The 72,089-nt window shown below is 39.9% G+C and overlaps 1 protein-coding gene and 1 long non-coding RNA gene across 2 annotated transcripts; one reads left to right on the top strand and one right to left on the bottom strand.

Annotated features, from left to right (window-relative positions):
* Window positions 1-29,097: 29,097 nt before the first annotated feature.
* Window positions 29,098-46,851, bottom strand: LOC120865750. Its single transcript, XR_005721494.1, has 3 exons — window positions 46,623-46,851; window positions 29,500-29,508; window positions 29,098-29,118 (listed from the first exon to the last, which is right to left on the bottom strand). It is a non-coding gene; the product is annotated as an uncharacterized LOC120865750 (long non-coding RNA).
* Window positions 46,852-64,346: 17,495 nt separating this feature from the next.
* LOC120865748 (40S ribosomal protein S28-like) lies at window positions 64,347-64,799 on the top strand. The gene has a single exon (XM_040243109.1). The coding sequence runs from the start codon at window positions 64,486-64,488 to the stop codon at window positions 64,693-64,695; it is 210 nt and encodes a 69-aa protein (XP_040099043.1). The 5' UTR covers window positions 64,347-64,485; the 3' UTR covers window positions 64,696-64,799.
* The last annotated feature ends 7,290 nt before the right edge of the window (window positions 64,800-72,089 follow it).

Raw genomic sequence — 72,089 nt, 5'->3', positions numbered from 1 at the left:
TTCTTTCTCATCCAATTCTATGGTTACAACCTCTGTCCAAACCCAGCAGTATTTTACTTACATTATCAAAACCTGCTGGAAAACAAGATCTCTGGCTGCTTTAGATAGAGATGCAAACCCTAGAAAAGGATGTCTTACCGACTCACAGATTAAATCAAAGGTGCCTGATAGAATCCTCAATCTCTTTCACTTTTAGTTTATTCCAAAACTCGTTTAATCCTGAACAGCTTTACTTACTCCTGGCAATTGGCCTATTATTATAGCCTCGGTGATACCTAAAATACTGCATTGCCCCTGATAAACACTGGATTCATTTATATTAGATAAATATATAACAACACAAATAAGTTTATATGTTTTGTGACACACACAAACAGAGATAAATACAGAGCCAGAACAGAATATAGTTCTGGAAGTGGAGATGAGATTAGGCATAGACATGAATAGAGCTACTGCTACAGATGCTAAATTTACAGATGCTACAGACACAGACTGCAATTTATATATTTTTTCTAAATTGGAAGGGAATTTAGAGATCTCAAATTTCCATAGAATGTAGAAATTCCTTCTTCCATATCTCTCATTTTGCCTGGAGCACGTCCAATGACAGAGAGTGCATCATTTAAAACCACTGTTCCTTTATGGGACAACTGAAATTTATAGAAAGTTAATCATTATAGTTAGACTGAAAGCTGCTTCATATTTTCTATCCATTAGCCTTAGATCAATCATCTGAAGCTAGAATGTCTGTTCTTTTATGGATGGAGGAAGGAAAAGGCAGTCTAGTAGAAAGAAAAGTGTAAAAAAAAAAAGAAGAACATGTTGTGCAGTGAAATAACCACTGGATAAACTAATGATTAATAGGTTATGAACTAATTTGAGAAGGCGCTTTCTGAGAATAATGACAAGAAGGATATGTTTCATTAAGCTGGATGTACCACTTTCTGGGCTCAGAATCTCATTTATAAAAATTATTTAACTCATCGAGGGTTTTGAGCTCAAACACTATCAAGAGGCAGAGAGGAAACATCAATGAACAAAAGATCATAGGAATATTTGGGGACTGTGTTGAACTGAAAAACACTGCCCCTCTAATGACATTCATATTCAATTTAAAAACCACCCTACTGAGAACCCGAATAGACACATCGACACCATCTGGCTCTCAGGCTGCTCATTCTCTCCCTTGAACTAGATGGCTTTTCAACCCACTTACCTGGTTCCTTCCACCTGTAGTGTCCACAGCGTTACCGTTAACTGGCCCCACACCACACTGGTCTTCTCTAAGCATCCTGCTGTGTGCAGCCTCCCTGCACTTGTGCCTCTGTTCAGAGACATGGGGAAATTTGTATGTTGTCTGTTCTTTCTGCTTTTGTGCATTTCACCACTCTGACTCACTTCTTCCAGCCTGTTATTCCCATCCTCTGAAAATTCATTCCCACTATCATTTTAAAAACATTCCTGCTTTTCCAAGAATATCTGTGTTTTGACATGGAGTCTCAGGAAGACTCCATTTAACCCAAAGGTACAGAGGTAGAATGATGACAATCCAGGCATGAGTCAGGACAACAAGGCTGGATGAATATTTGGGGGAGCGGGGGGAACAGGGTTGTAGTTTTCAGTGTCCTGTAAACCCCACTGTGTATGTGGCTTTCCAGGTTTTTAAAACTGATATCAAATTTTAAAACAAGACATAAAAGTTTCCTGCTGGTGTTAAGCCTATGATTAAATTGGAAGTATCTGCCAAAATGTTTGTGACTATTTTTGAACTTTTTAGTTAAAACTAGCTGTGGTGAGCAGAAAATAACACTGAGTATAGGAAATTAAAAAGACACAAGGTCCTTCTCTGACCCTTGGCATATTGGTCTTTTTGCAAGAGACTTAATTTATCAGACACTAGTTTCCTAATCCACAAAATAGAAATATTGTTGCACGCGTTGCTTAATTCATAGAATTGCTGTGAGACTACAAATGGAGATATCATATTCAATTTGTAAACTATGGAGAATTATTTAATGCAACATATAATTAAGATGAATTTACTTGACCTCTGCTTCTGTGATGTAGAAGCTAATGCTCCTACTACAAAAGTAGAAAAAGAGGGAGAGATGTTTTTAATGTTCATGACAACATCAGAGAGCTGTGAAAACAACAAGAGTAAACCAACTACAATCCAGGGAAGGTGGAAATATTATAAGTGTACCTTGTGAAAAGTCAGGCCTTCACTGTTCTAGGTTTGGGCTAAGTGTAGGATAGGATAGGTCCCAACCAGAGATCATTATCATGGAAAATAGAAACCAGAAAATCATTCAGCAGTTGGGCAATGCTAGATGACAAATTAGAAACTTGAGGAGACCCAGAAATGCTGTTATTTTACCTCGGGGGACATTTGTTGAGCTCTGAGCCTACACAGATGGTTGTGGAGGTAGGCCTGGGTTCCTAAGAGGCAGATGAGATTTCCTGCTGTTTCTTAGAGCCTAGGAAGCACACGTGCCAGGGGAGAGAACTTCCTAAAGCACGTGATCAGTCTTTCCCTTAAGACTTTCGCCGTTTCTTGAAGTTGCCTGGGAGAGGTGGCTTGGGAGCTGCACTGGGAACTTTCAAAGCAGAGAGCTGAGTCTCATGCAGGCTTTTAGGTCTGACTGAAGAGAGAAATCGTTGATAGGCTTTCAATCAAAATACCATACAGCCATATTCAAAGAACGGGAGCAAGCAAGACACTGCATTTTACAAACACAGAACTCACCCAGCCACCACACAATCCAATCTCTGATTGATTTTTAGAGATGTTCCCCTTACTATAGTCCACGGAATCGCAAAGAGTCAGACACAACTGAGTGATTCTCACTTTCACTTTCCCCTTGCTCTACATCTATTTGCCTACACTTTGGTGGAAGACAAAGTTAGCTAGAGCCTCTCTGGTTCTTTTAAATATAATGTACAGCATAAAATAAAAAAAAAATTACTAGATATATAAGAGCCAAGGAAATATGACCAGTCATCAACAGGAGAAAATAAAACAATGGATGCAGACTATTACAGATTATTGCAATATAAGAATTGCCAAATACTTTTAAACAACTGTGATAAACTTGGTTTTCAGGGCAACGATGTACACAACAGAAATGCCTAGATATATTGACCAAAAAAGCATGTACATTGATGTTTATAGCAGTGCTGTTCACAATCATTAAAACTGGGACCCACCCAAGAAACAGTGGAAAGGATAAATAAATCATGACATAGTCACACAAGAAAACACACAAAGCAATGAAAATGAACAATCTGAAACTACTCATGAGAGTTTGAATGTCAGGCAAAATAAGTCCAACCCCAAAGAATACATTCTCTATGACTCAAGTTATACAAAGTTTAAACATCAAAAATTATCTATAATTGAGAAGTAAAGAGATAGTGGTTACCTCGGGAGTGGGAAAAGTGTTTGGAAAGAAACACAAGCAAAGATCTTCTGATCCTGGTAATGTTACACTTCTTGATGTGAAGGCTGGATGCCTGCACGCATGCTCAGTCACTTCAGTCGTGTCCGACTCTTTGTGACCATCTGGACTATAGCCCACCAGGCTTCTCTGTCCATGGGATTCAACAGGCAATAATATTAGAGTGGGTAGCCGTTTCCTCCTCCAGGGTATCTTCCTGACTCAGGGACTGAACCCGTGTCTCTTAAGTGTTCTGCATTGGCAGGCAGATTCTTTACCATGACACTTACCTGAGAAGCCCCGGAGGGCTGGATACTACAGTGAAAATGCTGAAAACTCATCAAGCTGTGTGTACTCAGAATATGTGCACTATTCTGTATGCACTACTGGAATGAATATTTTAAGACTGAAAAAATATATAAATGAATGTACCTACTAACTTCAATAAAAGTTCCCAAACTGAATATGTAGACACAGCCTAAGTACTCAGAGAATTTACTTACAACCTATTTTCTGTAAAACAAATTCACCAGAGACAACAGTCCAAAGGCAATATTAAATGTCTTACCTGCCAAAGCCAATCATTTCTACAAATCACATTGTCATAATTTCCCCTTACTTCTTTATTATTTGATTAAAAAGAAAAAAAACTCTCAGTACATTCTTTCATAGAAATGTTTTCTCATACCAGGGCATTTGTGTGTACAGTAAAACATTCCTCTAAATCTCTTACAATTTTTTTGACTGCATAAAAAAGTGGTATATTTAATTTTTTTTAATTAAATGTTTTATTTTATATTGGAGTATAGCTGATTAATAATGTTGTGTTAGTTTTGGGTGCACAGCAAAGGGCCTCAGCCATACATATAAATGTATCCATTCTCCCCCAAACTCTGCTCCCATTCAGGCAGCCACATAAACTTAAGCAGAGTTCCCTGTGCTTTACAGTAGGTCCTTGTTGATTATACATTTTAAATATTGCAGTGTGTACCTGTCCATCCCAAACTCTTTGACTATCCCTTCCCCTCACCTTTACCCCTCTCTGTAACCATAGGTTGTTCTCTGTGAGGATGTTTCTATAAAACTCATTTTGCCTGGCAGTGTAATCCTTGACTAAAAGCCTCCAACTGAACATCATCTATTCATAACATCATGAAAGGCCTCTGTTATCCCACTTGTAGTTGGCTTGATCTGGATCTGCCAGAACTAGTTGTCACTATGTCAAAAATTCCTTGTATCAGGAATATAGAATCCTTTACAGGTTCAAAACTTACTCATTCATTTGTATATAACAATATAGTTAAATCTGAAATACTGCAAACTGCAGCAATTTAAATAAATTTTATTATATATATGATCTGCTAAAAAGATAATAAGCAAAAAATTGTATTAGCGTAACAGCTGTCCTATATATATTACCATGTACTTTTTTTTTCAGGGGAAAAAAAAAACATTTTATACATTTCAGAAAGCTGTACTGTATCTTTCAATTGAAAACATGTCTGTGCTTCCACAAAAACAGATACCCCAAGAATCTTTTCAGACTTAATGAGTATATGAGCCATTTTTAATTACTCTGCTCTAAAAGCCATATTTTTTAAGTTGGCAACATCCTCAGTTCAGTTCAGTCGCTCAGTTGTGTCCAACTCTTTGCAACCCCATGAACCGCAGCACGCCAGGCCTCTCTGTCCATCACCAGTTCCTGGAGTTCACCCAAACCCATGTCCATCGAGTCGGTGATGCCATCCAACCATCTCATCCTCTGTCATCCCTTCTCCTTCTGCCCTCAATCTTTCCCAGCATCAGGGTCTTTTCAAATGAGTCAGCTCTCCGCATCAGGTGGCCAAAGTATTGGAGTTTCAGCTTCAACATCAGTCCCTCCAATGAACACCCAGGACTGGTAAAGTTCTAGAGTAGAACAAAATGTAAATAAACAGAGAGCTGACCAGAATGCATCGTGTATTGTGGAATCTGTATTCTATTAGCAGGGTCACTGCCAGGATTTTTGTAATTAAAACTCTATTGACCCATCTCCTTTTCTTCCAAAGCTGAGAAAGATTATTTACTAGGTCATAAATTTAAAGGTCATCAGATCTAAGACTGTACAAATGAGCAGAGAGCAGCCAGAAATTCTCTCAAAACAAGCATTTCTCTGATGAGATCAGAAGCACACAAGCAAGAACAAGTACTGAGGACATGTTCCATATTTAGAGTTTCATCATTAAATAAAAATACTTTTATATCTAAATTCAAGTCTGTGTTGAAAACCATCTCTGAAAGCATATAAATATATTTAGCAAACACACCATAGAGCATCACTGTGTAACCTGTGGTCCTTTTTTCTTTTCACCCTGTCATTTAGGAGTTGAATGCCAAAATCATAGTGCTTCACTGTAGCTACTACAGGGACAAATTTGTGGGAAATGCATTCCTTAATCTGTCTCTTATTAGCAAGATCATTAGTAGATTTTATAAACAGCAATCGTAGGCTTGTTTACCAATTCTTCTTTTTCCTCTGTACATAATAAGATTACTTATCTGTGTCCTCAGTATTAAAAGTTTTCAAATGTCAAGCCTCATTTGAAAGGCACCTATTATAAAATTTTTCCTCATGTTTCAAAAGTTTAATTTTCCCTTGAGCCAGAAAAAAAAAAAAAAAAAGGCTATGAACTCCAGCAATCTTGAGTCCACGTGACACTTCATAAAACTGGGAGAAATGCAAATAGTAAGGGTTAGATCATTTGTTGACTGTTACAAATTAAATCTTTTCAACATTTGAAAAACAACTTGGACCACCTTCCAGGAAATGTCCTTTGAAAACAAATCTAAGCTTAAAGATGTATTTTTTGCTACCAGCAAAGAAAACTTACTTCACCCTAAAAGGGAAAGAAAGTTACATATAGATCTCCAGGTTTCAGTTCATCCCAACTGATCACAACTTAAAATGTTCTTTCCTTGTACGTCCACAATTGAGTTTGTGTTAGGCTCTTAAATTTTAAAATATAATAAAAAGTCATTTTGATTTAGGTTCTTCCTGATTCACCCAGGGACAAAAATTAATCAGAAAATGTATGACAAATTTCTATCAGACTGAAATAAATTGTCTTTGCTGTTTGGAACACATTCATTTGGGTTTATAAATCATATTTTAAATGCAATATTATAAAATCCTTTAGACCAAAGGACTATCTTTACAAGGAATAATTATACAATTTAATAATCTAACAGAAGCTAATAGTAAGCAAATGTGAGATATATAGAACATATTTATTTTTAATTGCAAACAATGAAACACTTTATAACAACTTCTTTGAAGTAAGTTACCAACTTTAAATGAATTGTGAGGTTTTAAGTTGTTATTGTTGTTGTTTGAATTAACAGAAATACAAAGTTCATGTTTAATGTTACAGTTAATGATTGATTTCTTACCCTGACATAAAATCTTTTTTTCCTCTCACTTTCTTTTCTCTATTCTTCAACTTTTCTTTGGTTTTCAACTTTGAAGTGTTTGCTTTATGAAACCAAATAAAAATGCACAAGGACTCCTTTAAGTATTGACCCTACTTCTGGCAGATTTCTTTTGTTCCACATAGGACAATCCATTCTTATCCTTCATTAATTCTAATAAATTCAGACAGGTGGCTGGCCTTCTCAAAGGACTTGCTTTAAAACTGTAACAAAACTTGTGTCGACACGTATCAAATGAAGTGAAGAATGAAGCTACATTTTACTGAACTCAATTAGCGTGGGCAGCCAACCTTGATTATGTAAAGAAAGAAGAAAAAAAAAAAAACGTTTTCTTCAATAGGCAGTAAGATCTGACTGGAATTATCCAGATTAGGGGGTCAACAAACTGTGATTCACAGGCAAAATAAGGCCCACCTCTTGTTCTTATAAATAAAGTTTTATTGAAACATGGGTGTTTTCATTCATTCATGTAATATCCAGGTATGCTTTCCTGGCAGAGTAGCATAATTGAGTAGTTGTGATAGAAACCAAATGACTCACAAAACCTAAAATATTTACTGTCTAGACTTCTACAGAGAAAAATGTGCCAACTCCTGCTCCAGACAAATCTCTCAACTTTTACTTCGTTTTTATCTCCATTGTTACTGTTGTTTAATCACTAAGTCCTGTCCAATTCTTTTTGATCCTATGGACCATAGCCCACCAGGCTCCTCTGTCTGTGGGATTCTCTGCGCAATGGAGTACATTGCTATTCCCTTCTCCAGAAGATCTTCCCAACCCAGGGACTGAGCGTGCAAGGCCTGCTGCCTCTTCTGCATTGCTGGCAGATTTTTTTTTTACCACCGAGCCACCAGGGCAGCCCATTTTACTTCCACAGGAGTAGCCAAAAATGTGAGAAAACAGGCCTTTGGGCAGCGCAAACTAACACAGTTTCTGTTGAATTTCTGTGACTCTTTATTTTAAGAGGATGCAAATGCGAAGCATTTCAATCAGGACTTATTTTCATATGCAGATGTATCTGTTGGACTCCAGTTTTGCTAAAGCCTCAAAGAGCAGATGATAGCACCCTCCCTGTAAATTGCATCTTCCTCCGTTAAAGGCACTTACTGGTTTGATATGTGTGGGTTTTCTCTTTAATTGCTGCAGGGATTTGAATTTCAGGTGAATTAAAATTTAAAATTCTGATCATTTTGCAAACTTGTCATTATGCATGCTATAGGCAAGTTAGTAGATTTAGTTATGCCAATGATTGAGAAAAGATACATTATTGCTGCATTATAATGCATAAACAGGTTTTATGTTCCTCTGCATAATATTAGAAACTCAAATTTATGGAGTCACCGAGCTGTGATCATCATCCAGTTTTTAAATAAGGAAGCAATTGGTGATTTATATCACACATAAAGAAGTTTCCTTGTCAAGGCACTTGCTGATCCATGGCATATAATTTGGATAAATGACACAAACCTTTGATAGGGTCATTAGGAATTATTTGCATTCAGGGATTTTTCTTAAGTGTTTTTTGTTGTGGTTAATCTCAGGTGGCACTTACCTACTCTCTCTCAACCAATTTTGGTTCCTCAGAAAATCCATTTCAATAGGTTTTACACCAGAACTTTTGAAATTAAAATATGTGTATGAAAATTTAGGTATGGTGCAGCAACAGCTGTTACATCATAATAAGAGGACACACCAGAAGTTATCAGTCTCCTACTGAAAAAACACTTCATCTATGAAGAAGTCTTGTCAAAAAAAGAGAATTAACTTCATCTGTGAAGTTAATAAATGCAGCTAACTGATCTACACTCTAGATCCAGTTACCAATTGATAGGAAATGCACAGAGTAAAGGAGCGAAGATATTGAATCACATTCTGGGGCTTTAACTCCCAAAATCTAGACTGAGAGAACTCGATCAGATAATGATCCAGTGTTCTAACCAAATAAATTGCAAGGAAAAAGAGTGAGGTCAAGTGAAAACTACAGACTAATAAAGACTTAAACATATCAGGCAACTGCAATGTATTTACCTTATTTGGGTCCAGACTCAAATAAACAATTAAAAATCTATTTTTGACATTCAGGAGATAATTACAAAATTGAGCCTTGGCTAGACATGTATTGAAAGAATTACTGTCAATCTGTAACCATTATAACAATATTGGGGTTATGTTTTTCCCCAAAGAATCCTCATTTTTAGAGACATATGCTGAAATTTGGATGATGAAATAACAATGTTTGGGATTTGCTTCAAAATAATAATAAATAATAACAAGGGGAGAAAAATTAAACTTTTAAATTTAGAAAATAATAAGGAAAAGGGTAAGATGAAACAAGATTGTGATGAGATAATAAATGTTGGCACTGGATGATGGGTACATTGGGGTTTATTATGCTGAGTCTACTTTTGTATATATTTAAAATTCCCACACAAGTTAAAAATATATGTAGGATACAATATAAAATAAGATGCCTCTTTATGACTAATTTTACTAATTCTTGGTGATAAGTAAAAGACACAAGTAATTTATTTAGGTATAGAATTACTTCTGGTACCAGCTTACACCTTGGAAGAAAAGCTATGACCAACCGAGAACCCATATTAAAAAGCAGAGACATTACTTTGCTGACAAAGGTCCATCTAGACAAAGCTATGGTTTTTCCAGTAGTCTTGTATGGATGTGAGAGTTGGACTATAAAAAAAGCTGAGCACTAAAGAATTGATGCTTTTGAACTGTGGAGTTAGAGAAGACTCTTGAGAGTCCCTTGCACTGAAAGGAGATCAAACAAGTCCATCCTAAAGGAAATCAGTCCTGAATATTCGTTGGAAGGACTGATGCTGAAGGTGAAGCTCCAATCCTTTGGCCACCTGATGTGAAGAACTGACTCATTGGAAAAGACCCTGATGCTGGGAAAGATTGAGGAGGAAGTGATAACGAATCTGCCTGCCAGTGCAGGAGACATGGATTCGATCCCTGGATCAGGAAGATCTCCTGGAAGAGGGCATGGCAAGCCACTCTAGTATTCTCACCTGGAGAATCCCAGCGGGTTACAGTCCATGCGGTTGCAGAGTCAGACACGATTGAGTGAGTGAATGCAGAGGCACACACACATAAGAAACATGTTGGCATTGGTAATTCACAGATCTAATACAAGTCAACTAGACGGAAGAGGTAGATTTTTTAATCCTTTCAGAACATTTGTATTATGATGGTTTTGACCCCCTTAAGAGTGAACAGAAGCCTTTTCCCCATGTTCTAAAATCTAGTTAGTAAGGTTCTTGTGCCTTTTTAATTCCAATTTTTTTTTCCTCCTATGAGCATAACTTTTGGACTTTTCTACTAATCTTCTTGGCCATAACTTTTATTGTTTAAGTTTTAAATGCCTTTCTAGAAAATAAAACCATGTGAGTTAATAGAAGCGAAAATCTAAATTTCTGTATGAGAGCAGGAAGCAGCTGGGTAGCCATCTGCTGCCCTCCATCACCCCTGACACCAGCAGTCTCAGCCCTTATTAATTCCTGCCTAGACACTCATAGCAGCTTCCGAAGTAGGTCTTCCTGTGCTGTGTGTGCTTACTCATTCAGTCACTTCTGACTCTTTGTGAGCCTATGGACTGTAGCCCACCAGGCTCCTCTGATCATGGGATTTTCCAGGCAAGAATACTGTTGTGGGTTGCCATGCTTTCTCCAGGGGATCTTCCCCACCCAGGGATCAAACCTGTGTCTCCTGTATTGCAGGTGGATTTTTTACCCACTGAGCCATCCTATCTGTGGTAATTCTCGACCGTAAAGGGTCCTCCCCAGTGCTACTGGAATGACTGGTACTTTCCCGGTTTAGAATCTGCTATTGTCCCTCCATCACTTACAGTGGTATCAATAACAAACAGTAAAAGTTTCTTTAAAAAAACATAAACATTATTCAAGTACTGTTGAACAATTAATTTGATTAAATCCTTGCCGTCTCGCTAAAGAGTGTACCTCTTGGCCACTCCTCCACTAATTTACACAAAAATGTGCTTACATTTTTCAATGGGACCTGTGGGGTTTTGTGCTTTCTGTTTCAAATTCAGTGACATGCATGCATCTTCTGTCTCAAAGCACAAGGGCTTGACTCTACCTGGTTCAGCTTTGTAATCTGCAAAGTGCAGGGCACAGTTATCTTACACCAATGCCAAACATTTATCAAACAACTGCCTGAATTATTACAGAAGATATTAGTCAGGGATTTACTAGATAGATCAAGCATTCAGGGGCTTCCCAGGTGGCACTAATGGTAAAAAACCTGCTTGCCAATGCAGGAGACATAAGAGACGGGGGTTCGATCCCTGAGTCAGGATCTCCTGGAGGAAGCCATGGCAACCCACTCCAGTATTCTTGCCTGGAGAATCCCATGGACAGAGAAGCCTGGAGGGCTACAGTTCACAGGTCACAAAGAACTGGACACGACTGAAGCTACTTAGCACGCCCGCATGCCACATCATTCAAATGATTCGTTTATTCATTCAACAAACACTTGATGAAGGTTTACTGTGTACCACACGGTGGCTGAGAGCCTGAGATATAAAAGGAAATTCAGTTGCTAGAATTAAAGGGGCTTATAAAACAGCAGACTGACATTTAGCAAATAAATTACCATGTAGTGTGATATATCAACAAGGTAGGAAGTGATGGCGTGTGGCCGATGGTAAAGATTTCCTAGACTAGAGGATGTTATTTCTGAGCTAGGAATTAAAGGATTACTATGTGTTTATGAAGCTGACCCTGTGTGCTTGCAGTGTGTGTGTGTGTTGTATTCCAGGCAGAGAGAGTGAGTTGGGCCCTCAGGGAGGAGAAACAGCAAACAGCAAACAGCAAACAGCTTCCTTGAGGCAGGCTTAGTGGGAGAGAGGATACTAGCAAGGAGAGCCCTCTAGGAGGCATGATGAGAGATGAGGCTGAGAAGCTGTGGGCAGAGGTATCAATACTACCCTTTTAGTTAATGTTCAAAAACAAGTTCTTATAGCTTAGAAATAAAAAGCTGAAAAAATGATAAAGATGTTCTAGCCTTACTGCCTATTTTATAAAGAAAAAAAAAAAAGCAAAGCTAGATCTCGGGGCCTCTTTCTTTCATTCTGCAACTCTTTCCACAATGATAAACTGTCTTGAATTTTAAAAGTTAGCTCTATATATTTTGCTATTTGTACAGACTCTAAAATATGGATAGAAAAAAAAAACTGAAAGACTGTTTTCCTGATGAGTAGGAGTATAGAGAATTTTAAACTCGTTTCAAAATTTGCTTCTCTGTATTGCTATCTTTTAAGTATTATATACTTACTATATTAAGTATTACACACAGATAAAAATTAAGATGAATACCAGATTATATATGACTTACTTCTATAATAAAACTACTTTAAAGTTATTTGAAGTATGGATAATGCGTAAAGTTTTGTTTCTTTATGAACTTTTAAGCATTTGGCAAATTACAGACTCATACTGACAGAAGATAATGTATGATTTTATACAATACATACTTGTATAGTTTGTTTTGGTAAATAAAACTGATACAGATAAAACCGATGACATCTTTGAGTTCAGAGACTCAAAGATATTATTTAGTGTCTTTCATGTTTAAGGCATAATAGTATATAAACAAAATAATCTTTTTTACCTTTTAATACCTATGCAAAAATTGAAATTAGATAGCCTCCTTCTGCCTGTCCTCTTTAGGAGTTACATTTTATATCTGAAAACAACATTCTGTACCCAGACTTTATAAATTCATTCTATTTTGTTCATATCAGAGTCTTCTTCCATAACTAGCATTTGGCAAAACTCTGCATTGTATCTGTTTTATTGTGCATTACACTAAATAGCTAGGTGGAGAAAAGATATAACAACACCCTAATGGAACATCTGGGACTAAAAATCACCATTTATATTTCTGCAGATGAGTAGATTTACCAAGGGATCGTCTTCTGATGAAAACAGTAGAGAAATATATAGCCTCAATTCATCATAAACCACAACTCAAAACTAAACCTTGTGATGTAATCCTTCAACTCCCAATTCAGATAATTATTTTAAAATTGGAAGAAGGTGTTAAAAACATCTCTTAAATTGTGGCCTGAGTCACATTCAGGAGCAAGCAATAGCATTTGTAAATCACACCTTGAGATGAGATGAGATGAGAACCACAAGACAGACCAATCTGATGAGCATCATCCCTTGGAGTTTGACCCACGTGGTGATTCTCTGGGGGATGAGTATGGAAGTGCTAAAGCCATGATGCATGACCAAGTGTGTAGAGGGTAGATGTTGGATAAAAGATAATGGCCAAGTGGAAAATTGACAAGTGTTGCCTTATCACCTACTTGATGTGAAAAATCACCTGTCGTATTCTTGAAAGCATTTATAATCTCTGCTGCCAAGTGTGTTCCTTTCAGAGAAATCTGGAAGGATGGAAATAGGTTTTACGTACAGTTGTGCCTGCCAGACTTTGAATTTCATAGATCAATAAAATTTCAAATATGAATTTAGGGATGAATGTAGAGTTACTGACCATTAAAAGCTTTTGTCAGGTAAGAATATTTTTTAAAATAAAAGAAATTCATTATAATGAGAATCATATCTCAAAAAAAAGTTCTAGCCAAAATGGTAGGAAGGTCACAATATCAGAATGAAGAAAAGTCTTTCAAGATAAAAAAGAACAACTTGGTTTAAAATCCACCATGTTACACCAATTTTCCTCACTTCAGAAAATACCAATTTTTCTTATTTCCTCATCTTCAATTCATTCGAGAAGATTAAGAACAAATATTCTTCAACTTACAATGGCATTACATCCCAACAGACCCATCGTAAGTTGAAAATAAAAGCAGGTTTTCTTTTAAAATTTGAAGAGTGTTTTTGCCTGTATATCAATCAGAAAATAAATACTTTAGGAAAAGGTGGTCATAGCTAAGAGAAAGAAAATATTGTAAGTCAAAATTACATTTAACATACTTAACCTACAGAACATCATGGCTTACTTGGGCCTACATTAAATGTGCTCAGAAGACTTCCATTACCCTACTGTTCAGCAAAACACCAAGTCTGTTTTATAATAAAGTACAAAACATCTCATGTGCTTTATTGAATGCTGTACTGAAAGCGAACCAGACTGACTGGCTGTTCAGAATGGTTGTGTCGGTTGCTTCCTCTGATGAATGAATGGTGGCCTGGGCACTGCGGCTGCTGCAGTCACTCAGCATCACAACCGAGGGGACAAAGTGTCACTAGTCGGGGGAATGATCAAAATTCACAATTTGCAGTACAGCTTCTACTGCGTGTACTACTTTCACACCATCACAAAGTCAAAAAATTTTAAGATGAACCATCATAAATCAGAGTAGTTAGGAACCACTGAAGGAAGGGAGGAAAGACCAAGAGGATTCAAGGGATTTAACTGAGTACAAAAGTTAGCCAATAATATCTTATTTTTGAAAGTACTTCTTTCCTAAAATTAAGAGCTAGGTTTTTTATTCACAGGTTTCCCTGCTGGTACAGAGCTAAGCAGGTAGTATAGCCAGCCCACGGGACTCTAATGAAACCCCCACACTTCAAGTCTTAAAGGAACTGTAGAAATTCCTGAGCATATTGTAGCATTTATGCTAAAGCACTGCTTATTTTCTTGGCAAATAGTAAAACAGGACCTAAGATAATATTTGGGGCTTAATAATGTTGTAGCTTTCTTTGAAAGGCTCCTAGGAAAAGACATTTTAGACGGCCTTCCTAAGATATATTCAAGAAGAAAACTGCTGACTCTATGTACCACTCAACTGCAGAGCATCAGCAGTCTTGTTCTCCCAGATCTACCCCGCTGATGTTCTTGCAGCACCTATAATACCACCTGAGAGGCAAGTGCCAGGCATTGCTGATACCAAGACAAGTCCTGATCTATAGGTGACTTAAAGCCAGATATGCACATATCTCAGCTACTCAGAGTGATAAAAAAAAATGAATAAATAAGGCATAGTTATTCCTTAACAACACTGGAAAATGGCACAGATACTTATCCTTAGGATTTTAGTCCCCAAACTATTTTAATGTTGGTTGTTGCTGCAGGGTCCCTAAACCATCTTATTAGTTGACAATAAGAACAACAACAATTGTTACCCTGTGTGAAAAACAATGCACCAAAGCAAAAAAAAAAAAAAATGCTGATGTGATAGGATGATTCAAAAATCTTTGGAATATATATATCATACTCCTTTTACACTGTGTTTTCCTAAATTTTGAAAGTTTCCCTCTCTTATTATACTAGTTTTTAGCAATGTACAGTTTATGGGAGTAATATGATCTGTATGGAGCCATCAAGATGTCAAAATAAGGATCATGAACACATCCAAATGGCCTCAAAGAATAGTATGACCAAAGTACAACTGAAAATTTACAGGTCATATCATATAGGGCTTCCCAGGTGGCACAGTGGCAAAGAATCCGCCTGTCAATGAAGGAGACACAAGAGATGCATGTTTGATCTCTGGATTGGGAAAATCTTCTGGAAGGAACTGGCAACCCACTCCAGTGTTCTTTCCTGGAGAATTCCATGGACAGAGGAGCCTGATGGGCTGCAGTCCATGGGGTCGCAAAAGAGTCAGGCAAGGCTGAGCACACACAAGCACATATCATACACATGTAGTCATATATTGAGTACGAAAGAGTAAATCCTATACACTATTGTTAGGAAATTATTGATAGCTAATTCTTGAATTTTGGAGAAGCCTGGTGCATAAATGTTAAGTATGTGTCAGTAAGGGATCTGCCTTCACATCAAAACACTTCTGAGCTAATGGCGGTGGCTTTCACATGCCATATATAATGTGACTGTCTCGAGAACACTTTGGCAGAAATAGTACCACTTAACTTAGCACACCTTTTGTCCTTCACATATCCTCTGTTAAGAAATAAATTATTGTACTGAAGAAAGGAGTTTGAGATATTAAATTAACAGATATAAGCTAAGCACTTCAGTTGGAAATGCCATCTTTGGAGTTATATCCTTTATAAATTGTTATTGGAAGTTCTGAAAAATCAATTTTAACCTTGTACAGGAAATAAAAGCAAAATAATCGTGAAAAGTGTGGAGACAGAAAGGGACCATCAGCCAGAGAAGAGAAAAATGTGGACTTTAGAGAGGGAAAACAATAAATCTTAGATACATTGGTCCAATTTCAATAGTAAATGAGCTTTTGATTATTTATACTCTATGTGCTTTTCTACCATTATTAAAACAATAAATAACATCTAAGAAGAGAAGCAAAACTTTTAGTCTAAAAAAATCTCTTTTTTTAAGAGAAAAAAGCGTAATTAATATTTTGCAAATGCAGGCCACTGTTTGGCCCAAATGAATGTACAGTGTTTGATGCTTGTAATTCACTTAGTCCTCAAAGAAGAATTCAGTTATTTTATGAGAAATTAATGTCCCATTGTGCATGCCTGTGTGCTATTCACTTCAGCTGTATCTGACTCTTTGCAACCCTGGGGACTATTGCTCACTTCATGGAATCAGTCTGAAGATTAAATGAGAATATATTTGAATGATATCACACAATAAGCATTCAAAAGGACCAATCGGAGAAGTAATGAGGGAGGAAAGGAACAGGCCAAGCTGACTCCATCTTGAAGAAGGAAACTCCATCTTGCACTTTCAGTGAACTTTGGACTATGTGCCTGGTAGCCATGGGGATAACATACCTATGGCCAAACTGGCTTCCTGGACTGATAAACACCAGATTCCATACCAAGATTTCTCATCGCCAAAAAGAATGTAATAATCCCCTATGTAGTCAATCGCCTTTGTAATCTTTATGGCACCCATTGGTATAGGCTACAATGTGTAACCAGCTGACCCTTCTGATTATGAATCATGGCTGTAACCTGATTGTAGCTCCCTTTAAAACTTTCCAGCCTAGGTTTAAGGAATTTGGGGATGTGGGCTTGAGCAGTACACTTAAAGTATATAAGGTTTTCACAAAAGTCAGTCAGGGTCCTTGACTAAGAGGAGACTCTGCTTTGGGCCCGCCGGTGAAATAAACTGTGCTCCATTATCTGCATTGTCCTTCTGAGTGAGTTTGTTTCCAGGAACGCATGGCTACAACAGTAACAGTAGGAAGAATAATAATGTCAAAGTACATGAATCAGAATGAGGGAAAGGAACTGAACTAAATAATTATGGCATGAGGCATGATCGTCTGATTCATCAGTCTCACAAGTGGATGGTGTTGCCAATGGGATTCAAACAGTCTATGCAGAAAGACATTCTGCAACCCGCCCTGTTAGGGATGCCCTTTCTAATAGGATAGGAGTAGCTGAAGACTCTTCTCCCTTTGAGAGTGATTGGCTGGCTTGGCCATCATTTGCTTCTTTTACTTCCATTTTTCTAGGCCTCCACTATTACCTGGCCTCTCTTTTGATAGAAATCCTTGCTACTCTTCCCTTAAACATGCTAACACCCAAAATAGAGTTATAGTCTCCCAGACCCAAAAGCCATTCTCCTTTCTCCCTATAATGTGAGATGATCAGTTAAGAAATCAACCTTACAATTTAACTTCCTAGAGGGCAGTCTTTATCTCCATTTCAAGTTGAAAAAGGGACACCACCAAGAAGAGTCAACAGGAATATCTCCGAAAATATGATTGTTTTCACTTTTCATATTTTTTACATAAGTGTAGTATGAAACCCAGTTTAAACCTAAGTTAGGTTAAACCTAGGATTTGACATGTCTGGACCTGTCTGGAAGACTAGTCAGGTCAACCTAGGAGGGATCTATTTAAATGACAGGTAGGAAGTTTCTGTGAAATGGATGGCATCATGGACTCAATGGACATGCGTTTGAGCAAACTCCAGGAGATAGTGAAGGACAGGAAAGCCTGGCATGCTGCAGTCCATGGGGTCACAAAAGTCCAACACAACTGAGCTACTGAACAACATCTTATGTTGAACTGTTCATTGCTTTTCAAGTCTACTCTATCCTTCTACTTTTCTGTCTATTCATTCTATTATTATTGAGAGTTTGATATTGAAACTCCAACTGAAAAATCTTAATTTATCTACTTCAAAAAATAATTGTAATATATAGTGGAACTGTATGCAACTTTGTTCTGTATTTTCCAAGTCTCCTGTAAATAGGTTATCATACTTTCACAATTAAAAAAGAAAGAAAAAAAAGGAGATTAAAAATGATAAGAAAAGGATAATGGCTGAGAACTTTGACAATAGGAATGATTTTAAAGATTGAAGAAAAACTCTGCCACACGTGAGAAGTGCTAACTTTGCAAATGTACGGCAACCGGCAAGACATGAGGTAAAAGGAGATGAAAGAAATGGGCAGCTTTTACAATAAATGCTGGAGAGGGTGTGGAGAGAAGGGAACCCTCCTACACTGTTGGTAGGAATGCAAACTAGTACAGCCACTATGGAGAACAGTGTGGAGATTCCTTAAAAAATTGCAAATAGAAATGCCTTATGACCCAGCAATCCCATTGTTGGGCATACACACAGAGGAAACCAGAATTGAAAGAGACACATGTACCCCAATGTTCATTGCAGCACTGTTTATAATAGCCAGGACATGGAAACAACCTAGATGTCCATCAGTAGATGAATGGATAAGAAAGCTGTGGTACATATACACAATGGAGTATTACTTAGCCATTAAAAAGAATACATTTGAATCAGTTCTGATGAGATGGATGAAACTGGAGCCGATTATACAGAGTGAAGTGAGCCAGAAAGAAAAACACCAATACAGTATACTAACACATATATATGGAATTTAGGAAGATGGCAATGATGACCCTGTATGCAGGACAGCAAAAAAGACACAGATGTGTATAGCGGACTTTTGGACTCAGAGGGAGAGGGAGAGGATGTGATGATTTGGGAGAATGGCATTGAAACATGTATAATATCATGTAAGAATCGAAATGCCAGTCTATGTCTGATGCAGGATATGACACGCTTGGGGCTGACGCGCGGGGATGACCCAGAGAGATGTTGTGGGGAGGGGGGTGGGAGGGGGGTTCATGTTTGGGAACGCATGTACACCTGTGGTGGATACATGTCAATCTATGCCAAAACCAATACAGAATTGTAAAGTAAAAATTAAAAATAAATAAATAAATTTAAAAAAAAAAAGAAGAAATGGGCAGCTTTTGAATATGCAGCTTGTCAGCACGAACTCTGGATGCCCCTTAGACTAATGTAATTAGAGGCAGAGTAGGAGTCACTTATTCAGTCATCCCATAAATATTTGTTGGGCACCTACAATGTGCCAAAAACTCTTCTAGATACTGGGGATAGAGCAGTGAACAAAATTAAATCCCTGCCCTCATGGAGCTTTTTGTCAATAGGAGAAATGAATGACAAACATACTTTTTGAGTAAAGACTCTTGAGAGTCCCTTGGACTGCAAGGAGATCCAACCAGTCCATTCTGGAAGAGATCAGCTCTGGGATTTCTTTGGAGGGACTGATGCTGAGGGTGAAACTCCAATACTTTGGCCACTTCATGCGAAGAGTTGACTCATTGGAAAAGACATTGATGCTGGGAGGGATTGGGGGCAGGAGGAGAAGGGGACAACCAAGGATGAGATGGCTGGATAGCATCACTGACTCAATGGACATGAGTCTGAGTGAACTCCAGGAGTTGGTGATGGACAGGGAGGCCTGGTGTGCTGCGATTCATGGGGTCACAAAGAGTCGGACACGACTGAGCGACTGAACTGAACTGAAGCACTCTGGAGAAAAATAACAGAGCAACTGAATCAGGGAGTCACCGGGTGGGCAGAGCAAAGGTATTTGTATTCAGGGGTTGGGAATACCTCTCAGACAAGGTAGCTTTGATCACAGACCTAAAGGAAGTGAAGACCTACAAGGTTAAACACAGTGAAAATGCTGCCAATAGAACTTATTGAAATTAAAAAAATAAATACTAATAAATACATACATAAAACTGTCAAAAAAAAGAAATATACTCATTTTTAAGTGTTAGTTGCTAAGTCGTGTCCAACTCTTTGCAACCCCATAGACTGTAGCCAACCAGGGCTCCTCTGTCCATGGAATTCTCCAGGCAAGAATACTGGAGTGGGTAGCTATTCCCTTCTCCAGGGGATTTTCCTGATCTAGGAGTCGAACCGGGTCTCCTGCATTGCAGGCAAATTCTTCACCAAGTGAGCCACTAAGGAAGCCCCCATCTTAAGGGATGACTTATTCAAAATATACACGTTTGCTGAAAGGACAGCAGGGTGGGTTGGACGGGTGATTCTGAGCACAAGGTACTTTCTGTCACTTACACGGTTCTCAGTACAAGTTCACCTGCGCTGAAGTTCCAGGAAAAGGAGCTGCAGCAAAACAGTGAATAAAACCCAAAAGACCCATTTATTACAAACCCATTAAGAATAAAAGCACTACTAGGCAGTACTATTTTATCGTTTTCTGCAAGAGTGTAGCTCAGTTTGGAGTGTCAGAATTATGAACTCAGGGAATGGAAGCAGGTGGCTGGTCAACCACTGCCAGTATCCAAAATGTGGACAAAATTTATTATTATTACTAATAATCAAGAAATAATGCTTTGAACCATGAATAACCCTAGTAAGATAATTTTCAGGGTCTTATTCAGTACCCAACGACAGCTTAGATTGTGGAATACTGTAGATTTGTGGCTAGAAAATCGATAGTATAAAATCATGCAGAAATAGTCCCTTGAGAATTATTTCCCACTTGGAGTAGTTATCACCTCATGTTCTCAAACTTTTATAGGACAATTTTGATAAGTATAGTTGTAATTAAAAGTATATCTATTTACAGTCACATATAAAAAATATTCATTTGAGGACTATTTCTGCTTGCAACTCTGTAGTGAAAAATGGATTAAAGATCTAAATGTAACGCCAGCAACTATAAGACTCTTTGAGGAAAACATAGGCAGAACACTCTCTGACATAAAGCAGCAAGATCTTCCATGACCCCACCTTCCAGAGTGATGGAAATAAAAACAAAAATAAACAAATGGGACCTAATTAAACTTAAAAGCTTTTGCACAAGGAAGGAAACAATAAGCAAGGTGAAAAGGCAGCCTTCAGAAGGGAGAAAATAACAGCAAACGAAATGACTGAAAAAGAATTAATCTCCAAAATATACAAGCAGCTCATGTAGCTCAATACCAGAAAAACAAACAACCCAATCAAAAAGTGGGCAAAAGAACTAAACAGACATTTTTCCAAACAAGACATACAGAGGGCTAACTCTGTAGTATAAAGTCATCATCCATTGTTTTATCTGATATCCCTAACTTTAATGCCAGTAAGTGTGCTCTCCAGAAGAACTTCTGGGCTTCCATTTGGGGAGGACAATGGAAACAGCAGAATCTTTGTGTTTCCTTGGTTATGAACTCAGGACTAAATTTAGGACTTGGCTGCTATAATACACAAACCCTATACCTGATGTATGTGCTTCCTCGTTCTGTTTAACTAAAGTTCTTTTGTTTTCTTTTTAATTGTCCTGCTTATTACATTTTTGCATATTCAGAGCAGAATCAAATCTATGTCTGAAGAAATTGAGCTTAGACATCATACATAAACAGATTATATTAAAACCAATTAAGGGGCTTCCCAGGTGGCACTAGTGGTAAAGAATCTGTCTGCCAGTGTAGGAGACAAAAGAGACAGGAGTTCAATCCCTGCATCAGGAAGAAGCCCTTGAGTAGGATGCCACTCCACTAGATACTAGATGCCACTCTGGTATTCCTGCCTAGAAAACTCCATGGACAGAGGAGCCTGCCTGGCTACAGTCCATGGGGGCGCAAAGAGTCAGACATGACTGAGCGACTGAATTGGAGCTGGATGGGTATAATTTGAATTCAAGAACTATTGTCCAAAAAAGATAGTTCATTCTTTAAACCAGTGATTGTTCCCTCTGAACTGGTAATTTAAAAAGAAAAGTAATACCCTGGGTTCAGTGAGTTTAGTTCAGTTGCTGATTCATACCTGACTCTTTGCAACCCCATGGACTGCAGCACACCAGGCTTCCCTATCCATCACCAGCTCTAGGAGTTTAATCAAACTCATGCCCATTGAGTCAGTGATGCCATCCAACCATCTCATCCTCTGGTGTCCCCTTCTCCTCTAGCCTTCAATCTTTCCCAGCGAGTCAGTTCTTCGCATCAGATGGCCAAAGTATTGGAGCTTCAGCTTCAGCATCAATCCCTCCAGTGAATATTCAGGACTGATCTCCTTTAGGATGGATTGGTTGAATCTCCTTTATGTCCAAGGGACTCTCCAGAGTCTTCTCCAACACCACAGTTCAAAAGCATCAATTCTTCAATGCTAAGTGTTCTATATAGTCCAACTCTCACATCCATACATGACTACTAGAAAAACCATAGCTTTGACTAGACGGACCTTTGTTGGCAAAGTAATGTCTCTGCTTTTTAATATTTTGTCTAGGTTGATCATAACTTTTCTTCCAAGGAGCAAGCGTCTTTTAATTTCCTGGCTGCAGTCACCATTTGCAGTGATTTTGGAACAACAACAACAACAAAAATCTCTCACTGTTTCCCCATCTATTTGTCATGAAGTGATGGGACTGGATGCTATGATCTTAGTTTCTGAATGTTGCACTCTAAGCCAACTTTTTCACTCTCTTTCACTTTCATCAAGAGGCTTTTTAGTTCCTCCTCACTTTCTGTCATAAGGGTGGTGTCATCTGCATATCTGAGGTTATTGATATTTTTCCTGGCAATCTTGATTCCAGCTTGCACTTCATCAAGCTCAGCATTTTGCATGATGTATCTGCACATAAGTTAAATAAGCAGAGTGACAGGATACAACCCTGACATACTCCTTTCCCGATTTGCAACCAATCTGTCATTCCATGTCCAGTTCTAACTGTTGCTTCTTGACCTGCATTCAGATTTCTCAGGAGGCAAGTAAGGTGGTCTGTGGGTTGGTTAGGGTGGAGGAATGGAGGAATTCTCATATACTTCTGATGACAGTGTTAATTGGTACAACTTTTCAAAGGCAGCATGCTGAGTGGTTAGCAACAAGAGTGCAGCATCAGGTGGATGGGAGGGGAGTTTGAGGGAGAAGGGATACATGTATATGTGTGGTTGAGTACCTTTGCTGTCCACCTGAAACTATCCCAACACTTAATTGGCTATGAAAGTGAAAGTGGTAGTAAATTGTAGTCCTACTGTTTGCAACCCTGTGGACTGTAGCCTGCCAGGCTCCTCTGCCCACGGAATTCTCCAGGCAAGAATACCAGAGAATCCCTTCTCCAGGGAATCTTCTTGACCCAGGGATCAAACCCCAATCTCCAGCATTGCAGACAGATTCTTTACTGTCTGACCTAAATCCCACTTCTGCTTTTTTTACTTACTGGTTGTATGATCTTTATACATAAATAAAGTGGCTGACTTTATTTTTCTGGGCTCCAAAATCATTGCAGATGGTGACTGCAGCTATGAAATTAAAAGATGCTTACTCCTTGGAAGGAAATTTATGACCAACCTTGACAGCATATTAAAAAGCAGAGACATTACTTTGCCAACAAAGGTCCATCTAGTCAAGGCTATGGTCTTTCCAGTGGTCATGTATGGATGTGAGAGTTGGACTATAAAGAAAGCTGAGTGGCAAAGAATTGATGCTTTTGAACTGTGGTGTTGGAGAAGACTCTTGAAAGTCCCTTGGACTGCAAGGAGATCCAACCAGTCCATCGTAAAGGAGATCAGTCCTGAATATTCAATGGAGGGACTGATGTTGAAGCTAAAACTCCAATACTTTGGCCACCTGATGTGAAGAGCTAACTCATTGGAAAAGACCCTGATGCTGGGAAAGATTGAGGGCAGGAGGACAAGAGGACGATAGAGGATAAGATGGTTGGATGGCATCACTGACTCAATGGACATGGGTTTGGGTGGACTCCGGGAGTTGGTGATGGACAGGGAGGCCTGGCGTGCTGTGGTTCATGGGGTCTCAAAGAGTCGGACACGACTGAGCGACTGAACTGAACTGAACTGCATGATCTTACGTCCTTTAACCCTCATTTTTTACCAAGTTTCAAATGGATGTACTGATAAAATTAAATTAGTCATGTTGTAGTGAAGACTGAGAGGCACTACCTGGCACATTGTAAGCATTTCTGTGTTCAATTTCCTTATGTATTAATATTACTTCTCAATTTTGAGGTTTGGCAATACAAACAAAGCCTTTAGATTAAACATTAGCTTCTGACCCTGAAATTCCACTTTTCAGAATTTAGTCTAAGGAAATAAGGCCACCCACAATGTTTTAGTTGCCAGGATATCTCAGAATTCCAGTCATTAATCTGAACATCAGCTGTAGGTGTGTGTTGAGTCTTGAAACTAGAGTGAGAAGGTACAAACTGAGTCTTACTTGCTGATAATTAATCTTTTAGTGGTTCTAAGTGAAATAAAGAATTAAAATATTTGATTATTGTATGAGAATAATATTATCCGGAATAGCAGTCTTGAAATTTAGAGGAAAAAATTTAGAAAATAATCTGCAGTTTGAAAGTTTTGCTGAAGCTTTGAGTTTGAGGGTTTTTTTTTTTTTTCTCATCTCCAGTGAAGAAACGCTTTTAGCTGACAATAGCTAATTAATAACAAGATTAGCTCCAGGGCAGTGTTTACTTGGCATGATTCCCTAAACTCCCTGCATTAAAATCTACTGGTTTGTTTGTTAAACAGGCAGATTTCTGTGTGCATTCTGGTCTGCTAAACAGAATCCCGGCAGAAGCTTCGAAATCTGCACATTTTAAAAGCACCCAGAGGTTAAACAAGCTAAAGCTTTGGTTCCAGTCCCCTTGGAGATGAAGGGCACCAGTCCACCTAGGAGAGGAGTTACGGATCTTCTCTGGTTGAAAGATTCAAAGTTGTGGCCTTATTATTTTGGAAAAACAGCAATAAAATAAATGACTTTTTAAAGGGAAATGGAAGAATACAGTCTTGATTGCACTTTTCTGACTTTAGAGGATTTTAAATATCGCCCTTTGTGTTCACATATGTTTCTGTACGTGTACATTTACAGGATTCTGTCGATGGGTTTTTCTTTAAAAGTAAAGAATGTATATATAAGCACGCCATCCTTTGAGGGGCACTTTCTTATAAACTCCTATATCCCTAACAAAAAATAACAGCTGTCCAGCCAAGCTCTGGCAAAGGGTTTCATCTTTCTCTCTCTGCTCTCTTCGTTGGTATAAGCATTAAATTTATTGTCACAGATGAGTGCAGTTGAAAGATTGGCTTTCAAAAGGCAAATAGGGTCCACTCCATGGCAAGCATTCTGCAGAGGAGGAAGAATTCCCTCTGAATTCTTTCTACACTGTAAATTGTTTCTCACTTAGGTTGTGTGAGATGACAATAAGGAATTTGATTATTCATTTTTAACTTCTATACTACCATTTCAAGCAATTCAGTTTAAAAAAATAAAAGAGCAACATCTTACCCACACTCTACAGTTATGGACCTACTAACATGAGGCGGGCATACTGTTTCAGAGACTCCCATATATAATGTCACGGGAACCAGGGGTTTAAGGATGGCAATGGTCAAAGAAAATGACTGAAAGAGAAGGAGGTAGCAGTTCCAGCTGATATGAAATTTCTTAGTTGGCCAAAGGAGTACAATGTGTGTGGGTATTCAATTCAAATGCGTTAAATATGTGTGCCTATCTTTGCGCAGTAGAATATGCATACATCTCATACTAATTATTAGACATACATGTTAAGAGAGATTTGCATTAATGACAAAAATTAAAATTTACTTTAATGCAAACCAGCGTTTTACGGATTGTTTTTTCTGTATTCCAGTATCCAAACTCTGAGTCTAATATGTAAAATCTGAAACCATGTACTGTTTGGTATCTTGGTCTGTCTGGCACCAGCATCAGCACCCTGATGCTAGGAAAAATTGAAGGCAAGAAGAGAAGAAGAGGGGAGAAGAGGAGGAGATTGTGTGACATCTCCCATCTGGTGGACTTGAATTTGAGCAAGCTTGGAAAAGACTCTGATGCTGGGAAGGATTGGGGGCAGGAGGAGAAAGGGACGACCGAGGATGAGATGGCTGGATGGCATCACGGACTTGATGGACATGAGTCTGAGTGAACTCCGGGAGATGGTGATGAACAGGGAGGCCTGGCGTGCTACGATTCATGGGGTCGCAAAGAGTCGGACACGACTGAGCAACTGAACTGAAGTGAACTGAGCTAGGAGATAGTGGAGGACAGGGAAGCCTGGTGTGCTGCAGCCCATGGGGTCAGAGAGAGCTGGATACGACTGAATGACTAAACAACAACTGGCACCAGCCAGTCCCACCCGTGCCAACCTAGCTCCCATTTTGCCTTTCACACACGAATTATCCACACATACACAGGCAAAGTCTTCTGATAAAATTTTCAGCAACTGAGACTTTCCCTCTCCACTCTAAGCTGTCATACCTAGATGCCCCAAGGCTGAGATTCCTTGTGCTTCGTAAAGCATTGTAAGCTACTACCCAGTGTCTGCCTGTCTATCACATAACAGAAGCGTCCTCGGAGCATGGAAGAGTGAGAAATTGTGGCAAGGGCTCATGGGGCTAGAAAGAAGAGAAGGACACCAGGAGACACCTTGGCATTTGGGGATCTTGGGACAAAGAGATGGGGGTGGGGGAGCCAGACTGGAGAAGCAAGGAAGGGACAGTCTATAGTGAGAGCTTAAAAATAATAGCCAAAGCTGCAGATGTGTATAGAACCCTTAGCACTATATATATTCAGAGACCATCATTTAGATAAGTGGGGAGGCTGCAGAGGGGCATTTATCACACGTTCTCACCCAACCTTCCCAGCATTATTTGAAAAGTTGTTGTCAACGTTTCCACTGCCTCAGTAACCTGCAGTTCTTATTTACAAATTTACAATTAAATGAATCTATTGTTCAATTTCCAATTTAAAGTTTTTTTTAAGACTTTGGCAAAAATCCCACTTTTTTTTTTTTTTACAAAGAGCAAAATAACTGTGGTTAGAGTTTGTCTTATTTTTAACTGAGAGAATTTTCTGTAGCTAGACATAAAATAGGAGCTGAAACAGGAGTAAGGAAATAGAAGGGATAGGCCGAAGGCATCTGACATAACCTCCACTGGGCTGCTGCTTAGCCTTCTCGCAGACCTGCCTCTCTCTGCTGCTGATGGAACTGAAGATATGCAGATACACTTTCGGTATCTAATATTCTACCTGGGTGGGAACTAAGTGTGCCGGCCTGCACTCTGCCTGGCTTTGCCCAGGCGTGGCAGATGCCTCTACCCTGCTGGGTCAGTACTGCCTAACAATTCAAGAAAGCTCCTGCGACATTCGCATGTCTGCACATAGAACAAGACACGATTACGTTATTCATTTGGAAACTCGATCTCACATCTCTAGTCTCCCTTTGAAGTTGCCTTTTCTGTTTATCTTCATTCCTCCAGCCACCAACTTTACTACGTCCTCAGTCCCCAAACAGCAGTTCTGTCTTGGGCTTCTCACTCTGCCCACTCTTTTGGATCCTTCTCTTCGCTTCCCATGGCTTCCGTTATGATCTTTCTAGCCAAAGCATCTTCACCTGTATCTTCTTCTTAGAGTTCCCTCCTGAGTTCTAGACCCTAATGTCAAACTGTACACTAGCCAACCCCTCTTGAATATCCAGCAGACATCTCCAACATCAATGTCAAAGATGGAACTCATTAATGTTTCCCTGCCCCACCCCCATCCCCCACCCCACCCCCAAAGGCTGCATTCCCCATCTCAGCACACAACACCATTGTTATTTTCCTGGATCAACAACCTGGAGGCCACTCTGGGCTTTTCATACTCATTCATACAAGTATCCTCTCCCTCTCATAGATCACATCAAAATAATTACTCAATCCAGTCATCCTAAAGAATTTCACCGTTCTTCACTCCCCCGCTTCCAGCCTAGTCCAGGCTAACAGCACCTCTTTCCTCTGTTAAAGAAACATAATGTTTCCATATTCCCTTGCATTCTCTTTAGTTCCCATTGGAAAAATACAGAGTGTTCTAAAAAGGTAAAACTCATGAAGTCAATTCACCATTAAAGTATGCTAATAATTTCCAGGGTTCATGGATTCAAATCTAAGAGTCTTAATGCTGCATGAAAGTCTGCTTATCCTTCTTGACTTAATAAAGAGCTATCCTTCTCTCTTTCTGTCAGCATTAGTTTCAATTTATTCTCCTTTACACACTTTAAAGTACCAAGTTCCAACTTATCTCAGAGAGGACCTTCATTCCAGGTGTTTGTTTCTTTTTTTTCCAGCTTGAACTCTTGCTTTGGCCTGGCCACTTCTTAGTATTAGTAATAATATTACTTTGTAAGATTGGCCTGGAACCATATTCAATATCTTATAATAACCTATAATAAAAAAAGAATCTGAAAAAGAATATATCCATAACTAATCACTTTGCTCTACACTTAAAATTAACACAAAATTGTAAATTAACTATACTTCATTTTTTTATGATTAAAAAAAAAGATTGACCTTCCCCTGCTTTCAAACAACTTAGATCCCTCTGGCAAGCATGGTTAGTTTCCCATAACAAATTCACTCAAATCATCTTTCATAATAACACAACCTAGATTGTGTTCTGTGTGGTAATGTGACCAGTTATTAGCTTCTGTTTAGAAGTAGTCATGTGACCTAGTGGTCCTGTGACCTAGTGGTCATTCTGGTCATTCTGACCATTAAGAGTTCATCAGAAGTCTCCTAAGGAGGCTTATATAAACAATTTGTTTAAGAGAAAATTGGTTGACACGTGTCTTTGCCTTTTGCACTTTGCCTTGGTCTTTCTTTTTTCTGCTTGTACTTGTGGATAATGTTGGGATATGAGGTGAAACCCAACATTTTAGGACCATGAGGACAAAACTCACATTATGATGGCGGGACAGGAAAATAAATGGAACTTGAGTACTTTCTGGTTTCTCTGGACTCTGATATATCAGAGCGGAAAACCTCTTATATTTTTAAGCTTACTGTCTTGTTCATTACTATCTACCTTGAATAATGCCAGACACAATGTAGAAACAATAACTATGGAGTGAATAGAGATGAAGACGAAAAATCAAGTGTAGCAGTTTCTGCGGGAGGTGGATATGAGCTCCTCCTAAACTCTATCTCTTCAGTCCTTTTAAAGGCATCAGTTCAGTTCAGTCACTCAGTCGTATCCGACTCTTTGCGACCCCATGAATCGCAGCACGCCAGGCCTCCCTGTCCATCACCAACTCCCGGAGTTCACTCAGACTCATGTCCATCGAGTCAGTGATGCCATCCAGCCATCTCATCCTCTGTCGTCCCCTTCTCCTCCTGCCCCCAATCCCTCCCAACATCAGTCTTTTCCAATGAGTCAACTCTTCGCATGAGGTGGCCAAAGTACTGGAGCTTCAGCTTTAGTATCATTCCTTCCAAAGAAATTCCAGGGTTGATCTCCTTCAGAATAGACTGGTTGGATCTCCTTGCAGTCCAAGGGACCCTCAAGAGTCTTCTCCAACACCACAGTTCAAAAGCATCAAATCTTCGGCGCTCAGCCTTCTTCACAGTCCAACTCTCACATCCATACATGACCACAGGAAAAACCATAGCCTTGACTAGATGGACCTTAGTCGGCAAAGTAATGTCTCTGCTTTTGAATATACTATCTAGGTTGGTCATAATAAAGTGTTCAAGATTCTATGGAACCTTAACTATAAACACTTGGATATGAATATCTAAATCTCACTGATCATCCATCTGATTTGAAACTGAAAAAGCTTGGTGAAAATGCAGACTTTTTACGGGTAGGGAAAGAAGTCATTAATATCAATGCTCAAATTAATTTATCAAGTCATCTATTTACAGTGCTCTCTTACACCTGGGGAGACTAGGACCAGGACCCTACATAAATGTTCCCGGGGAAAAGAAAGCAAATTGGAGATAATGAGAAAAGGGTGTCAAAATACAGTCTGAAATATTATGAAGTGCTCCTGTACCAATATCTGTGTTGGCCAAAAATAGAGACAGTTTCTAATTTCACACAGGACAGCTCTCCAAGGTTCAACGGGTATAATCTGTTATCTCCTTTCTATCTGAAGCATTGGCTCCACTGACACAGCCACCAAAGGAGTGATAGCATTTTTACCCACTGCTCAGTTCAGCTCAGTTGCTCAGTCACGTCCGACTCTTTGCAACCCCATGGACTACAGCACGCCAGGCCTCTCTGTCCACCACCAACAACTGGAGTTTACCCAAACTCATCTCCATTGAGTCGGTGATGCCATCCAACCATCTCGTCCTGTTGTCCCCTTCTCCTCCCACCTTCAATCTTTCCCAGCATCAGGGTCTTTTCCAATGAGTCAATTCTTTGCATCAGGCAGCCAAAGGATTGGAGTTTCAGCTTCAACATTAGTCCTTCCAATGAACACCCAGGACTCATCTCTTTTGGATGGACTGGTTGGATCTTCTCACAGTCCAAGGGACTCTCAAGAGTCTTCTTCAACTCGACAGTTCAAAAGCATCAATTCTTCAGCGCTCAGCCTTCAACTCACATCCATACACAACTACTGAATAAACCATAGCTTTGACTAGATGGAACTTTGTTGGCAAAGTAATGTCTCTGCTTTTTAATATGCTGTCTAGGTTGGTCATAGACTAACTGAGATCCAGTTAAAAACAGCTACAGGGACTTCTTGGGTGGTCCAGTGGTCAATACAGTGGGCTACCACTGCAGGGGGCCTGGGGCCAATCCCTGGTCAGGGAACTAAGACCACTCATGCTGTGCAGCATGTCCCCCTCTCCCCACCAAAAATGGCCACAGGATATACAGTATAGTGATTCAGAGTTGTAGTTGTGGTAGGAATTGTTGATGGGAATGAAAATAGTTTTTCTTCCAATTGCCAATCTAGGGTATCATCCATGGAAATAATGACAGATTGCCATACAGCACATAATTTACACCTGCTTAATATGCAAAATGGAGAAGGAAATGGCAAGCCACTCCAGTGTTCTTGCCTGGAGAATCCCAGGGACGGGGGAGCCTGGTGGGCTGCCGTCTATGGGGTCGCGCAGAGTCGAACACGACTGAAGCGACTTAGCAGCAGCAGCAGCAATATGCAAAATGGGCTTCCCACATGGTGCTGGTGGTAAAGAATCCTCCAGCCAATGCAGGAGACAGACATAAGAGATGCGAGTTTCATCCCTAGGCGGTGTTCTTCCCTCGGTCGGGAAGATCCCCTGGAGTAGTAAGTGGTAACCCACTCCAGTATGCCTGCCTGGAAAATTACATGGACGGTGCAGCCTGGCGGGCCACAGTCCATGGGGGGGGGGGGGTCACAAAGAGTCAGACACAGCTGAGTGCAGTATGCATAATTGTAAGTATAGGGCAGAAAAGGGAAAAAGATTAAAATAGTGTCTTCTGAGGGATGTTACTTAGCATGTGACTTTAAGAAGGAAAAACTGAAATTAATTGTCACAAAGTTAATTCTTAGTGTCTAGGAAAAAAAATTGAATGCTTATTGAACTTCCTCAAAAACAGTCACTGAAAAAGTAGACAAGTAGAGAGCCAATCAAAAGTTTTGACAAACAACAAAAAAAAGAAAAAGTAGACAAGTAACAAGGAGACAGAATACAGAGAGAAAAGAAACAGGTAGAGAGTTTTCTAGCTCTTGGATGTTGAGTCTACTTTTTAAAAAATTCTAACTATGTAAGGAATAAAGAATTTTTTTTTTTGCCAGTGGCTAAAAAGTACAATATAATGAAAAGTAAATCAGAAATGCTGACAGCTGACACATTATCACTTTAGGTGTTATACGTGAGCCAAAGTAAATAAAATATAGGTTAATTGGGATTACAGTTTTCAAAAGTACTTTTGTTTGGATTTAAGAAGTGAAGAATCTCTGAATTCAGACAATTAAATTAAAATGATAGGCTTTTTCTTTTTTATTTGTTCTTTATAATGAAAGAAATTTCACTAGTGGTCTTCCTTTCCTGAAGAGCTACAGCGGTTATCTTAGCATGTTAAGCACTGTGGTCTGTGAGTAAAAAAAAAAAAAAAAAAAGACATGTGGAAACCTCTGTTAACAATCGAAGTACTGTTTGCAGCAAAGGGACAAGCTTCAACAAGACAAGCTAGGTATGGCATTTATCTTCCTTTCGGAGGAAAATAAACAGTTTGGATTGATTAAAGAAAGAGATTGAAAATGTATTGAAAGACAAATGGAAGACCAAATAAAAATGTGATAAACACTCGTCCTTTGTTTGGGGAGATACACTTTATATCTTCCATCAGAAAAAATGCGGCTCAAAATCTAGCCCCCCTGCAAGCCACAGTAGGTGTTAAGGATTGCTGAAAAGCCAATTCCAGGGGAAATCTGCCGTGCTTCGCTCCTGAAAATGTTTGAAAAAGAGTAAAAAGCCCTGAGGCCTGGCTAGCAGGTGTGTGACCACCTTCTCATCACAAGAGAGACAGGAGAAGAAAGAGTCTCTTTCAAATTTGTTGCAAAATGATCTTTCTATCCTACCACCCTAAATATACATGGTTGATGATGACTTCAAAGTGGGGTCTCTGCAGCCAAAGACAATACTGATTGATTGAGTCATTCGCAATTTAGTGGCTGATAAATTGCCTTCACGTGCATTGCGATGTCTGAGGCCCAATGTAAGATTTATCGGCATGGGCACGATATTTTGAAAAGACTAATTCAGGAAAAATTGCAGCCTAAAAAATGCCTTTTTTTAAAAAAACTGAAGTTCCAATGAAAGATTGATGATGCATGTAGGACAAGCTTCCGACTCGAGCAAGAGAGTACAGGCTCCCCTGCAGTCACTCTGAGTCAGTCACCTCGGGCAGGCGTTGTGCACACATCATCCAAGCAGTGAAGGGAATAAAGAAAAAAGGGTTGACCGGATGAACATTGCTTTCTCCACTTCCTCACACTTTCTCCCCAGGTCTATACTGGGCATGAAATCAGGGATCCAAGATCACCTTCTTGGGTACTAAGCCTGGTTGCCAACAGCCACCTCAGGCATACACTTTCTCTTTGACTATAACATGGTCAGAGGGTAACAAAATTAAGATGTGGTTGCAGTCCTGGGAGAGAAGGGTGGCCAAAGTCCTTTCTCCTTCCTGGCCTTCATCATCTTCTCCCAGGAGAGTCACAGGCAAGTGAAACGATGAGGTCATGGGGTTTTAGGTTGGGCATCAACCCTCAACAATGATGCCAAGTACAGCAGAAGCATCGTAATTATTAGTCTAGTCTATGAGGCATTTCCTGCTTCCTTGAGCCACACTTGGTCATTCCCTGATAATTACGGCCTCAGGACTTTATATCTACTTTTATTGCAACACTTAATGAGTTGAAGTTGAATGATTTATTTATATGTCCACTTCTTCACTGCCCTATGACGTGTTAAATTATGAGTCCTCCACAGCACAGCTAATATCTTATAGGTCCTGTCTCTTCTCTCGGGCCCATCCCTCTCTCCCTCTGTCCCCGAACCTGCAAGTGTCTAGCACTTGCTGCTGCTGCTGCTAAGTCGCTTCAGTCGTGTCTGACTCTGTGTGACCCCAGAGACGGCAGCCCACTTACGTGGCACTTAATAGACAGTCGTAAAACATTCACTTGTTGAACAAGTAAATGGACAATTTGCAGATCTGAGCCAACACAGTGAATGGAGAAAAGTTTCTAAAGAGAATATCAAAAATGACCCTGTCATCTTTTCATCCCCAAGTACTGAACTATATTAACTTTGAAGTCAGAAAATAAAGGAACTTGTATGAAAAAATATGGAACATTTCACGGGCATGTGGTTACATAGGTAGGCATTTTCCTCCAGGTATGTTATTTTGAGTCTAACAATGCCAATAGCATTGTTCTGAATGAAATGAAATATTACACTTCTGTTTGTGAAACCGTTTCCCACTGGATATTTGAGCAGATGAGTACACTGCGAAACGTGTATGTAACAGCAGGTCCAAACCAGGAGCAAACATTGCACCTGAGATCCAGGGTGCAGTAAGTGCAGCTAGGGAGGAAACAAACAAAAAGCCAGCAAAAGAGGGAAGGTCCTTAATAAACGAAAGAAGGGGGACTCACAGGTGGTTTAAAGCGAAATCACACTCCTCCAGGGAAGTGGGTACCTGAGTGTGTCCTCTGTCATTTTGCTTGGAACTTGGGAGGATAACTCTCAGTCCTGCTTAACTAAACTGCTGCTCCTCTCCTAGCCCTTCCAAAATCAGGTATACCCTCACATCTGGGGACTAGCAGCTTAGAGGAACATGATAGAAAGGTGGTGTTGCTCGGAGGAGAAGCCAGAATCCAGCATCAGGGGGATGAGCCTGAGCTGGGCTGGGGGATAGGAGGGGAGAGTGAGCCTGAGAAGGAGTGGGCTCCCAGGGCCCAGGGAAGAGTGGGTGTGATGCTCGCCCATGGTGGTCCCTGCATGTACAAAGGCAAGACCCCCACACTCCCTTCTAAGTGGATTGCAGAATCACATTCATATTGCTTCCTCTCACTTCCTCTCCTTTTAACAACTGATATGTCAGCAGACATTTTACCTTTAAAACCTGTTGCAGAGGCACTAAAGAAGGAAAGTAAACATTCACCTGTGCCTTCCCTCCTGTGTTTTTTGGTGCTGCCAATCTGAAGGAGAGGTGAGAGAATAGCAGAGGGGAGTAACGCAGAGGCCTTCCTAATAGCAATTCACAGAGGAGATTCTAGAGAATTCCAAGCCTGATAGAGAAAAATAAAAGAACACTTGCGGAGTAAAGGTGGCCCCAAAGATGAGATGTTTTCTTAAAGATTTTTTTAATGTGGACCATTTTTAAAGTCTTTATTGAATTTGTTACAATATCGCACCTGTTTTATGTTTTGGTTTTTTTATGCCAGGAGGCATGTAGGATCTTAGCTCCCCCACCAGGGATCAAACCCACATCCTCTTCGAAAAATTGACCACTAGACCACCGGGTAAGTCCCCCAAAGATGGCATTTTTATAAGCAACAGCCTGAGTGCATGAAAGACAACCTATGGATGTCTCCTTTAATTGTCTTTGTGTATATCAGGGAAGAAAGACTGGGATGGGGTAGAGGGTGAACAAGGGGTGTTGGCAATTCCTGTTCCCATGTCATTGGAGAGACTTAACAGTCATTCATTAGTTTCAAATGTTAAATATAGTTCATTTTGTTTTTAAAAAAATAGTCAAAATTCTAAGTTTCTTATAATCAAATGTACCCATTTGGACAAAAATACATCTTTTTCTCGCTTTAGCATAAATAAATTTATAGATTGTTTCACTGGAAATAAAACTATTCGAGAAAAAATTACAGATAAAGCACTCCGTCTCTGGTTGTGGCATTTAATTTTGAAGCCTCTTAGCAGAGATCAGATGCTTTCTTTCTTCTAGTTTATCTAACTCTTATTCATCCCTAGAGAATGTTAATGGCTATATTTTTATATGCCAATTTGCCTCCTGCTGAAAATTGTCTTCTAATCCTCTTTAAAAATTCTCCTATTCTAAACAACCTCTGGAGGAATTTATTGTCTGAACAGAGGTGTTCTTGCTTTGATTTACACAAATCACTGTGCAATGTCAACAAATGCTTGGCTGAAGACTTGGCTTGCACAAATTTGCATGGAAATTATAAATACCATCTACCTAACGTTCCAAAGGAACTGACATGTCCTGCTGTGGCATTTCCTCCTACATTTCATCTTGGTTCTTTTGTAAATGAAATGAAATGAATGAAAATCATTTCATTCTAAGTGTGTACCTACAGTGTTTTAGGTATTTTAATATTTGAATGATAGCACACTTGTGTCCACTTTGTTCTCCCTTGTTCTAAAGATTAATGTGTAGTCATTTTGATTAATGTGTAGCAGTATAAATAACATGAACTATCAAACAAAAATGGGCTTCCCTGGTGGCTCAGCAGTAAACAATCTGCCTGCAAAGCAGGAGACACGGGTTTGATCCCTGAGTCAGGAAGATTTTTTGGAGGAGAGCACAGCAACCCACTCCAGAGCCTGGAATGGGAAATAAACCTCTACCAGTAAAACAATCTATAAATTAATATATCCTAAAATAAGCAAAGAGTTGGACACGACTGAGCTACTGAACTGAACTGAACTGACTGAAATAAGAAAAAGATGTATTTGGTCCAAATGGGCATATATGATTCTTGCCTGGAGAACCCCATGGACGGAGGAGCCTGGCAGGCTATAGTCCACAGGGTTGCAAAGAGTCAGACATGATTGAATTGACTGAGCATGCACACACACGTGCATCAAACAAAAATAAAGGTTCTTATAACAGTTTCTTTACAATCAGTTGTTCGGTATTAGACCATCTGAATGTTTTATCTGAACTTTCCGTTATCATTTTAATTCTAGGGTTTTTGTTTTTGTTCAATAAATACTTATTAAGCAAGTTCTATACTCAAGTTTACAATGGTAATTATTTCAGAGAGAAGGAAAAAAACTTAACACATCATTCCTATTTCTAAAAAGCTTTAAACACCATCTTGAACACTTGGCTGTCAGGGTCTCTCTGAGCATCACCAGTGGCCCAAAGACAAAAAGCTGCTCTTGAGGAAGTTGGGTGAAACTAAAGACCTCACTTCCATACACACTGCTTTGATGTGTCCTGGGGACACACTTCCTTGCTGGGGGCTTGGAAAAAGTAATCCCTTGCTGGATAGCTACAGCCCAGCTACAGTTCTCTTTCTAAGGAAGAAGATGAGAACAGATGTGTGTGATGAACTAAACATTTTGGCCACAAGCATCTTTAAAAAGAAACTCTTAATTGTGGCTTGTGCTCTAGCACACATTCTTCTAAACAAGATTTAGAAATGGCTTTGCTCTTGAGGAAATCTCTCCCAGTTGTAAAGAAATAAGCCTAGAGAAGAGAAATAAATGATAAGTTTATTTCTTATTGGCTGAACTCTAGATAACTCCCCCCGCCACCCCATTTGGAAGGACAGATAAAAGTCCAATAGGTTATATATGCCTATTAATTTTTTACATAAGCAACACTTACTAGCCCTCATTTATGTGATCTGAAAATTCTCTGGGTGCAATTAATTAAAAATAAGATCAAAGTTATATATTCCCTTTGATGTCCTGTTTATATAATTTATTTCTGTCAGTAGAAAGTAATCACAATGTCACGTGTACCATCTGAATACAGGCACGTCCTTTCTGACACTGTTGTTTTAATTTCTTAGCTTTTCCTCCTGAAGGGTATGTTCTGTGATGTGACATTTTGTCTATTCTCACTGCTTCCTTTTCTACAGACAGACTTGGTGGTCTTTCTAACTGTTTAAGTGTTCTGGCTTATTTTTACTTTATTGACATAACTTCTCCAGACTTCACATTGTTCCCTTGAAGCTCTGAGATCTTGAGTCTATTCTTAGGTAAATAGCACAGTAAAGAATATTGTGGTAATATCTTTAAATGTGCTTAAATTGCAATCCTAATGCTTATTACCTATATTCACTCCCTATATCATGTCTTGGCATTTTCACAGGATAAAGTTGCACATTTAAAAAGCTAGTTAGACATATTATTGAGTATTTGGAAGCCAGTTATTTTTTATTCAAGCAGTTGCCTGCCAAAAAGTTAATAACCTATCAAATGTTCTGAAAATAACCAACTGTGAGTTATCAGCAAAACTCTGCTCTTTTAGTGCATCTGCATAAAATTGATTTCGGGTTCGGCCCTGCCATGAGATAGTTCTATCATTTGAGTCAAGTCTCTTATTTTTTCTGAATACCTGTTAAGTGAAAGTTAAGTCACTCAGTTGTTCCGACTCTTTGCGACCCTGTGGACTGTAGCCCACCAGGCTCCTGGCTCCTCCATCCATGGGATTCTCCAGGCAAGAATACTGGAGTAGGTTGCCATTTCCTTCTCTAGAGGATCTTCCCGACCCAGGGATTGAACCCAGGTCTCCCACATTAGAGGCAGACACTTTAACCTCTGAGCCACCAGGGACTGCTACATCCTAGCAAATGGAAATAGTGCCTTTCCACCCTGCCTCATCAGGTGGTTAGAAATTTTTTAAAATCAAGGTTATTTCAAAGGCAGAATCATAAGCATCATCATTCCTCAAAATGATTTCAATTTATTGACGTATATGAAAGAATATCAAGAATTAACAGAAGAGTTAACACCAAGAGATCACACCAATAACTGCTGGTAAAAATTCTGACTTCAATCTAAGGATTAGGAAAATCATATTAAGACATTTTTTCCTCTAAGGCAGAGAAACCGGAATATCTCTATATTAGTAAGAAACAGGACTCAGAATGAAAAAAATAAATTTTTCTAAAACTATCACTCATTTTTAATTTGACCTTTTTTCATTAAAAATCAGGTAAGATTTAAAATCATTAAATAAATTAAAATTGATTTTGAAATGGGAATCTATACTAAGAGAATATAAGGACAACATTAGTTATTTATTAGTTAGGTACAGGCTGTCTTGCTGTAACAGAGACCTCGGATACAACAGTTTAAATAAGATAGCTTATTTCTTACACAGTAATAGTCCAGAGATGGGCAGACAGTCCAGCCTGGCAAGACAGCTGAGCTTATATATTCATTCAGGGATTCATGGTTCTTCCATCCTGATGCTCTGCCAAACTTTTTGGTCTCAGAATTGCTTTACATTTTTGAAAATTACTCAGGACTCCAAAGAACTTTTGTTTGTAAATATTATACCTATAAGTGTTTATTGTATTCAAAATGAAACCAAGTTTAATTAACTCATTAATTTCTCATTAACTAAGAAATAATTCTTATAAAAATAAGACCATATTAGTTTTCAGTTTCTACTATAATAAATCACCACAAATATAGGGACTTAATACAGCATTATTTATCCATGGTTCTGGAAGTTAAAAATCTAAAGTCAAGGTCTTGGCAGGGCGGCTTACTTCTGGAAGCTTCAGAAAAGAATCCATCTTCTTATCTTTTGCAACTTCCGAAAGTTGCCTACATTATGTGGATACTGGCCTCTTCCTTAATCTTCAAAGTATATGACTCCAGACTCCAGTTCTTTCATTACATCTTCTTTTTCTGCTTCTGACACTTCTGCCTCCCTCTTGTAAGGATCCTAGTGACTTCATTGTGCCCACCTACTTAATCCATAACATTGTCAGAAAGAAAAACATCAATAGAGTATACTAACGCATATATATGGAATTTAGAAAGATGGTAACGATAACTCTCGTTATCATTAGGCGAGACAGCAAAAGAGACACAGATGTATAGAACAGTCTTTTGGACTCTGTGGGAGAGGGCAAGGGTGGGATGATTTGGGAGAATGGCATTAAAACATGCATAATATCATATGTGAAATAAATCACCAGTCCAGGTTTGATGCATGATACAGGATGCTCGGAGCTGGTGCACTGGGATGACCCAGAGGGATGGTATGGGGAGGGAGGTGGGAGGGGCATTCAGGATGGGGAACATGTGTACACCCATGGTGGATTCATGTTGATGTATGGCAAAACCAATACAATATTGTAAAGTAATTAGCCTCCAATTAAAATAAATAAATTTATATTTTAAAAAATCCACAACATCTCCCCACCTTCTTAATATCTTCACAGTCCCTTTTACCATATAAAGGAACATATTCACAGATTCTGCCCACTAGGATGTGGCTATCTTTGGGGGGTAGGAGTTGTCATTATTCAGCCTACCCCCTGCCCACACACACAAGCCATTAATTTTAACATAAATAACTGTATCTTCCAAAACTAAAACTGAAGTTTAGCCAGAAGAGTGACATTGTTTTACATTTTGCAGATCTCTTCACTGACTTGATAACTAGAAGACAGCTGGATTATCATATCTGCTTCTGCACTCAATCTATTCTGATGTGTTATTTTGGTTGAAGTATAAGAAAAATAAAAGGGCTTTGCAGGTGGTGCTAGTGGTAAAGAACCCGCCTGCCAGTGCAAGAGAAACAAGAGACTTGGGTTTGATCCCTAGGTCAGGAAGATTCCCTGGAGGAGGGCATGGCAACTCACTCTAGTATTCTTGCCTGGAGAATTTCATGGACAGAGGAGCCTGGTGGGCTACAGTCCATGGGGTCCCAGTCTGACATGACTGAAGCAACTTAGCACGCACCCATAAAGAAGCAAATTTATCTTCACACAGTCACATACTTGCAAAAAGGAGGGGTATTTTAAATGACCTCTCAGATAATTGTGGATATGTTGATTTCACACTCCACCACAACTTGACAAGCGGCAGTTTTTTAAAGGTTGGCTGCAATGTAGAACCTGAAACTTTTAATGAAGTTTTCACATCCCACCATGTGGAAACTCATGTGACACTTTGAACTCTCTTGCAACATCATATCGTCATTATTTGGAAAATACTGATTCGCTAGATTATGCCTATCTTTTGATTATTAGAACATTTTATGACACAATATTTTAAAACATTTAGTATATCACCACTAATCTCATTAGAGAAGTCTTTAAACCTTGGGAAGCTATTAAGCTCCCAGCGGAAGACACAAGCTCTCCAATTCTAATTTTTGTTTTTCTTTAAATCTTGAATCTTATCTGTGGCAACACGTATTGCCACTTGTTTTCCTTGAAGCACTAGGCTTCCTTTGTTCATTTTCAAGAAAATGTCTTCCAAGGACCCACGTCTGAATAACTGGGGTTTGTCTGTGAGCTGTTCTTCAAGTAAAAAATGGTGTGACATTTTAAAAAATACTGAGTGAGCAGTCCAGTCCTCAACTCAAACAGCTGCACGAGGGCCTCCCTTCCGGACAAGCATCACCCCTGCGCGTGTACAGCTGTCACACGGATATTTCTTGGTTCTTTACGCCTGCTACTGAAAAGTCATTTAACAATAATGATCACTGTGGGTGCTTCATCAGGGATATTTTTAAATGAGCCTGCCATTTTTTTCTTCTGTGAGGGTATGGCAGCAGGCATGCCAGGACCACTTGTTTTACTACCACTTTGGTTCACACCAAGGCGTTGGCCTTTCTATCCATCATGGCTTTAGTATCATCAGCGCCAAAGTCAACTCAGTCAGGAAGGCAAAAAACATCCCAATATTATTATTGAAATCTGTTCTGACAAAGCAGACCCACTGAAAGTGTTTCCAGGACCCCTAGAGGTCTGGGGATAGCAGATTCAGAGCAACTGCCTTAGGGTGTTACCTTTTTGCCTGCCTCTAAATCAATGCCACAATCCAGCTTTTTAGGAAGGAAGAGCAGAAGTGGAGAGCAAGCGATTTCTTCTCAGAGAAGTGACAGAGCAGTGATGCACACTTCATTAGTGGAGACTTTGACCACACCATACTGCTAGGGACGATGGGAAATGTAGCCTCCAGCTAAGCAACCCTGGGTTTAGCAAAAGCCAGATCACTATCAAGGGGAGAATGCTATTAAGGAGACAAGGAATTTTCTGCTATGTGAATCCCATCACATTGTATTGTTCAAGTTGCCATACAATTAGCTTTCTACATATTCATTTTTGCTCATGTGTATCTTAAAAAAAAATAAGTTTTCTAAGTAATTCTTCTTGGGAGTTAGGTTTTCCTGCTGCTGCTGCTGCTGCTACGCCACTTCAGTCGTGTCCAATTCTGTGCAACCAAACATCCATAAAAATGGTGCAAATCTGAGATTAAAAATAGTAATATTAATCCAATTGAGGCATTCTTAGAACTAGGACAAGTCCTTAACAGTTATTCTGAGGTGGAAATAAGATAATAGTGGTAGTGAAGCATAATTTTCTGTAGATGGAACAGGGCTGAAATAAATATAAGAATACTTAAATTTCTTTATTTTTTAAAGAAAAAAATGAAATATCTATGTATTTCTTTCTTATCCCATACCCTTTTCAAGACAAGAGCATTTGTAGTAATGAAAGAAACATGAGCTTTATGTATATTCAGTTCAGTTCAGTTCACTCACTCAGTCATGTCCGACTCTTTGTGACCCCATGGACTGCAACATGCCAGGCTTTCCTGTCCGTCACCAACTCCCGGAGCTTACTTAAACTACTCAAACTCATATCCATCAAGTCGGTGATGCCAAAAACCATCTTATCCTTTGTCATCCCTTTCTCATCTCGCCTTCAATCTTTCCCAGCATCAGGGTCTTTTCCAAGGAGTTAGTTCTTCGCATCAGGTGGCCAGAGTATTGGAGTCTCAGCTTCAACATCAGTCCTTCCAATGAATATTCAGGACTGATTTCTTTTAGGATTGACTGGTTGGATCTCCTTGCAGTCCAAGGGCCTCTCAAGAGTCTTCTCCAACACCACAGTTCAAGGGCATCAATTCTTTAGTGCTCAGTTTTCTTTATAGTCCAGCTCTCATATCCATACATGACTACTGGAAAAACCATAGCTTTGGCTACACAGACCTTCTTTGGCCAAGTAATGTCTGTTTTTTACTATGCTGTGTAGGTTGGTCATAGCTTTTTTTCAAGGAGCAAGCGTTTTTAATTTCATGGCTGCAGTCACCATCTGCAGTGATTTTGGAGCGTCAAAAAGTAAAGTCTGACACTGTTTGCCCATCTATTTGCCATGAAGTGATGGGACCAAATGCCATGGTCTTAGTTTTCTGAATGTTGAGTTTTAAGCTAATTTTTTCACACTCCTTTTCACCTTCATCAAGAGGCTCTTTAGTTCTTCACTTTCTGTCATAAGGGTGGTGTCATCTGCATATCTGAGGTTATTGATATTTCTCCTGGCAATCTTGATTCCAGCTTATGCTTCCTCCAGCCCAGCATTTCTCATGATGTACTTTGCATATAAGTTAAATAAGCAGGGTGACAATATACAGCCTTGATGTACTACCTTCCCGATTTGGAACCAGTCTGTTGTTCCATGCCCAGTTCTAACTGTTGCTTCTTAACCTGCATACAGATTTTCAGGAGACAGGTCAAGTGGACTGGTATTCCCATCTCTTTAAGAATTTTCCACAGTTTGCTGTGATCCACACAGTCAAAGTCTTTGGCTTAGTCAATAAAGCAGAAGTAGATGTTTTTCTGGAACTCTCTTGCTTTTTTCAATCTTGGCAATTTAATCTCTGGCTCTCTGCCTTTTCTAAATCCAGCTTGAAAATCTGGAAGTTCACAGTTCATGTACTGTCGAAGACAGCCCCACCACACCCATTAACAGACTATTGGATTAAAAATTGACTGAGCATGGCCCTGCCCATCAGAACAAAACCCAGTTTCCCACTCAGTCAGTCTCTCCCGTCAGGAAGTTTCCATGAGCTTCTTATTCTCATCCATCAGCAGGCAGACAGAATGAAAACCACAATCACAGAAAACTAATCAAACTGATCACATGGATGACAGTCTTCTCTAACTCAATGAAACTATGAGCCATGCCGTGTAGGGCCACTCAAGATGGATGGGTCATGGTGGAGAGTTCTGACAAAATGTGGTCCACTGGAGAAGGGAATGGCAAACCACTTCAGTATTCTTGCCTGGAGAACCCTATGAACAGTATGAAAAGGCAAAAAGACAGGCCACTGAAAGATGTACTCCCCAGGCCGGTAAGTGCCCAATATGCTGCTGGAGATCAGTGGAGAAATAACTCCAGAAAGAATGAAGAGACAGAGCCAAAGCAAAAACAATACCCAGGTGTGGATGTGACCAGTGATGGAAGTAAAGTCCAATGCTGTAAAGAGCAATATTGCATAGGAACCTGGAACGTTAGGTCCATGAATCAAGGCAAATTGGAAGTGGTCAAACAGGAGATGGCAAGAGTGAACATTGACATTTTAGGAATCAGTGAACTAAAATGGACTGGAATGGGTGAATGTAACACAGATGACCATTATATCTACTACTGTGGGCAAGAATCCCTCAGAAGAAATGGAGGAGCTCTCATAGTCAGCATAGAATCCAGCAAAAGAAATGCAGTACTTTGATGCACTCTCAAAATCGACAGAATGATCTCTATTCGTTTCCAAGGCAAACCATTCAATATCATAGCAATCCAAGTCTATGCCCCAATCACTGCTGAAGAAGCTAAGTTGAACGGGGCTATGAAGACCTACAAGATCTTCTAGAACTAACACCCAAAACAGATGTCCTTTTCATTATAGGGGGCTGGAATGCACAAGTAGGAAGTCAAGAAATATCTGAAATGACAGGCAAATTTGGCCTTGGATTACAAAATGAAGCAGGGCAAAGGTTAACAGAACTTTGTCAAGAGAATGCACTGGTCATAGCAAACACCCTTTTCCAACAACACAAGAGAAGACTCTACACATGGACATCACCAGATGTCCAATGTGTTCAGTGTTGACCAATACTGAAATCAGTTGAATCACATTCTTTGCAACCAAAGATGGGGAGAAGCTCTATACAGTCAACAAAAACAAGACCAGGAGCTGACTGTGGCTCAGATCATTAACTCCTTATTGCCAAATTCAGACTTAAATTGAAGAAAGTAGGGAAAACCTCAAGACCATTCAGGTATGACCTAAATAAAATTCCTTATGATTATACAGTGGAAGTGACAAATAGATTCAAGGGACTAGATCTGATAGACAGAGTGCCTGATGTACTATGGATGGAGGTTCATGACACTGTACAGGAGGCAGTGATCAAGACCATCTCCAAGAAAAAGAAATGCAAAAAGGAAAAATGGTTGTCTGAGGAGGCCTTACAAATAGCTGAGAAAAGAAGAGAAGTGAAAGGCAAAGGAGAAAAGGAAAGATACACCCATTTGAATGCAGAGTTCCAAAGAACAGCAAGGAGAAGTAAGAAAGCCTTCCTCAGTGATCAATGCAAAGAAATAGAGGAAAACAATAGCATGGGAATGACTAAAGAGCTCTTCAAGAACATTAGAGATACCAAGGGAACATTCATGCAAAGATGGGCACAATAAAGGACAGAAATGGTGTGGACCTAACAGAAGCAGAATATATTAAGAAGAGGTGGCAAGAATACACAGAAGAACTGTACAAAAAAGATCTTCATGATCCAGATAACCATGATGGTGTGATCACTCACCTAGAGCCAGACATCCTGGAATGCAAAGTCAAGTGGGCCTTAGGAAGCATCACTAGGAACAAAGCTAGTGGAGGTGATGGAATTCCAGTTGAGCTATTTCAAATCCTAAAAGATGATGCTGTGAAAGTGCTGCACTCAATATGCCAGCAAATCTGGAAAACTCAGCCATGGGCACGGGAGTGGAAAAGGTCAGTTTTCATCCAATCCCAAAGAAAGGCAATGTCAAAGAATGTTCAGACTAGTGCACAATGCACTCATCTCATATGCTAGTAAAGGAATGCTCAAAATTCTCCAAGCCAGTCTTCAACAGTAGGTAAACTGTGAACCTCCAGATGTTTATTTACATAGAGAAAGAAAAGAAAGTTCTTTTCTCAGGTTCCACATTTGAAAAGGGTGACAAATAATACCTATCTCACCTGATATTGTGATGGATTAAATGAGAACCTGTGTCAACAAAACTACGATGCAAACCACTAGGCAAGTAATTAATTTTCCTGGTGGAGCCAAAGCTGCTGCTACTGAATTATCTGGAGTTTTTTTAGTTCTGTCACTGCTCTTCAATGATTGAAGTCAATGCACAACAGGAGTTAGCGTCTTAAATATGCCCAGATAATTAGGTTAAAGAGACACTTTCCAAGGTCAAATGTCCTAGACCAGAGGGTAGACTACATCCCTGATTGGTTTGAATCCAGTGCTTCTATAATGTGCTTTAATCGCCTCTGCCCATATAAGGAAATGGATATTTTAAGTCATATGCGTTAATCCACCCAGCCCTCTCTCTGCAGGGATGAGAAATCAAGACAGTGGACAAAGCCAGAAAACAACCTGTGAGAAGGGGTCTTGCCAAGAGCTCAGGAACAGTCTCTCTGTGGAAGTAAATGCTAGTCAGTTACTTATCAGGGTGGGTGTGTGCTTCTCCCCAGCAGCTAAGGAGCTGGCCTGGGGGTGGGTTGGGGGAGTGTGCTTACTTAACAGATCCTTATCAATCCCTGAGGCCCAAACTTTGCCTTTTGTTAATGTAAACAGAGAAAATATCTACCACCTGCTCAATAATTTCCACACAATGTGAACCTTTGGGGACAAAGATGAATTTCTTTTCAATTGCTTGCAGAGTCTGTGAACTGATCAATGAAAGACTGAATGCTTAGATTGTGTAAGAGAAATAGGGTTTCTAATGAACTTGGAGGTGGGGTTTGAGGCCTCTTCCTTTTAGGACTGTGGGCAGGGCAGGGGCAGAATGCAAAGGAAGACCTGTCATTCCCTGGGCTATGCTGAGGATCTGGGAAGGCGCGGCCATCCTGGAGCCCCAGGGCTACCACAAGCGCACCAAGCACATCAAAAGGAAGCTGGAACTTGAGAGACGGAGCACTAACCAGACCGTGATGCTGCTGAAAACAAACGCGATAAGTTCGGTTTAGCCCTGACAGTGTCTTCAGGATGAATAAACAGACCAGGGAGTTCGGGTAGCCATTCATACTAATCATGAAGAACTGGATACAGTGACTACATCTTGTATGCTACATTTTTAAAAAATCTGCACCAGCAACACCACGGCTCAAAAGATTTCTAAAAGGAACAAAGCAAACTTAGACAGGAAAACGGCTATTTATTCCTCTTGATTTATGTGTGATGACATGGAATGGCGCATACAGTTCAGTTCAGTCGCTCAGTCTTGTCCGACCTTGGCGACCCCATGAACTGGAAATTGAATACATAAATGCTTACAATGTGCCAGGTAGTGCCTCTCAGTCTTCACTACAACATGACTAGTTTAATTTTATCAGTACATCCATTTTAAAGTTGGTAAAAAATGAGGGTTAAAGGACATAAAATCATGCAGTTCAGTTCAGTTCAGTCACTCAGTCGTGTCTGACTCTTTGCAACCCCATGAACCGCAGCACGTCAGGCCTCCCTGTCCATCACCAACTCCTAGAGTTCACTCAGACTTATGTCCATCGAGTCAGTGATGCCATCCAGCCATCTCATCCTCTGTCGTCCCCTTCTCCTCCTGCCCCCAATCCCTCCCAGCATCAGAATCTTTTCCAATGAGGCAACTCTTCGCATGAGGTGGCCAAAGGACTAGAGTTTCAGCTTTAGCATCATTCCTTCCAAAGAAATCCCAGGGTTGATCTCCTTCAGAATGGACCGGTTGGATCTCCTTGCAGTCCAAGGGACTCTCAAGAGTCTTCTCCAACACCACAGTTCAAAAGCATCAATTCTTCAGTGCTCAGCTTTCTTCACAGTCCAACTCTCACATAGACACACATAAATACAGGGGCAACCCCAGTTCATCTTTGCAGTGCCCACATTCATAGAGGCAGCAACCACCACTGCTCAGAGCCCCTGGGGAATCCACGTGTACTGGCGGTTGGGCATACTCAGGATGGTTGGAGGACTGGGTAATAAGAGGACCTTGGCAAACTATCCACTGAGAGTTCCTTAAAAATCTTGAAGCATGCCACAACGGCCAAAGGATAGCTGGTATTGTCTTAAGTCGCTATTGCAATAATGATACTACTCATCATACCATAATTCAGTAAATAAAAATAAACAGGTTGTAAAATCAGAGTTTATGGAAGCACAAATGGGGAACCAGAGCATCTTAGGAAAGCATAAATAATTCAGAAGTGGTTACTACTTAAATTTTTTTTGCAAAGTTTTAAGGGACGGTCATATTTCATAATAATTACAGATCTCAGTGTTGATTTACTTTTTCTAGTACTGTTCTGTCCCCTTCTACTCTATTTGGAGAATACATGGAGTCTATTTTAAAACACTACAACTGAATAGAAGATACTTCCCCTCTGCCCAGGTTGAAAATTGTCAAACATTTCCCTCCATTGTTTGCTTTAAAAAACACTCTCATTCAGATAGAAAACTAAAGATTAAACAACAATTCTAAACCTTCCAGACATGCATCGATTTGTAGTAATTGTCTTGCTTCTTTCTTTTTCCTAAACAGTTATATTTTCTGGACATGTGAATCCTACAGTTTCTTTCCATTCTTCTCACAGGTGTTCATTTCTCTGATTAGAGATCAGAATGCTTATTTCATTCAGCCCAGTGTTGTTAAATTATTGGTACTCAGGAGAATATTATTCCCAAGTCATGCAGAGAGAGTACTTGCTTTTTTTCCCATACCTGAAATGGAAATCACATAGTTTAAATGAAATTTTCAACAAGATTAGTGATTAAGTCAACATGTAATTATTTGGGATTTCAAAACTTTTTTCTGTTCTTTGTAAAAAATCTACAAATGAAAAGTTGTGAAGAAGCTGAAATCAGCCAGACATCTCACTTCCTCATGCCGGCCAAAGGAGTCCACTCTATTTCCGGGTCTCCTGGACTCCTTGTAGGAAAGCTCCACCATCTTCATGTCTGTAGACTGTCCCACTGCTATACCCCCACTTGGAATATAGTAAACACCCAATTAATGTTGGCGGTTACTATTATAATGATTAGGATCAAAATCCAGAATCTATCCCATTTCTTCAAGGCCCAAACCTAGGAAGCTTACTGTCTTAGCCAGCTTGGGCTGTCATAACAAAATCTTGTAGACTGAAAGGCTTAAACAACATTTATTTCTCCTAGTTCTGGAGGCTGGGACTTCCAAGATCAAAGAGCTGGCAGATTCACTTCCTGCTGAGGATCCTCTCCCTGGCTTGCAGATGGCCACCTTCTCACTGTCTTCGTGAGGTGGGGAGAGAGAGAAAGAGGATGGAAGTTCTCTGATGTCTCTTATTATAAAAGCATTATTCCCATTATGAAGTCTGCCTGTGGCTCAGACGGTAAAGAATCCACCTATGGTGTAGGAGATGCAGGTTTGATCCCTAGGTCAGGAAGATCCCCTGGAGAAGGGCATGGCAACCCACTGCGGTATTCTTGCTTGGAGAATTCCATGGACAGAGGAGGTTGGCGGACTACAGTCCACGGGGTCTCAAAGAGTCAGACACGACTTGAGTGACTGAGCATGCACATTTCCATCATAAAGGCCCCACCTGGAGACCTCACCTAAACCTAATTCCTTCCAAATGGTCCATCTCCAGACACCTTCACACTGGGGGTTAGGGTTTTACACATGAATGGTGGACGCAGGGAGCCATAATTTCGTTAAGAAACGACCCCCCCCCCATTCATATATTTCTCATATGCAGAATACATTTATTCTATCTCAATAGCCCTAAAAGCCTCAACCAGCATCAAGTCTAAAGCCTAAGTTCCATAATCTCACTTAAGTATCATCTGAATCACCTATGGGTGAGACTTGAAATATGATTGATCCTAAGACAAAATTCCTCTCCAGCTGTGAACCTGTAAAACCAGATGTGCTTCCCAAATGCAATGATGGGCTGGGCATAGGAGAGATGTTCCCATTCCCAAAGGAGACATAGAAACTAAGGGTGACGAATCCCAAGTAAACCCAGAAGGCAGCAAAGCAGATTCCATTATCTCTTAGGGCTCAAGAAGAATCCTCTTTGGTTCCAGTTTTACCCTCTGAGCCCTCTGGAGAGGCAGTGTCATCCCCAGCGTGACCCTGAGGAAGCTTGAATGAGGCACCCTCTCCCCAGGGTTCCACGGGGCCTGCTCCTGTGTGTCTCTGAGAGGAGTCCCTCCCCTGAGGCACGGGGCAAGGGCAAGCTGACCATTACTCTGATGTTCAAAAACCAGGCTGACATTTTGTACCATATTCTTATTCTCTTTGAAGTAGGCTCTGTTGTATCTATAATGTCCTGAACTTAAGCAGCAGGAATTTCAAGTTCACCAGTAAGTAGAAGCTACCCTTTGGCAAAGGTTACCAATGCAAGGGAATAATCAGAAAGGACAAATGTTAGTGATCCATTGTGATTTTTAGGTTTCCTGAAGCATTTCGTAGCCCTGTGTTATATTAAGATGTGCAAATGTCTGTCTCGAAGCACTGCTCAATCCTAAGAGATAAGACTCACCTCCTTTGCTTTACATGGCCTGGAATATCTGACTGCTCATGCTTTAAATTCTTTACCTGACAATGAATATACCCTGGGATAACATTCATCTCTCAGGCAGCACACATCAAACATTTTTAATCCCTATCTTTGACATACACCATACACCTCATGAATAATTAAGTAATGACTCACAATTGGCCCATTTTTCTTCTTTCTTACTTTGCAGACTTCAAAGGACTTTTGTACAGGTAGAAGGTGAGGTTGGTGGTAAAAATCAACCTAAATTATCTTCTCCCTCCGTATACGTTTTTGCTAAGGAGAACTTCATTCTTCAGTCATGATGAGAGAAAGCCAAATCTTCAGCTTCAAAGCTTTCACGTCTTGAACAAATCCCTACTCGCTTCAAACCATCATTCGGAATTCCACCTGCAACTACTCACTCATCTGAACGGATCTGTGTGCAGTTATTTAAACCGTCACTAACCAAAGCAGGATCCTTCTACTGAGCAAAGCTGTGCAAGTGGAGACCAGATTTTCCAAGGTAAAAACACGTGGTTTCCACAGCAGCAGGGTGGTGTAGGAGCGCATAAGGAGATGGAGTCAGGGCATTGTACGATAAAATCTGCAGTGCACGCTCTCCATTAAATATTTTAATGGCTTAGTTTTCATGGCAAAAAGCTAACTGGAAGTAATCCTTAGAACAAATCCTCAGCGAATCAATTCCCTTTGAAAAAAAGAAAAAGTCAAGTGACTCACTGCTCTGTGGTGATCTAGATGGGAGAGAAATACAGAAGGGAAGGAATATGTGTTTACACATGGCTGATTCACATTGCTGTGCAACAGAAACTAACACAACCTTGTGAAGCAACTATACCCCAAGAAATAAATTTTAAAGAAGGGTCATGAGATACTGAATTGAATCCAATTACAGTGGAAGCTAATACAAAGCATACTTCAGAAATGTGCTGCAGACATTCATTTAGTATTGATGGTGGCATATTTGCCCTTCAATGAGTCATAGTTCAAGGTTTCCCAGGAGGCACTAGTGGTAAAGAATCCATCTGCCAGTGCAGGAGACACAAGAGATGTGGGTTTAATCCCTGGATTGGGAAAATTCTTTAGAGGAGGGAATGGCAATCCACTCCAGTATTCTTCCTGGAAAAATTCCATGGACAGAGGAGCCTGGTAGGCTACAGTCCACGGGGCTGCAAAGAGTTGGACACGACTGGGCAGAGCCACACAGGTCATGTTAGGTATTTAGTTTTTTTATGAGACTTTTGGATTTGATTTAACTTCTCTTATTTAGTTATTTTAATCCATTGTTCTTAATAAGAGGGAAAAAATGTGTTCAATGCCCATAAATAGGATGAAATTATCTTTCCTGCAAATCCATGTTGGCCCCTGGGTCACACCGTGGGAGGCATCCCCATAGGGACTGAGGTTGGCACTTGGTTGTTCTTGTATTCCGCCAAAGGCACAGCACATAATCTGGCACCTTCCTAGACAAGTTCAAGATGAACATGGGCCTGGCGCACATCCCTTATGAGTAAACAATTAGTACCTTCCCTGTAGGATTGTCTTCCCCATTAAATGCCATGCAGATTAAATGAGTTCATTCACAGAGAGTGTTCAGAACAGTGCCTGGCACCAGGGAAGTGTTCAGCGAATAATCATCATTATTTGGTTAATATTGTTGCTCTTCCCGTTATTGTGTCAACCCATGAAAGGGCAATTAGGGCAACAAATCTTTATATACCTTTGGTCCTTGCTGAAACAGGTGACATGCTGTATGGTATGGGCACACCCAAGGGGAAGACACTTCACTAGAACACTTGATATTTTTACCATCAATTTCATGTGGAGATCTCAGAGAAAACCTTTCATAACACGGAATATATGATTGAATAAAGGTAGTACAGAGAGAAAAACAAACTCAAAATCAAAAACAAACTTTTCTCTATTTCAGGGCTGGTGTTCTCAAGTTCTGAATCAGTGTGTGGCCAAAGCAGATACAGGAAGCTGTAGAGAAGGAAAGACGGGAAGAAAGAGAACAGAGTACAAATTTAGGGAAGGAGGGATTTAGGGAAGTACTCTTTTTTAATAGGACAGAGCTGGGCATCTCACATTCCATTCATTCACCATTCATTCTGAATTTTCTAAGAAAATCAAACTTGAATTCTCAACTGAATCCCACTATCCTCCCAAAATAATTTAGTCCATCAAAGCACACATTCCAGGGTTTACTAAATCTATATGCAGTCATTTCATTAGTCAAGGGATCCCATTTTCTCACTTATTCTTTCCCAACACCCGAATATGAAATACTTTCCCACACCAGCCGATGCACAAACCTTGCACTTCACAATCAGGCTTTATACGTGATGTTTGAGTATCTCTGATTCCCTTTGACTTTAAAATTCAAATTAAATTTTATGTTGCTGAGTTCAGAGTGTTTCCAGGAACCACACTTTATTTATTTTTTAATTTTTGGCTGCACCCTACAGTATGTTGGACCTTAGTTTCCTGACCAGGGATTGAATGCCCCCTGTCCCCCGCAGTGGAGGTAGAGTCTTAATCACAGCATCACCAGGGAAGTCTCTGGAACCACATTTTAGTAGTAGCAGAGAAGAGAGATGCTAGGCTTAAGTGGCGATCGGCAGGGAATAGTGAAGGAGTAACAGGTGAAGAAAAGGTCATAGTTAAGCCTCAGGATCCACAGACAAGTTAGTAGTCTTTCAAGATATTCAAATGTTAGACCTAGACAGGCATGTTGGTTGAATAGAAATGACAAGATGCTGAGGTATAAAACCAGGGTTAAATGAAGGCTCTGTATAGTATCAGGGCTTCCCTGATAACTCAGCTGGTAAAGAACCCACTTGCAATGCAGGAGACCCCGGTTTCATTCCCCAGTTCGATTCCTGGGTTGGGAAGATCCACTGGAGAAGGGATAGGCTACCCACTCCAGTATTCTATGACTTTTCCTTGTAGCTCAGCTGGTAAAGAATCTGCCTGCAATGCAGGATATCTAGGTTCAATCCTTGGGTTGGGAAGATTCCCTGAAGAAGGGAAAGGCTACCCATTCCAGTATTCTGGCCTGGAGAATTCCATGGACTGTATAGTCCATGGGGTTGCAAAGAGTCTGACACGACTTGGGTGACTTTCACTTCACTGCATAATATGAATATTCTCCAGGGACATAAAATGGGTGGAAGAGGCATCTGTTCCACTAAATCCTCAGGGAGAGGGCAGTTGTGTCCAGAGAGCAATTTGCTAGTGATCAGTCCACAGAATCAACAGAATTAAGGGCTTCTGAGCATTTTCTTTAAACTCAGCTCCATAAGCCAATTGCACAGTCCCCCCTGGGGGTGACTAATAGTAAGAGAGAAAGAGATTCTCCCTCTGCTTTGGTGGATTATAAACCCGGACTTGGAAAGGACAAGTGGCAGCTTGTTTTTCAAGAATCCATTTTTAAAAACAAAGGATTTACCTAGATGTCTTTTCCAGGTAAATCCTTTGTCTCGTCACTGTACTAAATTCCTCATTAACTAAACAACTGCATTTAGTTACCCACAAATGTTGGAGCCACTTGGCAGATGGTCCAGCATCAGTATATATGTCATGAGGAAGTTTGTCATGTCAATACCTTTTAGAGACCCAAGTAACATCCATGCAATGTTCAATTAATATCTTAGTACTAATCCCAAGAAGCTTCCCTGGTTGCTCAGCAGTAAAGAATCCGCCTGCCAGAGCAGGAGATGCGGGAGACTTGGGTTCAATCCCTGGGTCGGGAAGATCCCCTGGAGGAGGATGGCAACCCACTCCAGTATTCTTGCCTGGAGAATCCCACACACAGAGGAGCCTGGAGGGCTACAGTCCATGGGGTCGCAAAGAGTCGGACATGACTGAGTGACTAAACTGAAACTGGACTAATAATCTCAAGTAAATCTTTCATTTCTAATACCTTTGGACTTTCATCATCTATAAAAATTCTTCATCCCCTTAAAAATTTAATTTAATATCAGCCGGTTGGAGAAGAACATTTATTTACATATAAATAAGTAAAATTCAAGTCCTAGGTATTTGTATGTTAACTTCCTTCAGAGCAGAAAAAAAAGAAAAAATTGGGAGGTGGTGTGGTAGAGAGGTCCAAGAGGGAGGGGATATATGCATACAAAAATAGTAATAATAAAATTTAAAATTAAAAAAATAAAATAAATAAGTGATACACATATGAAACACCAATGTAATAAAGAATAACATACCCCAACCTACAGAATCAGGGATGATTCAGAATGGGAAGGTGACTGCCACTTCTGATCCGGTCCCACAAAAAAGAAGACGTAGTACAAGAAGCCTGGCAACTTCTGAGGGCAGAGTGTAGGGTCTTTGAAAGACAGACTGTGAATCTTTGATGAATGGATCGAATCTACACTAGGAAGCTGTTGGTGTTTAGTTGCTATATCATGTCCGACTTACTTGCAACCCCATGGACTGTAGCTGGCCAGGTTCTAAATGAGCACTCTGAACTTAAACTCAAATTTCTAACCTCAATGAGATCCAACTGTGAATTGGTTATTCTGTCTCGAGTTTAATATGCAAATAAACTGGGGGTCCGCAGGTAGACTGATTCACTTAAAGTCACACAGTAAGTACAGGAAATGAGATCTGAGCTTAGGCCTGGCTATCTGAAAAGTCATGTTCTTTCCAACATACTATGTCACTGAATGTAAGATGTGGCCTCCCGGATGATTAGATTCAGCTTCGTTTAGGTTGCAGACATTCCATTCCTATATTCGTTGTCCCATATTTTATGATATTCAGTAAATTTAGTCAACTTGCACATGGATTGTGAGCAAATGTTTTTTTTTAATGGACTGTTGTAAATAAAAAATGAGCACTACTGTCTGTAGTGCTTATCTTGTTTGTTGACCAATTATAAATAGATCCTCATTGATTTGTAAATTTTTTTGCAAATTGAATGTCGTGTTCTCCAAAGTATGAAAAGATGATTATTTTTGTTTTTCTACCTTGTGGTCTTTATCCCTAGTCCTAAGTGTTCTTCCAGAACAGAATCAGCATTTAGGATCATGATGGTAAGTCAACCACAGGAATATCTTCGATGACATGTTAACTGAGATGGTATGCCTTCTGAACTTCTTTCACTCTGCAGCTTGACATGTGTCGCTGGGCTGAGACCAGGAGGACATCAGAGGACCAAGGTTCTTCAGATGAGGGAGCAGCCAGCTTCCTTTTCAAGCAGTCAGCTTTCAGAGCCTCAGTGAGGGGATTAGAGAATTTGAAACTTAGCAGTGCAGCCTTTTTTTTTTTTTTAGACACTATCCCATCTGTTGGCCTCATGCACGGACAGCTGCACGAGGGCCCGAGTATCAACATTCTAATGTCAAGGGGCTGTGAAATTTTACTATTATGACAAGAAGTCTTCAGGGCCATAATTAACAGAGGAGGGAATTTCAACCCAAATATTAGAGCTTCTTTAAAACTACGCCCATCTGCGAGCCTTATGTCCTCAGTTGAGCTTAAGTCCTGAAAGCAGCAGGAAAAAAAAAAAATCACAAAACACCATTTTTTTCAAAAAGGTTTTTTTCTAGGGTCTCAGGGTAGTGAGGAAGAAGGGACTGGGCGTTGTTCACAATGAACAAAGGAAGGCAGCAGAACTATGACCATTGCAGAAATCATAGCAGAACTATGATTTCTAGTCTGCACCTCCCATTCCAGCACGGGCTTAAAGTTAGCAAAGCTTACATTTCTGTTACTGCTGTTGCCTCCTCTTCCCTTCCTCCCCCTTATCCCACTCCTTTCCAGGCTTCCCCCAAATTTACAAACCGACTTTAGTTTCCTTCTGTGATGTAGTAATATGGATAAGTACTGTAGCAATACTTCCTGTGGCCAAGGTGAAAGTTCCACTAACATGTCAAAGGCATAGACTCTAGCTGTGTTACATGGCTATCTTTCTGATCTTCTTTTTCTCTGTATCTGTACATCTAGGTTTTTGTGTTTTTTTCCTCAGAATTGAGATCATACTGAAAGCATTTATTAAGCACCCATGCGAGGAACAGAGGATATAAAGATGAATAAGACGTACTCTCAGGACTTCCCCGGTGGTCTAGTAGTTAAGACTGCATTCTTCCAATGGAGAAGGAAATGCCAAGCCACTCCAGTATTCTTGCCTGGAAAATCCCAGGGACGGAGGAGCCTGGCAGGCTACAGTCTGGCAAAGAGTTGGACATGAGAGAGCATGCATGCACTTCCAAAACAAGGAATAGATATCTGGTCGGGGAACTAAGATCCCACATGCTACTCGGTGAGGCCAAAAAATTAAGAATTAAAAAAGAAAAAACGGATCATCACATAATGATTTAAAAAAGGTGCAGTCTCAGTCCTAGTGATGAGACACATAAGAGTTAAATAGATCATTTCAGCCCAGGGTGACAAGGCTACAGTTAAGGAGGCCCAGAAAATAAGAGAAGTGGAAGACGAAGGAGAAAAGATATCCCCATCTGAATGCAGAGTTCCAAAGAACAGCAAGGAGAGATAAGAAAGCCTTCCTAAGTGAACAATGTAAAAAAATAGAGGAAAACAATAGAAAAGGAAAGACTAGAGAAGACAAAGAGAAGGGAATGTCATCCAAACTATTCAGTGGTTAGGTTCAGTTCAGTTCAGTTGCTCAGTCGCGTCCGGCTCTTTGTGACCCCGTGGACTGCAGCACGCCAGGCCTCCCTGTTCATCACCAATGCCCAGAGTTTACTCAGACTCATATCCGTTGAGTTGGTGATGCCATCCAACCATCTCATCCTCTGTCGTCCCCTTCTCCTCCTGCCTTCAATCTTTCCCAGCATCACGGTCTTTTCCAATGAGTGGTTAGGTTAAAACTGCATGTGATTGATTGTTCCTTACCTATAGGAATTACAAGAGAGTTATCTAGATACCACCGTGAATGAGATGATAATGATCTAATGAATTTAAGCAAATTGTGACAGACAAGGAGTCTGTCTGGATGCAGTGAGGACAGGCGAAAGCTGAGTTCAATTTTCTGTATTTCCTACAGAAGGTATAAGATATGCAAGGCTGATGGAAATACAGCTTAAGTTCAGAAAGAGCAATAGAGATGCAAATGTAGGATTTATCTGCATATAAGTGAAAACCTTCAGCATGGAGGAAACGATCCATAAACTGTATATGAAGTGAGAAGAGATGCAGTCAATGAATCCTAGAGACCTCACGCCTTAGCAGCCCCCGCAGTGTCATATCCTGTGGTCAACACGGTGAAGGGACTCACTGAACACCTGTTTAGCCATAAATCAAGTTGTACCCACACTCAGAGGACGATAGATAACACAGGCATCAACCTTTCCTGAAGGGTGATTCCCTGTGTGTTGACTGAATGCCTAAGTCATTCATCCATTTCTCAAATATTTGTTGAGCTCTCTAAGGCAGGTGACAGTTTAAGACCCTGCGGATGAGGGCATGAATGTAATGGTTGTTAGGATATTGAAATATTTCTGTGCTTCCCTGGTGGTACAGACGGAAAAGAAACTGCCTGCAATAGAGGAGACCTGCATTTAATCCCTGGATCGGGAAGAATCCTCTGGAGACGGGAATGGCTACCCACTGCAGTATTCTTGCCCGGAGAATTCTATGGACAGAGTAGCCTGGTGGGCTACATACAGTCCTTGGGGTCGCAAAGAGTCACAACTGAGCGACAAACAAAAGGCAGGTGACAGTTTAAGACCCTGTGGATGAGGGCATGAATGTAACAGTTGTTGCTGCTGCTAAGTCGCTTCAGCCATGTCCAACTCTGTGTGACCCCAGAGACGGCAGCCCATCAGGCTCCCCCATCGCTGGGAGTCTCCAGGCAAGAACACCGGAGTGGGTTGCCATTTCCTTCTCCAATGCATGAAAGTGAAAAGTGAAAGTGAAGTCGCTCAGTCGTGTCCGACTCTTAGCGACCCCATGGACTGCAGCCCACCAGGCTCCTCCGTTCATGAGATTTGCCAGGCAAGAGTACTGGAGTGGGGTGCCATTGCCTTCTCCGGTAACAGTTGTTAGAATGTTAAAATATTTTTGTGCCAGATGCTATATAACCGTATTCCTCAGCCTCCCAGGAGACATTTGACAATCCCTGGAGACACTTCTAGTTGTCACAACTAAGGGGGCAGTGATCACAGAACCCAGTGAGTAGAAACCAGATACACAGCTGAGTACCCTACAATGCAAAGGACAGGTCCCAACGACAAAGAATTACTGGTCCCAAAATGCCAGTAGTGCCAAGGCTGAGAAACCCTGGTGTGTGTATATATATATACAGTCACTAATATGAGCCTCATCGCAAGCTTCCTCCTCTCTCCTCTGCATCGCTCTTGCTTTATCCCCTCCTCCCCCCTTCTCAGGATCCAGCAGCTAAAGGGTTAATATCCGCCCCCAAAGGGGCCTGCAGGACTTTGTTCAGCTTTATGGCCCTTGCCTGTTCTGATTGGCTAGTGCCCTAGCCTTATCAGTTGTTAAATATTTGGAATATTTTATAAATATTTATAAATTATGTTCTCCCTGGTCCATAAGTCTACCTGAATCACCTCAATGATGATGATTATTTTAAGAAAGATTATGCCTTTTACTGAATAATTTGTATCCCCCGAAAAATGAAGATTTGAGACATCAAGCTGTTTGCGAAGGGTGGAGAAAATGCAAATTAGTAATACATGATGGTGCAAGACAGCTAATAACATGTCTGTTGCTAACACAAAGGGAAATCTGGACAAAGTCTGAGAAGTTTAAAAGGAAACCACCTGGACTTAGTTTATCCCAAAGTATATGAAGGTATAAAGATTTAAATATAGCAGGTGATAACAGGAAAGAAACTTCCCTTAAACCATTGTTGAACCAATAATTTTCCACCCTTAAACTTTTATTTAAATGTTATTAAAGGTGCAGTACAAATACTATTTGGCTAAGCTGTGCAACATTGAAAAGCTTTAATACAAACATTTGAAAAATGAAATATCTCAAGAAAATTACATAGCAAAGAAAGTCTGTTTGGAACATGTTGCTGCTTTCAAAACATCTTCATATATTGACATGGTTACTGACTAAAGATAAACATAAAATATTATATTAATCAGCCACCTTCAGTGTTGCTTTCTGTTCAGTGCTACTGGGAATTAAACAACTGAATTATGCTCATTAAAATGCACTATAAATTAGAAAAACAGTTTTGTAAGGACATAATCTTCATGGTCATACAATTTAAAACAGGGCAGCATGCCTTTTTATTTACCTGCCCTCAAAGTTCCCTTTAATTTCACCAGAATATTCAGACCTAAAGAGGTGGCATTAACATGAAAGTTTTCCCCAAAGGAAACAGTGTCAGTATTATAACTATAAACTGCCCAAATAATGTATAAATGTGTGCTGCCTCCAAAGTACACTTCTATTTCTTTCATTACATTATTTTTAGCAGGAAGACACTAACCCCTTTCAAAACTGGGTTTGTCCATTTCCCACTTAAAATTCAAGCCAACATTTACATAAATATGTCATCAAGAATTGAAATTATAAGTTAAATGAGATATAATTAAAGTGCTTTGAAAAGTATAAAGTGAAAAAGAAAAACAGCTATCTTTACTCTCATTGCCACTGTGGTTGTCAAATCTTTAGAACAATACAGGTCTGGTTTTTCACAAGAAAATCCACAAAGAACCAAGTATCTATTACCCTTAAAATAATAACCTGATTTATTGCCACCTGAAATCTCACCTGCTCAAATGGCCTTAACCTTGACTACTTTTTACCTTAACCTTGTCCTCATGTTAGCTTTAATTCAATATTTACTTGCTGAGCACCTCAATTATATGCAAGGTTCTGTTACGTAGCACAAGTAGTTTGGAAGTTTGAACTTTCTCGGAGACGCCAGTATTTTGATTACAGAGCCAAAATGCACTGGGCGTGGTCTAACAATGCTATGACCCTGGAAATGAGGTAGATAACAAGCCCCATCCTAGGACACCTGGACAGGAACTGAGTCTCATCCTATCCAGGTGGCTTTTGAACCACACTAACGATTCAAATTCATTTGGAACAAAGAGGGGCAGAGTAAATGCTTGTGTGTGCTCAATCAGTTGTATCAGACTCATCCTGCCAGGCTCCTCTGCCCATGGGATTCTCCAGGCAAGAATAAGGGAATGGGTTGCCATTTCCCACTCTCCAGGAGGTCTTCCCGACTCAGAAATCAAACCTCATCTCTTAAGTCTCCTGCATTGGCAAGTGGATTCTTTGCCACTTACCTATCTGGGAAGGCAACAGCAAATGTTTACTAAATACTTGAGTGAGTGAGTGAAAGTCTCTCAGCAGTGTCCAGCTCCTTCCAACCCCATGGACTATACAGTCCATGGAATTCTCCAGGCCAGAATACTGGAGTGGGTAGCCTTTCCCTTCTCCAGGGGATCTTCCCAACCAAGGGCGCGAACCCAGGTCTCCCACATTGCAGGCAGATTCTTTACCAGCTGAGCCACAAGGGAAGCTAAACAAATAAATTTGTTCTTTTAATATTTAGAGATCTTTTATTTTACAGTGCATCTTAGACATACTATATACTATTGATTCATTTAACGTCCTTGAAATTTTAGGAAACTTATTTCACACACACACAGACACACACAAATCCAGTTGGAAAGGAACATATTTTATAGAAATGCTCTTATTATATTTTAAAAATGATAGTTCATATTGAGATGTAAAACTTTTATGACTGTTAAGACAAATGAAACTTCTCTAATATTTCACAGTTTCCAATGATTTCAAATGTCTAAGTGCATTGAACCTCAGCTACTAATAGCAAAGAACAGTTAACATAGAAGTCAAAGACTGGATATTTCTGTAAGAATGAAAATCAGGTCACACCTAAACTTTCATTGTTCATTAGATTATTTACTGTCTCTATCCTCAGTTTCTACATCTGTCAGCTGTGAATAATAAAACTTCCAGTGTCATAAGTCTGATTTAGGAATAAATGAAACTGTGTAGGCAAAGGAATGAAAACATTTTTTAAATTCAGAGACAAATAGAATCTTAGAGCTGGAAGGACCTCAGACATTTATTCTGTTTTCTGTTTAGAAAAGAAAAAAAAATGAACCTGAGAGGGAGTAACTTGAAGAAAGTCACATGCCTTGCCAGCGAAAGATCCAAAATCAAAACCTGGTCTCAGAACATCCAGCTCAGTGCTATTTGCATAGCACTTATGAGCTAAACTAACTTGGAAATAATTAATAGTAAATGTTGGTGTCATAAAACCATGAAGTTCTACCCTCAAGCTAGCCACTCATCAAAAAAACGTATCTTATTTTGGTTTGTAATGCAAGCCCTCAACAGTGACTAATTTGATTTATTTTCTGGATTAGTTACCATAGATGCTTTGCAAAATGCTTTTCCACAGGCTTTTCATGGAAATAGAAGCTAAATATTAATACCCATTAATCTTTTTCTCAGATCAGAGAAGGAATTCTATTAAAATTCTTTTAAAAACTTCCAACTATAACATCATGCAAGTATTCCTGCATCCTGAGTTCTTCTGTATTGTTTGCCCATCATTAAAACTGAGAACCCTTGAGAGCACGGAACGTCTGGGAACTGTTTTGGGCGTGGGGCGGGGTAGGGGGGTGTGGGGGGGAGATAGATGGAGGGAGGGTAGCATTAGTCACTCAGTGGTGTCCGACTCTTTGTGACCCCATGGACTGTAATCCACCAAGCTCCTTCATCCAAGGAATTCTCCAGATAAAAATACTGGAGTGGGTAGCCGTTCCCTTCTCCAGAAGGTCTTCCCAACCCAGGGATCGAACCCGGGTCTCCTGCAGTGCAGGCAGATTCACTGCTGTCTGAGCCACCAGAGGTAGTGGTAGGGGGAGGGGTTATTCCAGCCTCTCTACACTTGCCCCTAGCATCATTCCAAAGTCCTCTCCACCTAAATGACTCTCAAAGCTGGCTTAATCAACAGAACCCATGAGAGGTTGTACGTTTTTTTAAAAAGAATTTCTTCATGTATTTTCATTTTTTTAACATTTTTCAAGGACTTTTCAAACATACGCAAAAGTAGTGATAACAATATAATGAAAGCCACATATACCCAACCAAGTTCCACAAGCCAGCAACATTTGTCCCTACATTCTCCTCTATTCCTCCTCACTTTTTTTGCCCTCTTCTGGATCCCAATTATCATATGGTTTCACCCATAAATACTTCAGAATATTTAACAGAAGAAGACTTAAAAAAGATGTAATCACAATGACACCATCATACTGGACAAAATTAGCAGCAAGTCTTTACTATTGTCTAATACCCAGTTTATGTTCGATTTTACCAGATTTTCTATAAAATGTATTTCAAAGTTGTTTTGGTTGGATCAAAATCCAAACAAGATCCTGAGGACTGTATTTTGTTGATATGTTTTCAGAGCCTCTTTAAATATCTACTGTTTTTGTGCTTCACTCTTGTTTTCTCGATGCTATGGGATTTCCCTTATTCTGAATTTGGTAGATTGCATCCTCAAGGTATCAGTTTACATATGTTTTTCTGTCCTTCACATTTCTTGTCAACTCGTAGATCAAGATGCTTAATTAGATTCAGGTTCAGTTTTCAAGACACTGATATTTCACAGCAGGTACTTCGCGTCTGGTTGCCTGCTCACTTTCAGTGGTAAGATTGATCAGTGGGTTCCGGTATCATCAGACTGCCCCATCCCTTATGAAGTTTATCCCTTAAACTTTTATCCAACAGTTTTAAGAGTCTTTGTTTATCACTGCTAGACCCACTAGATTATTAAAGTTTGCAAAATAAGCATTCTCAAATTCTGTCATTCCTTCTGCATTTTATTTATCTCTAGCTTTACTGAGATATAACTGACATATGACACCATAAACGTTTAAAATTTACTGCATAATGACTTGACCTATACATATTGTGAAATAATTACCACAGTAAGTTTCGTTAACATCCATCAGGCTCCTCCATCCATGGGATTCTCTAGGCAAGAATACTGGAGTGGATTGCCATTTCCTTCTCCAGGGGATCTTCCCAAACCAGGGATCGAACCCAGGTCTCCCGCATTGCAGGCAGACGCTTTTAAGCTCTGAGCCAAATCGGGGGGACTTTCCTGGCAGTCCAGTGGTTAAGACTCAGTGCTTCTACTGCAGGGAGCACGAGTTCAATCCCCAGTTGGAGAACTAAGACCCTGCATGCCATGTGGCACGGCCCCCCCCAATATTTTTCCTTGTGATGAGAGCTTTTAGGATCCACTCTCTAAGCAGCTTTCAAAGATACCACACAGTAGTATTAATTATAGTCACCATGCTGGAATGACATCCCCAGTCCTTATTTATCTTAACTGAAAGTTTGTCCCTTTTGACTCTACCAAATTTCCCTAGCATCCACCCTTGCTTCTGGCAACCACAATTAATTCTTTAGACCATCACTATTAATCCAAAAATTTTTCTTTATATATTTGTTGTGTTGTCATCCATCACACTCATTCTTTTTGCTCCTAAAATTATCATGAAAATGTTCACGTGTGCATGCTCAGTCGCTCGGTTGTGTCCAGCTCTGAGACCCCATGGAATGTAGCCCTCTAGGCTCCTCTGTCCATGGGACTCTCCAGGCAAGAATACTGGAGTGGGCTGCCATTTTCTCCTCCAGGGGATCTTCCTGACCCAGGGATCAAATCCACGTCCCCTCTATCTCTTGCAATGGCAGGTGGGTCTTTTTTACCTCTGTGCCATTTTGGTCAACTGGTGCTCTCAAATGGGCACTGGCATCTACGTGACAAGACCCACATCTGGCAGCCTCCTTACTTTCTGGTACAAAAGGCCGAAGAATCAACCTCTCTGTTGCCTGCACTTCAGACTTGGTGCAGTGGCCCCAGGTATGTGCCTCCCAGGGTTTGCTTAGTCATCATTTTTGGCTAGTGCTGTTGAAGACCATGCAAGAAGGGCAGACTGGCACCAAGAACAGCCCCAGAGAAATTTCAGTTAAGAGTGCCTCATGCGGGGGTGCGAATCGGGGGAGGCTTAGGAGGAAGGGGATATACGTACATAGCTGATTCACTTTGCTATACAGCAGAAACTCACAACACTGTAAAGCAATTCTCTTCCAATTAAGGATATTCTTTAAAAGCCTGATTAAGCTTCAGTACCACCTCTGGGTGGGGGCCAGGCACTGCGGCACCCTCCCGCACTGGGCTCGCTGTAGTTGCTTCCTGTCTGCTAAGTCAGGGGTCTCCAACCTCCAGAATCTAATGTCTGATGATCCGAGCTGGAGCTGATGTAATAATAATAGAGATAAAGTACACAATACATTTAATGCACTTGAATTATCCCCAAACCATCCCTCCACTCCCCCGTGCCCCTGGTCTGTGGAAAAATTGTCTTCCACAAAACACACATACAAATACACATCAATAAAAGGTTAGCGTTTTTTAATCATAAAATATATTAATATTTTCATAAATGCCAGCAAAACATTAATTTTCGATTAACACACAAATGGGGATGTCCGTGTTGTTTCAGTGGTTAAGAATCTGTCTTGCGCTCTCCGCCCGACCGCCACTGCGCCGGCATCATGGACGCGAGCCGTGCGCAGCCCATCAAGCTTGCCAGGGTCACCAAGGTGTTGGGCAAGACGGGTTCTCAGGGACAGTGCACGCAGGGGTGCGTAGAATTCATGGACGACACGAGCCGCTCCATCATCCCAAACGTGAAAGGCTCCGTGCACGAGGGCGATGTGCTCACCCTGCTGGAGTCAGAGCGAGAGGCTCGGAGGCTGCGCTGAACTTGTGACTGGGTGCTGGATGTCTGGGTTGACGCCTTGGCCCACCAGGATGATCTGCTGTTAATAAAGTGTTTGTATCCTATGTAAACCTGAAAAAAAAAAAAGAATCTGTCTTGCAGTGCAGGGGACACGGGTTCAATACCTGGTTGGGGAACTAAGATTTTACATGCCACAGAGCAACTAAGGCTAGATGCCGAAACTAAGACCCGACTCAGCAAAAAAAAATAAATAAATAAATAAATAAATAAATAAACACGAAACACAGATATCCTTCATGGCTGGGCACAGATGGTCAACCCCGCTCCCCGGTGAGGCCAAGTTGGGCGGGCCCACGAGAAACCTATTAACAGGTTATCATTACAACAATTTCAGTTTGAAAGACACCAGTTTCCAAGTCAGTATCCTCCCAAGCTCTGTATATTTCCATACTCTACACCTTGAATGGAAGAGTTAAGATATTTTTAAAAGAAGGCTTACACACCCAGGGAACAAAGATACTCCGAGCATAGCTACAAGGAATATTCTACATATGCCAACTTCTAAATGAGGTTCAGCATCTGGGACTCAGTAGGGTAAACTCTATAATTGGGTTGCTCTCCTTTTAACAGACCCATGTAATTTTATAACACTTGTGTAAACTGATTTATATATAACGTTCCTACTTTATTTATTGGTTTGCTCTGTTTTTAGAACTTGCTTACTGCTTTGTAAGGTAGAAAAAAATGAATGATATGCAGCAGTGAGTGGTAAATCAGAAAAGAAATTCTCAACTGGTGAAGTTAGGGAGATTTTGGTTCTGTGAAGGTAACAGTGAGTGTAGAAAGCTTTTAAATAAATGAATGAGGGAATGAATGAATAAATAAACAGATTCTCTGTCTCATATTTGGAAAATTCAGATTCACTAGGATGTGAGATGGGACCTGGAAAACTGTGCTTTTCAAAAGCTCTCCAGCTGCTCTCCGTAGAGTTTTTAAAGCAACACTACGTTTTTGCCTTCCTCCGGAAGGGAAACGAAGAAAGTGTGTAAAGTTTTGAAACAATCACACCCACTCAATTATCCTCCTTTGTTGTCTCCAGTAAACAAAAAAAAAAGAGAGAGAGAGAGAGAAAGGAAATTGGGCTGCATGTGTAACCTCTGAAAGCCTAGCCCAGCATTTTTAACGAATTAAAATCAGTATCAAATGTTCCAACCGAGTAAATAAATCAGCATTCAAGAAAAAAGACATAGCTGGTAAGCATGCTGACTGCCACTATGTGGCTTGATATCTGTGCCCATATTTAAGACAGGTTTTCACAAACAGTTTGAACTGCTTATTTCTATTGTTTTGTTTTTATAACCTGGGAGAATCTCAAAATGCCAGGCTCATTCGTCTGCCACACACTTGGAGCTGCTAGACCCCATGAGTTGCAAAACACATTACTAATGCAAGCTCCCTCCTTGAAAAGATATATTTTATTGTGCTATGAAGAACTCGTCATAAAGGAGAGTATACAGACCAGTACATCCACATCCCCACCATCTAACTTTGCCTGATCTTGACATCTAGTCCTCACTCTATGAAGAAACAAAACTTTAGAGTTACAGGTTCTTCACTCCTCCCTAATCTCATCCTTTTCACTCCCCTCTGACATGTAAATATTCTTCTGAATTTAGAACGTGTTATTTCATTCCTATTTTAACCTTTTCACTACATATATGCCTATAATACAGAGGAGTATTTGGCATTTTCTAAAATCTATGTAAATTACATTATACTACATGTAGCCTGCTGCAGTATTTTTACCCTCATGACTGTTTTTAAGATTTATATACTAACAAATATGGCATTTATTCACTCAGTTTAACTGCCAAATTTTATACCACTTCCTGAACAGTCCACGATTTATTTATGCATCTTTTTTTAATGAATATTTAGATCACTTCCAAGTGTTACTATTCAAATAATGCTAAAGTGGACTGATACAGTGGCCACGTTTTGATGGGATAACAAACCACCCCCAAACCTCAAAGGCTTACAACACAAAACGTTTTTCTATCAGTGGGACTATGGTTTGGCTACAGCTCTATTCTAAGACTATAAGCTTGAGAGAGCAAAGAGAAAAAAGGAAGTAAACCAGGCAGGGGCATCTCTGTAGGGTCTCTAAGCATCATGCATTTCCTTTCCTGCTCTTCCAGCTAGATCAGCATCACATCACCTGGGGACTTGTTAGAAATGCAGATTCTCAGGCCTCAATCCAGATCTGCTGAATCTGACACTGAGGGTGGAACCCAGCAATGTGTGTTTCAGTATGTTCTTAGTGGTTCTGATGCCTGATAAGATTTGAGACCCACCAGCACAGAAGAAGTAAGGGCTTACAGTAATTAACATTCTAAGATAAGTAAAAGGAGGACACGTGTGCTCTGTAAGGTAGGTAACTGGATATTCATTAAACAATGGAATCCTTTTACATTACAAAGATTCATTATCAAGTATTGCAAATTGTATAAACTGTAGAACATAAAGAGAAACCAAGAGATACTACACTATATATTGACATATTTATAAATAATCCTGACTGATGTAGTAACTGAGTATATTGCTGCTGATTTATAGGAGATTCTACTTTGATTTATGGTTTTGTTTTATTACCACTGACCTCTGTGTGATCCCATTTTGTGAGGAAGTTCTCTGGATCAGAGAACTACAGCATTGGTCTCTAAATAAATACTTCTACTGGAGTTCATTTTCTGGCTAATTTGCATCCAAATGGCCCTATCTGAAATACTGATAATAGGGCTAAAGATAGTTTAAAGATCCAAATCTTTGGAAGAAAGCTTATTATTAATAGAGTTTGATTTGAAGAGTTATATTGTTCTAGAAGATCAAATTTCCTATATAAAAAATTTTTAATCTATGCCTTTTAAAGATATAAAGTAGATTTTAAGATTATTGCTCAAATAAAATTTGAATATGCTTTATATCAGTTAATAATTTTTTTTAAAGGGAGAAAGCTGAAACCTATGCTATGTATCAGACTTTGTTAGATACTAATACATGTTATTTCAACAACCTATTGGGGAAATATTATTACATACATTTTTAGATAAGAAAACTAAGGCTCTGAGCTCTTAAGTAATTTGTCCCTCATCACAAATAGCAGCCGAATCTAGGTCTGTCTGGCTGCAAATGCCATGAGCTTTTCATTGTATCCTTCATTATATTCTTCTTATATACTTCAGCAAAACCATCTTTCCATAAACTTTCAACACATGAATACTGGGTAGATGCATTGAAAAAGAAGTCTTTGCACATGCAAAGTTCAATATAAACTAGTCAAGCAAGGGGCAGATCTGAGCCTAAAATAAAGTCAATAGACAGATAATTTCACAGAATGCATAAAAACATTCACCATGTTTTAAAGTGGGTATTTCAAATAGGCTTTCCACATTTGACTATGTAATCTCATCCACAAATGAATTAGAGCTGCATGCCAAGAGAATATGGGTTTCCCTGGTGGCTCAGATGATAAAGAATCCACGTGCAATGCAGGAGACCTGGGCACAGTCCCTGGGTCAGGAAGATCCCCTGGAGAAGGGAATGGCAACCCATTGCAGTATTCTTGTCTGGAGAATCCCATGGACAGAGGAGCTTGCAGGGCTATAGTCCATGGGTTCGCAGAGTCGGACACGACTGAGAAAGTAAGCATGCACACACTTCAACAGGACATCTCAGAACTAAAACATTTCTAGGGAAATGGGTCTGTAACTATCTATTCTATATATCAGACAAAATTTAGAGACCTATCTCTCTGTTGCCTCCCTGAGACAACTAGAAACAACCAACGTACAAGTTCAAAACAGATCAAAAGAGAAAAACTAAAACAATAAAGAGAGGTAAACCAGTTATTTAGGCTTATGTAGTCAAAGTATTCAATTTATTTCTATAACCTTTCATTTCACATCCAGGCAAATCTGATAGCAGGGAGTCAGCGGCAAATGAAACACACGTAAACACATTTAATTGCTGACTATTTAATCAAAATGCAGTTTATCTCAGAGTCATTAAGAGACTTGATAAAGGAGGGTGTCCTCCCCCCCAAAAAAATTCAAAAAATGTTAAAAGTGAAGAAATAGCAATTTTTTATTAAACTGAAGATTAAGCAATGAGCTTCTGCTAGGTACTATGGTCTGTGTAGTAAACATTAAATATTGAAGCCTAAAAAGACCTTAAGTCCTGGGAGCTGACCAGGTGGTGCTGGTAACAATATTGAATATAACGCTACAAATAATTTATGAGGTCATGACAAAACTGTAGTTTTTCACACAATCATTTTTAGTCCTTATCTGAGATATAGAAAACTTTAGAGGACTGTTCCACCTGATGTGAAGAGCTGACTCATTGGAAAAGACCCTGATGCTGGGAAAGATTGAGGGTGGGAGAAGAAGGGGATGACAGAGGATGAGATGGTTGGATGGCATCACTGACTCGATGGACATGAATCTGAGCAAACTCTAGGATAAAATGAAGGACAGGGAAGCCTAGGTGCTGCAGTCTATGGGGTCACAAAGAATCGGACATGACTCATCGACTGAAAAACAATAACTCACAAAATTAACACAGTAAACCCTAGATCCCTAGTAAGCTACCAAGTTCTTTTTTAAATTCCAGCTACTAGACCCTGGTCTACTTTTGCCCTGACTAGAGTAATTTATCACATGCTGAAATTGTTTTGTTTATATGCTTTTTCTCTCACTACCAAATTTAGAAAGGATATGGGCTGTAGAATGAGATGATGATCCAATCAGCACAAATCTCTTCAATAGATTCACTCAGTTCATTAATCTCCAATAAAGTCACCTATTTAGGGCATTGTTATAAAGCCTTGAGTCACTTAACATCATGATATAATGATCCCCTAAGACTTGCCCCACATTAAATTCATCAAGAGGAAAAATTTTCCCCTACTTTTAAAGCTTCCCTCCTAAGTTCTTTCACTTCTACAGTGTGGGAGAATTCCATAAAAATAGACACATAGGCCAACAGAACAGAATAGAAAGTCCAGAAATAAACCTAAGCATATAGGGTCAACTAATTTTTGACAAGAGCACCAGGAATACACAAGAGACAAAAAAGAATCTCTCTTTTGAGAGAAACAGTGAGTCAAAATGGTGCTGTGAAAACTGAATAACTACATACAAAATAATTAAATTAAACTCTTATATTGCACTATACACAAAAATCAACTCAACTTAGAGTGAGTCTTAAACATAAGTCTTGGTAAAATTCCTAGAAGAAAACATAGGGAAAAGCTCCTTGACATCGACCTTGGCAATGATTTTCTTGGCTATGACACTGAAAGCACAGGCAATGAAAAGGAAAATAAACAAGGACCGTATCAAACTAGAAAGCTCCTGCTCATCAAAGGCAATAATAAACAAAACGAAAAGACAGCCTACAGAATGGGGAAAAATATTTGCAAGTCATCTATCCGATAAGGGGTTAATATCCAAAATACGTAAGGAACTCATACAACTCAATAGCAAGATAACAATCCAATGGAAAAAATGGACAGAAGACTTGACATTTTTTCCCAAGAAGGCATACTTGGCACCACTAATTATCAGGGAAATGCAAATCAAAACTACAATGGGATTTGACCTCACACTTGTTAGGAGGGCTACTGTCAAAAAGACAAAAGATAACAAACGTTGGTGAGGATGTGGAGAAAAGGGGATCCTTGTACACTGTCGGTGGCAATGTACAGCCATTATAAAAACAGCATGGAGGGTCATAAAAAACTTGAAAATAGATCCAGTTATCCTTCTTCTGTGTATACAGTCAAAGGAAATGAAATCAATATCTTACCCATGTTCATTGCAGCATTATTGACCATAATCAAGATCTAAAACAACATCAATGGATAAAGAAATTGTGATACATTTAATGGAATACCACTCAGCCTAAAGGAAATCAGTCCTGAATATTCATTGGAAGGACTGATGCTGAAGCTGAAACTCAAATACTTTGGCCACCTCATGCGAAGAACTGACTCATTTGAAAAGACCCTGATGCTGGGAAAGATTGAAGGCAGGAGGAGAAGGAGACAACAGAGGATGAGATGGTTGGATGGCATCACTGACTCAATGGACATGAGTTTGGGTAAACTCCGGGAGTTGGCGATGGACAGGGAAGCCTGGTGTGCTGCAGTCTGTGGGGTCGCAAAGACTCAGACACGACTGAGCTACTGAACTGAACTGAACTCAGCCTTTAAAAAGAGATCCTGGCATTTGTAACAAATAGATGGACCCAGGGGATATTATGCTAAGCAAAATAAGTCTGACACAGAAAGAAAAATACTGCATGATCTCACTTATACATGGAAGCTGCTGCTGCTGCTGCTGCTACTAAGTCGCTTCAGTTGTGTCCGACTGTGTGCAACCCCAGAGACAGCAGCCCACCAGGGTCCCCTGTCCCTGGGATTCTCCAGGCAAGAACACTGGAGTGGGTTGCCATTTCCTTCTCCAATGCATGAAAGTGAAAAGTGAAAATGAAGTCGCTCAGTCGTGTCTGACTCCTAGCGACCCCATGGACTGCAGCCTACCAGGCTCCTCCATCCATGGAATTTCTCAGGCAAGAGTACTGGAGTGGGGTGCCACTGCCTTCTCCAATACATGGAAGCTAGACAAGTCAAAGTTACAGAACCAGACAGTATGGACAGAATGATGGTTTTCAGAAGTGGGGAGGTGGGAGGAATGGGGAGCTATTCATCAAATGAGATAAAAGTCCAAGTCTCAGTTACGTAGGATGAGGTTCTCAAGAACTTATATACACCATAGTGTCTACAGTGAATAGTTCTGTACTGTAGACTAAAAGTTTGCTAAGAGCCTAGATCCTAGGAACTGGAGAAGAAAATGGCAACCCACTCCAGTACTCTTGCCTGGAAAATTCCATGGATGGAAGAGCCTGGTAGGCTATAGTCCATGGGGTTGCAAAGAGTCAGACACGACTGAACGACTTCACTTAGATCCTCAGATGGGCTCTTACCAGACACATACAAAAGATAATTATTCTGTGAGGACATGGAGATGTTAATTAGCTTGACGGTAGTAATCATTTTACTATGTATACGCATCTCAAAGCATCATGCTGTACATCGTAAGGAGCTACAATTTTTCTTTTGAACATAAAATATTGTCTTTGAGATGCTTCAGTGTCCACTGAGAATTCTTCATGCTAATGGGTCTCATGGTTTAACACATATAGAATCACCTACAAGGCTTTTTTTTTTTTTTTTAACATGTATACACTGCTTTATTCATTTTTGGCTGCTCTGGATCTTCATTGCTGAACGCGGACTTTCTCTAGTTGCAGAGAGCCGGGGCTACTCTCTAATTGTCGTTCACGGGCTCCTCA

The sequence above is a fragment of the Oryx dammah genome, unplaced genomic scaffold, assembly GCF_014754425.2.
Source record: "Oryx dammah isolate SB20612 unplaced genomic scaffold, SCBI_Odam_1.1 HiC_scaffold_7, whole genome shotgun sequence".
Taxonomy (NCBI): domain Eukaryota; kingdom Metazoa; phylum Chordata; class Mammalia; order Artiodactyla; family Bovidae; genus Oryx; species Oryx dammah.
This window is presented reverse-complemented; position numbering and strand designations above follow the sequence as displayed.

Bases quoted from the DNA above. Each gene is read 5' to 3' on its own strand.
- LOC120865748 (XM_040243109.1), top strand. From the start codon at position 64,486: ATGGACGCGAGCCGTGCGCAGCCCATCAAGCTTGCCAGGGTCACCAAG.